Genomic DNA, 72,089 nt, shown 5'->3' with positions numbered 1-72,089 from the left:
CAAAGACAAACGCATGCATTACTTAACTGTTCCTGCAGCTAGGTGCTAATTTTTTCACCTTGCATACAGTGCCATGTGAGGAAAGGCATGGCACCCAGCTGAATTCTTCCCACAGTTTTTGACGTGTGTCTATATGTAAGAGCAGGCAAATAGTGTGAACTAGAAAAGATCATCCTGATTGAAGTATCCCAGAAGCAGAAAGACACACATGTCCCACACTTGAGGAATGGATACAGAAATTGTGGTAGATTTACACAATGGAATACTACTCAGCAATTAAAAACAAGGAAATCATGAAATTTGTAGTTAAATGGTGGGAACGAGAAAAGATCATCCTGAGTGAGGTATCCCAGAAGCAGAAAGACACACATGGTATAGACTCACTTATAAGTGGATATTAGACATATAATATAGGACAAACATACTAAAAATCTGTACACCTAAAGAAGCTAAGCAAGAAGGAGGACCCTGGGTAAGATGCTCAATCCTCATTCAGAAAGGCAAGTGGGATAGACATTTGAAGAGGGTGAAAACAAGGAACAAATCAAGAGCCTACCGCAGAGGGCCTCTGAAAATTTCTACCCAGCAAGGTATTTATGCAGATGCTGAGACTCATAGCCAAACTTTGGGCAGAATGCAGGGAATCTTATGAAAAGGTGGAGATAGAAAGACCTGGAGGGGACTGGAGTGCCACAAGGAGAGCAACAGAACAAAAAAAAAAATCTGGGCCCAGTGGTCTTTTCTGAGACTGATACTCCAATCAAGTTCCATGCATGGAGATCACCTGGAACCCCTGCACAGACGTAGCCCATGGCTGCTCAGTGTCCAAGTGGGTTCCCTAGTAATGTGAACAGGGCCTATCTCTGACATGAACTCAGTGGCTGGCTCTTTGATTACCTCTCCTTGTTTTGGGGGAAGCCGTACCAGGCCACAGAGGAAGACAGTGCAGTCCCTGATGAGACTTGTTAGGCTAAGATAAGATGTTAGGAGAGAAGGACCTCCCCTATCAGTGGACTGGGGAAGGGACACGGGAGGAGAAGACTGAGGGAGGATGGGATTGGGAGGGCTTGAGGGTGTGAGCTACAGCTGGGATACAAAGTGAATAAATTGTATAAATAAAAGAAGTGAATTTCAAAAAAAATGTGGTAGAGATCTAAACAGAGAATTCTCAAAAGAGGAATATAGAATGGTGGAGAAACCCTTAATGAAATGCTCAACTTCCTTAGTCATCTGGGAAATGCAAATCAAAATGACCTTGAGATTTCACCTTACACCCATCAGAATGGCTAAGATCAAAAACTCTAGTGACAACACGTGGAGAAAAGGGAACCCTCCTCCACTGCTGGTGGGAATGTAAACTTGTACATCCACTTTGGAAATCAATCTGGTGCTTTCTCAGGAAAATGGGAATAACCCTTCCTCAAGACACAGCTATACCATTCCTGGGCATATACTGGAAAGATGCTCTGCCATAAAACAAGGACATTTGCTCACCTGTGTTCATAGCAGCTTTATTCATAATAGCCAAAATCTGGAAACAACTTAGATTTCCCTCAATGGAGAAAAAGATACAAAAATTGTGGCACATTTACACAATGTAATACTACTCAGCTATTAAAAACAAGAAAATTGTGAAATTTGCAAGCAAATGAATAGAAGAGAAAAGATCATACCTAGTGAGGTAACCAAGAAGCAGAGGGGCACATACCGTATGCACTCACTTATAAGCGGATAATAGCCATATAATAAAAGACAAACATACTAAAATCTGCATACCTAAAGAAGCTAAACAACAAGAAGGACCCTAGGGAAGATGCTTAATTCTCATTCAGAATGGAAAACAGGATCGACACCAAAAGTGGTAGAAGAGAGAGAACAGGACCAGAGCCTACCAAGATCTCATTTAAAAGACTGCACCCAGCAGGGGATCAAAGCAGATGCAGAGACTCACAGCTAAACTTTGGACAGAGCTCAGGGGGTATTATGGAAGAAGAGGGTGATAGAAGGACCCAGAGGGGACAAGATCCCCACAAGGAGACCAACAAAGCCAAAAAAGCTGGGCTCAGGTGGGACTACAGTGAGTGATACATCAACCAAAGACCATATGTCAAGAGGACATAGGCCCCCTGCATAGATGTGACCCACAGACAGCTCAGTCTCCATGTGGATTCCATAATAAGTGGAGAAGAGACAATCTCTGACATGAACTTGGTTGTCAACTCCTTGATCACTTCTCCCCATTGGGTGACCTAGCTAGCTCACAGAGGAAGAGGATCCAGTCAGTCCTGAGGGGACTGATAGGCTAGTCATACAGTCAGGGAAGAGGACTTCCTTTATCATTAGACTTGGGGAGAGACATAGGGGAGGAAGAGAGAGGAAGTTTGGGACTGGGAGGAGATGAGGGAGGGGTTACAACTAGGACACAAAGGGAATAAATTATATAAAATAATAATAATAATAAAAGAAAATATTTATTAAAGATCAAATTTATTTTAAAAAGAAATATTGCATCAATGTTCATGAGGGAAATCAGTCTGAAATTCTCTTTCTTGGTTGGGTCTTTGTGTGGTTTAGGTTTTAGGGTGACTGTGGCCTCATAGAATGAGTTTGACAATGTTCCTTTCTTTTATATTTTGTGGAATTGTTTGAGGAGTATTGCTACTAACTTTTATTTGAAAGTCTGGTAGAATTCTGCTCTGACACCATCTGGCCCCGGGCTTTTTTTTTTTTCTTTTTCTTTTTCTTTTTGTTTGAGAAATTTTTAGTGACTGCTTCTAATTCCTTAGGGGTTATAAGTTTATTTATATTTAGATGGTTAACCTGATCGCAATTTAATTTTGGTAATTGGAATTTATCAAGAAAATCTGCCATTTCATTTAGATTTTCTAGTGTTGTGGAGTATAGGCGTTGAAGTAGAACCTACTATTTCTTTGGATTTCTTCAGTGTCTGTTGTTATATGCCCCTTTTTTATTTCTGATTTTGTTAATTTAGATATTATTTCTCTGCCTCTCTGCTATTTAATGAGTTTGGTTCGAGGTTTATCTATGTTGTTGATTTCCTCAAAGAACCAGCTTTTACTTTTGTTGGTTCTTTGAAGTGTTCTTCATTTCTAATTTATTGACCTTTTTCCCAGAGTTTGATTATTTCCTGATGTCTACTCCTCTTTCGTGTTTTCTTCTTTTTGTTCTAGTGATTTCAGATGAGCTGTGAAGTTGCTACTATGAAATTTCTCCAGTTTCTTTATGAAGTCACTTAGTGCTACGAACTTTCCTCTTAGCACTGCTTTCATTGTGTTCCACAAGCTTGGGGATGTTGTACCTTCATTTTCACTAGAATGCTAGAAAGTCTTTAATTTCTTTCTTCATTTGTCCCTGACCTAGTGGTCATTGAGTAGAGAGTTGTTGAGTTTCAAGGAGTTCGTAGGCTTTCTGTTGTTTCTGTTGTTGAGTTCCAGCTTTAGTCCCAGATGGTGTAATAAGATACAAGAGGTTATTTCAATATTCTTGTATCTGGTGAGGCTTGATTTGTGATTGAGCATATGGTTATTTTTGGTCTAATCTATTTGGTGTAGACTTCTTATACATACATTTATAGGCATTTCTTTCTTTAGGTTAGGAAAATTTCCTTCTGTGATATGGTTGAAGATATTTTCTGAGCCTTGGAGCTGTCAATCTTCCCTTTCTTCTATTCCTATTATTCTTAGGTTAAGTCTTAACATAGTGTCCCAAATTTTCTGGATGTTTTGTGTCAGAAACTTTTTAGATTCAGCATTTTTGGGTCAATTTATCAGTATCTACTATTTTAATCTTCTGTGCCCGAGAGTCTCTCTTCCATCTCTTGGATTCAGTTGGTGACGCTTGCTCCTTTAGTTCCTGTCTTCTATCCTAGGTTTTCTATTTTTAGGATTGTCTCAGATTGTTTTCTTTATTGCTTCTATTTCCTTTTTTAGGTCTTGAGCAGTTTTAGTCATTTCCTTCTCCTGATTGCTTATTTTTTTCTGTATTTCTTTAAGGAATTTATTCCTTAAAGAATTTATTTCCTTCACTTGTTTGGATATATTTTCCTGTATTTCATTGAAGGATTTATTTTCCTTTTCCAAGGCCTCTATCATTTTCATAACCACAGATTTAAGATTATTTTCTTGCTCTTCAAGTATGTTAACATATTCAGGGCTTGTTGGAGTATGACATTGCGTTCTAGTGGTACTGTATTTTGTTGAGTGTCTTCTTACACTGTCCTCTAGCCATCAGGTTGTCGCTGGTTTTGGCAGACTTGGTGGCTCCTGGTGGACCCTGATGGATGTCACCCTCTGTGGTTGCTGTTGTCTGCTACCTCTCTGATGGCAGTCTGACTGTCGCTGTCCCTGGGACTGCAGGCAGAGGTGGTGCCTGGGAGCTAGCATGCAGAGGGTTTGGCTCAGCCCTCACCTTTGTTGACAGTCTCCAATTTTTGCTATTCCTGTGACTACAACCAAAGCTTATGTTGAAGAGTTGGTGCGTGGAGGTCTGGGAACAGACCTCAGCGAGGCTGAGTCTCCAGTGGCCCCTGACCCTGGAACTGCAGGCAGAGCTGGTTGATTCTTGCTAATTTTAAACACAGTGAAAAGACAACATGTATTAATGAGATTAAATTAGATGAAATGTACTATATTTGAAAAATAAATAATAACTAATGTGGACATTCTGTTCCAATGCTAGCTATTTCCTGGCTAGTTGTTTGGTTGGTTGTATGTTTGGTTTTATTTTGTTTCTTTGTTTGTTTATTTGGGACTTTTTTTAGGTTTTTGTTTTGTTTGGGTTTTTTTGTTTTGTTTTGTTTTTTGTATTTAGAATTTGATTCAGGGCCTCAAGTAAGGTAGAACAATACTTTCCCACGGACCTGCAGCTCCTGCTCATGGAATTTAGCCTCAAAGAAAAAAAAAATATTCCCAATTCAGTTTATAAAAGCTAATAGTAAATTAACACTGCGAGTCAATCAAAAGGAAAAGTTTACAGACAAATTAAACTATAAATTTCAATGTGATCAAAATCAATAGTGTAACCAATTGAAGAATTATGCTGCTTACTTAATGAAGGATAAATCAAAATATATGTAAACATTAAAAACACTCAATGTATATTATTGACTAAAATAAAGATTAAATTGTAAAATAGTATACAAAAAATAATCCAGTTAGTTTTCTCAAAGAAAACAAAGAGAATGTTACTGGAAATATAAATAAGGTAACTTTAAGAAGAATTACGTCCAAGGAGGGTCATTAACAACACAGAAGTATGTGTAGAGCAGACTACTGTCTTCCAACAAATCTCTGTGTACTCAGTACCTTACAGTAAGCACAAAGTGCTTTCCTAAGTTAAGCAAAGTTATTTAAAACTCAGCATGGATTCTTTTGTTGTGGCTAAGAAAAGATAAAGTGATTTTCTTTTGTGACTTCAGGACTGTGCCATTATTTTGTAAGAAATCAAGCCATTATTCTGATATGTGGGAAAATGTGTCTTTTTTCTCATAAACTAATTGTAAAAATGAGTTTCACTGACATTGTCATATTTGCATGTACTATAATTTCCTGATATTGGCTCTCTTTATTGTCCTTTTTAACTGTCTCTCTCTCTTATCCTTCTATAGTCTAGTAGTCTGTTTCCACCTAAAATCCATATAAGAGAGAAAAAATGGTACCTATAGTCATATAACTGACTTATTCCATTCAACAGGATATGAAACAAGTCATGAATCCATGTTTTATTGTAGTACAGAGACCAGGCTGATCTCTGTATCATTTCAATTTTAATGCATATGCTGTCAAAATGAGCATCAAGCAAATACATTTTAACAAAGACTGTGATAAAATGCACAAAGGTAAAAGAACTATGAAAGAACATCGTAATGAACGTGATGTGAAGGGACGCAGAGGTAGGCATGTTTCAAGGTGTTTTTCCCCCATGCAGTTCCATCATGTGTGCCCTACCTCAGAGCTAGCATGTTCTTCAGCTCCTACTAGAGATGATCATTCTAAGAAGTGGTTACAGAGGAGCGTGACATGACTATGGTTACCTTGAGAAAATTTACATTTGAGAAAATGTATCTCAGGAGGTCCTTCAAAGGATGGAAGATCGCTATAAAACCTCTCATATGTGGTTGGAAGCCATACTTAAGCACTGAACCAAAGTAAGGGTGCGTAGAAATTGGTAACTGAGCGCTGACTTGTTCCCATTCTGCTAGAAAATCCTTAATTTTCTTTTACAGATAAAGCCAGAGTAGTGAGTGAGTGACATACGCATCTCTCGTATTTCCTTTTCTTCACCATTTTCACTTTTATTTTTACAGAGAGGGTTAATAGGCATATTAATACTCTGTGCCACACTGTCTGAGGAAATAAGATAACTCAGAAATATCAGGATCCCAAGTGAGCACTATATGTGGGACAGAAGGAGGTAATGAATGGTTTGAGTAAATAAATATCCAGTATTCATAAGCAGATTTCATCTCCCAAGATGGAGATTCTGCTAGAAAATATGGTTAAGATACTCTTAAGCCATTAAATTACCTTGTCTCTGCAAGCCTGATGCCCTGGGCACTCCCAGACCATATGGCAGAAAAATATCTTGTCAAGAATTTCATGGCTAGCATCAATCTGCAGTATTGAGAGGCACAGCTGCCTTGCTGGAGAGGGTCCAGGATGTCTCAGTCCTGCTTGTTTTTCCAAAGATGGATGGGCAGGTTGAGGCCTGGGCCTACAGGTTTGTTGTATCTTTCAGTGAGGGTCAGGGGTCACAGCCCACAGACTGATGTCCTGCTGCTGTAACCCTTCTGCTCTGCCTTCCTAGTAGAAATAACAGAAGCGTTACCCAGGGCAGTGAAGGATTCAGGAATGGACACATGCAGCCTTTGTAAAGAGGCCAAGCTTTTTGATTCTGATGTTGATTTTAGTGGAGGAGTTAAAAAGAAACCAGGTAATGAATGGACTGACTATAGGTCTTTCTTTTCTTATTTGTTTGGTGTTTGTTTGTTTTTTGGCTTTTTTTTCTTTCTTTTGCTTTTGTTGTTTGTTTATTTTCTCCAATTTTCTTGCGAAAAGTCTCCTGCTAAGTGTCTGGCTGTCCTGGAACTCACTTTATAAACGACACTAGCCTTGATCTTGCAGCAATCTTCCTGACTCTACCTTCGGAAGGATAGGTTTAGAGGTGTATGCCACCATATTGGAATGGAAAGCAGCATGGTTTTATTTGTTTCAAGAGCAGTGGTACTGGAATGGATGTGACAACAGTTTCTCCAAAAGATACAGTTTCTCCTGAAGTAAAATTTGGAAACTTTTTTTAATTAATCAATTTTATAATTTCACATGTGTCTATATAATATATTTACTCACATTCATTTCCATCACTTTCTCTTATCTCACTCCATGTTCTCCTGAATTCCTTCTTCCAAACTGGATACACTTCATGTCTTAGGCCTCATATTTTTAGTTGTCTAGTGACCCATCAAGTTTAAATAAGGATGCTTGCTTGAGCATGAGTGAGGGACTTATCAACCAGAGCATGGCAGCTATCCAGTAGCTAAACTCTGAAGAATATGTTATACTCTCTCCTTTAGCAGCTTTCAACTACCAATAACACCCCAGGGAGAGACAGATCCTCATCGGCTTTCATCTCATGCAGGATGGAAAGTGGTGGGCCCCATTGCATGCATGTCTTTTGTGGGTAACCACAGTTGCTGTGAGTTCATAAGTGCAACTTCCAGGAGCAATTTTATTAATAGAACAAAACAAGCAGTTATCTAAACTCATATGGTATGCCAGGCAATTCATTTACACCTTCTGATGAATATTCTGCATTTACCCATAAGGGTTGCCCAAAAGCTATTAGTTTAATCATTATTTGAAAATTTGAAATCATTTCGTCAAGCCACTGTTAAGAAGAAAACACTATCCCTTTTAGGAATATTTTTGGTGATGTGTTTGGTATATTTTTTCTTCATTTTGTTTAGTTATATAAGTTATATAAGTTTATTTGTCTAGATGGTTAGAGGGAAAAATAATACTGTCCTTGACTCGTCTCTCTCTCTGTGTGTGTGCATGTGTGTTATAGGGAGGTATACAATTATGAATATGTGAATACATGAATGCATGCATGTGGAGGACAAAGATCAATTCCAAGTATCTTCTTCTGATATTCCCCACCTTATTTGTTGAGATGGGGTCTCTCACTGAACCTACAGCTCACAGATTCTGCAAGACCAGCTGGCCAGCAAGCTCCAGAGATCCTCTTGTCTCCAATTCCCCCAAACTGGGGTTATAGGTATGCACAGCCATCCACAATTTTTACTTGTGTGTTAGTAGTCTGGGCTTAGATTCTCATGCTTCACAGTAGGCATGATACCCACTGAGCCATCTTCCCAATCATGTCCTTTCTTCATTCTTGACTTTGGCCTTCTATGCATTGTTATTAGCAAGAAGACATCAGCCAGGCTAGTTATTTGAATCCAGCAGACAAACACGGCAGTAAATAACAGCAACAATGGCATTTGGCCCTTTGTATTTTATTATGCTAATCAGAGGAAAGGCAGGCTGGAGGGTTCAAGGGCCAGAAGAATTAATCTGGAAATAAACCGTTCCTAGAATGGAGATAAGAGTAACTCAGGAATTCCATGGAAATATTCACTAAAACAAGAATTGTTTTTATATTCTTGAGTGCCTAGCAGAGAGAAGATATCCAGAATGAGTTAATCAAATTGAATCTCAAAAGATGATGTCCACTGTCTTCTAAAGTAAGCCTGGCTTGCAGAATAGAATGTTAAAACTACATGACAGTATGACCTCACATCTGGTTTAAGAGAAGTCTCCTGCAATATGTGTGTGTGTGTGTGTGTGTGTGTGTGTGTGTGTGAGAGAGAGAGAGAGAGAGAGAGAGAGAGAGAGAGAGAGAGTGTGTGTTATATAAGTTTCTAAATAACTTTTTACCATTTTGCTATTCTCATAAATCTGATTTTTAGACAATGAAAAATAAACCTGCTTACTACTTTTTTATTCTTCTTTCAGGAACATAAATTTGTATCCAGCAAGGATTATAACATGTTACAAATCAGTCTGAGAATTCTAACCTTGATAACATCAGACCCAGCATAATAATAGGTAGGCTCTTTCTGGATTAGCTCTTTCTTTGTTGGGCTTAGCTAATGTATTATTTTATTCTCATATTTTATTGCTTCAGAACATAAAGACAGATACTTAAATGCAATGAAAATTTCCTTGATGAGTTAATAAGTATAAACATTTAAAAGTTAAATCTTATCCATCCTGCATCACAGATAGGAAATGAGTGAACAATGTTCTTTACAATAGAAAGCAATTATTCTTCCTCAGGAAAAAGCAAAATGTGTCACTTTTTGCCACCTCTGTTTTGGAGACAGATATATTATATAGAAACTGTGTATGACAGTTCCATCACACCTAGGGTTTTAATATGGAAAGATCACAGAACAAAACTGAAAGACAGAGGGTTTGGAGGAGAAAATGGGGTGTACAAATGATATAACTATATAACAATATCAAAAAAATACCCCTGTGGTTGGTCATCAATTTTCTGTTTTTGTTTTTCCTGGTTTCAATCTTTCACAGTTTCTTATGCATGGTGTTCTCATTATTAAAAACTAAAAACATATAAATGATCAAAAAGCTAGTTTGTGTGCCTGTGCGTGATTCAGTCCCCACTTCTATTACTAGAGGACCCACTTCAAGACTAAACTGCCCATCTGCTACATCTCTGTAGGGGCCTTAGGTCCAGTTCCTGTATGATCCTTGGTTGATGCTTCAGTCTCAGGCCACAGGGGAAGAGGACATGATTAGTCCTGATACAACTTGATGAAATGAGACAGATGGGAAAGAGAGCTCTCCTTTTAGGAGGAAAAGGGGAGGGAGGAGGAGAGAGGGTGGGATTAAGAGGGGAGGAAGGAAAGGGCTACAAGGATGTAAAGTGAATAAAATTAACAAATGAGAAATAAATAAATAAGAAAAACATATAAATGAAAAATGAGATATTGTAATGGTTCACCTTAAAAGCCATCTTGATGGGGTTTAGAACCACTGTGGAAACAAGAATCTGGGCAAGCATGTTTGTGAGGAAATTTCTTGATGAGTCTCTCTGAGGTGGGAGGTCCCACCTAAATGTGGGCGGGACCGTCCCATAGATGTTGATCTTCTAATGAACAAAAGGACAAAAGAGAAGTACAGTATTCAGCACTTTCTGCTTCCAGGCAGTGTACACAATGTGGACAGTTACCTGGAGGTCAAGCCTACCATGACAGACTACATCCTTGAACCATAAGCTACAATAAATTTCCGTTGTGAGGCTGAACCTGTTTACTTCAGATATTTTCTCACAAGGATAAAGTAATTAATACAGATGCCATTCTAACAGAATATTTTATATACAGTAGGATAAGAAAATGAACTTAGCTTTCTTGAGGCTCATCTGTCCCTTCACTGTTTTCTTCTCCCCTTTGGGTTTATGAGGAGACATAAAACTACTACAACACAATTCAATGCAAAAAGAAGAGCCCAGCATCCTTATGAATCATTGGACTTAAGCAAAGCATCATCAAGGAGCATATGGCCATGAGTCAGATGTCCTGCAGTGGCACAGTTGGCTACCACTCTGACGTCTTTCTGCCTGCATTGATTATTAGGTGATCCTGCTTTGTTGTTTTGCCAACCTGGAAGAGGGACTCCCAGCTGAGGAATTAACTCCCTCTGTAAGACCGAGATTAAGCTAATTTGTTGGGCATTTTGTGATTAATGATTAATGTGGAAAGGCCCCAGCACACTATGGGCTGTGCCATCTCTGGGCAAGTAGTTCTGAGTTATACAAAAATATCAAATGAACAAACCAGTAAGCAGCATTATTCAATGGTCTCTGCTTCAGTTCCTGCCTTGAGTTTCTGCCCTGACATCCTTTCAAGATGGGCTGTATAGAGAAACTGAAAGTCAAATTGATCGTTTTTCTTCCCAAGTTGCTTTTTGTCAGTCTTTTAGAAAAGCAGTAGAAACTTTAACTAAGACAGAGTTCAGAAAATATGATTTAAATATGTAAATAATACATGAACAAATATAAAATATATGAGCAAAATGCTCGGCTATAGAAATACTATCCAGGATGTGACCTCAGAAAGCTTATTTTTATGTTATTGAACATTTTCATATGAAAAATTGTAAACAGTGAATGTGACCTCTATCTCAAAGATTATAAACTATAAGTAAAAGATCTGAGACATTTATCCACCCTCCTGAGATACCAGGTGACCCAGCATTGCTGTCAGTACCAGTCAACATGTCTGAGTCCTGTTCTGTTATGTCAAAGAGTGAGAATTTATAGTCAAAGCTTTAAGTTACACAGGTCACATGCCTCAAAGAGTAAGTGCCTATTACATATTTCTTGAAATGGAAATGAATTTTTATTTTGTTTCTTATGTGCACTGCTTCATAAAACATGTCCATTCAAAGATAGATTGTGACTGTGGGTAACTTTTTCCAATGCTTTACTCTTAAATGATCCTTACTGAGTAAGAATTCAGTAACTTAACAGAAGTGAACAAACAGAGGCAATAAGAGAATAAACAAACGATAACCTTCATAGCTAGCATCCATGAAAACTTTCCATGTGAATTCAAAATCCTCCATACAAGGTGACCCTCCTAAAGTTTAATTTGTGATACTGCTTTTCCTTTGTCTCTTCCCTGTTCTTCATGGCACTTTGGAGTGTCTGTGAAGGGGACCATCTGACGTGTTTGTGACTGTTTTCAATGGAATAATGGCATTTGGGATATTGCTTTTGAGAGCTCAAAATGTTCATGTCACCATGAGTCATAATGGCCAGATTGTGTGATGCCATTTTGGGCTGAATTTTTGTTTTTGTTACACTCAATTGTTCTTTATTTTCATTTTGTGGATTTGATGTTTGTTGTGAGACTCTAAGCCCACTGAAGAAAGGCAGGAGGTAAAACCTGATCTCTGAAATTTGGCTGTTCTGTGGGTGTTCAGTCTTCTCACTCCTGTTCTTTTTTTAAAAAATATTTTTTATTAATTACAATTTATTAATTTTGTATCCCAGCTGTGGCCCCCTCTTCTCCTCCCAATCCCACCCTACCTCCCTCTTCTCCTTCCATGCCCCTCCCCCAGTCCACTGATAGTAGAGGACCTCCTCTGCTTCCATTTGGCCTTAGCCTATCAGGTCTCATCAGGACTGGCTGCATGGTCTTCCTCTGAGGCCTGGTAAGGATTCTCCCCCATTAGGGGGAGGTGATCAAAGAGCGAGCCATTGAGTTCATGTCAGAGACAGCCCCTGTTCCCCTTACTAGGAATCCACTTGGACACTGAGCAGCCATGGGCTACATCTGTGCAGAGGTTCTAGGTTATCTCCATGAATGGACTTTGGTTAGAGTATCAGTCTCAGAAAAAGACCCCTGGGCCCAGATTTTTTGGTTCTGTTGCTCTCCTTGTGGAGCTCTGTTGCTTCCAGGCCTTCCTATCAACCCTTTCTTTCATAAGATTCCCTGTACTCTGCCCAAAGTTTGGCTGAGTCTCAGCATCTGCTTTGATACCCTACTGGGTACAGTCTTTCAGAGGCCCTTTGTGGTAGGCTCCTGTCCTGTTCCCTGTGTTGTCCCTCTTCCAATGTCCATCCCATTTGCCTTTCTGAATGAGGATTGTTCATCTTACTCACGGTCCTCCTTCTGGTTTAGCTTCTTTAGGTGTACAGATTTTAGTATTTTTATCCTATGTTATATGTCTATTATCTACTTATAAGTGTGTATATACCATGTGTGTCTTTCTGCTTCTGGGATACCTCACTCAGGATAATCTTTTCTAGTTCCCACCATTTAACTACAAATTTCATGATTTCCTTTTTTTTTTTTTTTTTTTTTTTTAATTGCTGAGTACTATTCCATTGTGTAAATGTACCACAATTTCTGTATCTATTCCTCAGGTGTGGGACATCTGGGTTGTTTCCAGGTTCTGGCTATTATGAATAAAGCTGCTACCAACATGGTTGAGCAAATGTCCTTGTTGTAAACTTGAGTATCTTTTAGATATATGCCAGGGAGTGGTACAGCTGCATCTTGAGGAAGCACTACTCCTAATTGTCTGTGAAAGCACCTTATTGGTTTCCAAAGTTATTGAACAAGTTTACATTCCCACCAGCAGTGGAGGAGGGTTCCCCCTTTTCCACAAACTCTTCAGCATGTGTTGTCACTTGAGTTTTTGATCATAGCCATTCTGATGGGTGTAAAGTGAAAACCTAGGGTTGTTTTGATTTGCATTTCCCTGATGATTAAGAACATTGAGCATTTCTTTGTTTCTCTGCCATTCAAGATTCCTCTGCAGAGACTTCTCTGTTTAGCTCTGTAGCCCATTTTTAATTGGATTATTTGAATTGTTGCTTTTTAACTTCCTCGGTTCTTTATATATTCTGGACATTAGCCCTCTGTCAGATAAAGGTTTGGTGAAGATCTTTTTCCCAGTGTGTAGGCTGTTGTTTTGTTCTGACAACAGTGTCCTTTGCTTTATAGAAGCTTTTCAATTTCATGAGGCCTCATTTATTGATTGCTGATCTAAGAGCCTGTGCTGTTGGTGTTCTGTTCAGGAAATTGTCTCCTATGCCAATGAGGTCAAGGCTCTTCCTCACTTTTTCTCCTAAGAGATTTAGTGTGTCTGGTTTTATGTTGAAGTCTTTGATCCACTTGGATTTTAGTATTGTGGAGGGTGAAAATATGGATCTATTTGCATTTTTGTACGTGTAAACATTCAGTTAGTCCAGCACCATTTGTTGAAGATTCTGTATCTTTTTCCACTGTATGGTTTTGGCTTCTTTGTCAAAAATCAAGTACTGTAGGTGTGTTGGTTTATTTTTGGGTCTTCCATTTGATTCCATTGATCCACCATTCTGTTTCTATGGCAGTACCATGTATTTTTTATTACTATTGCTCCATCTTGCAGCTTCAGATCAGGGATGGAGATTCCTCCAGACAATCTTTTCTTGTACAGGATCATTTTGGCAATTCTGGGTTTTTTGTTTTTCCATATGAAGTTGAGAATTGTTCTTTCAAAATCTGTAAAGAATTGTGTTGATAATTTGATGGGAATTGCATTGAACCTGTAGATTGCTTTTGGCAGGATGGCCATTTTTCACTGTCAATCCTACTGATCCAAGAGCAAGGGAGATCTTTCCATTATCTGATATCTTCTTCAATTTCTTTCTTCAGAGACTTGAAGTTTTTTTCAAACAGGTCTTTCACTTGCTTGTTTAGAGTCACACCAAGATACTGTAAGTTATTTGTGGCTATTGTGAAGGGTGTTGTTTCCCTAATTTCTTTCTCAGCCCTATTGTCTTTCATATACAAGTGGGCTACTGATTTTACTGAGTTAATTTTGTATCCAGCCACTTTGCTGAAGGTGTTTATCAGCTGAAGGAGTTCTCTGGTTGAATTTTTGGTGTCGCTCATGTATACTATCGTATCATCTCCAAATAGTGATACTTGGACTTCTTTCTTTCCAATCTGTATTCTCTTGATCTCATTTTTTCATCTTATTGCTCTAGCTAGGGCTTGAAGTACAATGTTGAAGAGATATGGAGAGAGTGGGGAGCCTTGCCTTGTCTCTGATTTCAGTGGGATTTACTTAAGTTTTTCTTTATTTAGTTTGATGTTGGCTATAATATTGCTGTATATTGTCTTTATTATGTGTAGGTATTTGCCTTGTATCCCTGATCTCTCTGAAATTTTAAACATAAATGGGTGTTGGTGCCCTCAATACCTCAGTAGCCTACAGGCTTGTTGTACCGTCTTTCTGGTATTCAGATCTGTCTGTGCTCTAGGAATTGTTTCCCAGGACTCCACTGGTAGACCCACAGAACAGGGGTTTCAATGTTGAGAATGCTATTCCAAGAATCCCTAAGTTGCTCACAGTGGGTGTGTGCTGGGAGGGATCTGATGTCTTGTTACTAGAGCAGAGGGACCCTGGATCTGAGGTTCTGCAAGCACTCACTTGAAGGCACAATCATTCTCTAGCAGGCCTGATCGGAAAGCACAGAGTTCCCGCTGTTCTCTATTCTCAGAGATGGCCCTTGAGGGGCAAATGAGAGTGTGGGAGATCTGTAAGCTCAGTGTTGTCCACTGTTTGTCCACTGGGCAGGGAGACCCTATTTGGAGTAGCCACTTTTGTTGTCTCAGTCAGGGAACATGGAGGCTCTTGTTAGAGCTAGCTGTCATCCTGCCACTACTGCTGCAGACCTGAAAGGCCCTGGGTAGCCTGTACAGCCTCCCACAGACCTAGGAAGTCCCATACAATGGTCTGCTGGGCTGCAGCGCTGCTGTCAACTGAAGCAGCAAAACTGGGAGGCCGGTACAGTCATAGGCTGGGAGGCCCATGCAGCAGTCTGCTGCAGAACTGGGAGGCCTACCTCTGCTGTCTCAGTTATGGAGCAGGGAAGTCTGTGCTTGGAGCAGCAGGCACTGTAGCCCCTTCAAGGGGAAGTGTTTGAATATTGTCCCCTCTCAGTTCCCAGAGATGTCTGCAGATAACTTCGGTTCAATTGGTCTCAGCTCATGGGTTGGCCTCTCTCACCCACGAAGCCTCAAGGTTGATGTTCTAGCTTCAGCTGCTCCTCCACTCACAGATTTCAAAGTTTCAGATCCTGTGACACTCAGATACGATGCGTGCTGGTCGCTGCCATCTTTGATCAGTATGAGTTTTTTATATATTCTGAATAATAGCCCCCTGTCTGATGTAGGGCTGGTGAAGATCTTTTACCTGTCTGTAGGCTGTTGTTTTGTTCTGATGACAGCGTCCTTTGCTTTACAGAAGCTTTTCAGTTTTAGGAGGTCCCATTTATTGATTGTTGATCTTAGAGCCTAAGCTGTTGGTATTCTGTTCAGGAAGTTGTCTCCTGTACCAATGAGATCAATGTTCTTCCCCAGTTTTTCTTCTAACAGATTTAGTGTGACTGGTTTTATGTTGAGGTCCTTTTGATCCACTTTTGTTTAATGCACAGTAACAAATATGGATCTATTTGCATTTTTCTACATGTAAATATTCAGTTAGACCAGCACCATTTGTTGAAGATGCTGTCTTTTTTCTCTATGGTTTTGGCTCCTTTGTTAAAAATCAAGTATCTATAGTTGTGTAGGTTTATTTCTGGGTCTTTAATCTGATTCCATTGATCCACTATTCTGTTTCTATGCCAGTACCATGCAGTTTTTATTACTGTTACACTATAGTAGAGCTTGAGATCAGGGATGTAGATACCTCCAGCAGATCTTTTATTTTACAGGATTGTTTTAGCAATTCTGGGTGTTTGGTTTTACCATATAAAACTGAGAATTAGCTTTTTCAAGTCTGTAAAGAATTTTGTTGGTATTTTGATTGGAATTGCATTGAATCTGTAGATTGCTTTTGGTAGGATGACTATTTTTATTATGTCAATCATACTGATCTTTGAGCATAGGAGATCTTTCCATCTTCTGATATATTTTTCAATTTCTTTCTTCAGAAACTTGAATTATTTTTCATACAAGTTTTTCACTTGTTTGGTTAGAGTTACACCAAAATGCACCAATTTTTGGTGGCTACTGTGTTGTTTCCATAAGTTCTTTCTCAGCCCTCTTGTCTTTTGTATGCAAGAGGGTTATTTATTTATTTATTTATTTATCTATTTATTTATTTATTTATTTTAGTTAATTTTGTATCCAGAAAAATTGCTGAAGGTGTTTATTAGCTGTAGGAGTTTTTGGTATATTTTTGGGGGTCACTCATGTATATCATGTATATCATCATCTGTGGATAGTAATATTTGACTTCTTACTTTCCAAATGTGTATCCCCTTGGTTTCTTTTAGTTGCCTTATTGCTTTAGCTAGAACTTCAAGTACTATGTTGAAGAGAGTGGGAAGCCTTGCCTTGTCCCTGATTTCAGTAGACTTGATTTATGTTTCTCTCTGTTTGGTTTGATGTTGGCTATAGGTTTGCTGTAAATTGCTTTTACTATGTTTAAGTAGAAGAATTCAAATAGATCCATATTTACCACCCTGAACAAAACTTAAGTCCAAGTTGATCAAAGAACTCAAAATAAAATCAGATACACTAATAGAAGAGAAAGGGTTGGAAGAAGCTTGGTCTCATTGGCATAGGAGACAAATCCTAAACAGGACACCAACAGCACAGGCTCTATGATCAACAATTAATAAATGGGGACTAATAAAACAGAAAATCTTCCATAAGGCAAAGGAAACTGTGAACAGAACAAAATGGCAGTATACAGATTGAGTAAAGATCTTCACCAACCCTATATTTGACAGAAAGCTTATATCTGGAATATATATATATATATATATATATATATATATATATATATAAACTCACAAATTTAAACACCTACAAAGTAAACAATGCAATTGAAAAATGGGATAAAGTGCTAAAAAGAGAATTCTAAACAGAGGAATCTCCAATAGCTCAGAAGCACTTAATGAAATGCTCAATGTTCTTAATCATTAGGAAAATGCAAATCAAAAAGACTTTGAGATTCCATCTTTTACCTTTAAAAGTGGCCAGGATCAACAACTTAAGTGACAGTGCATGCTTGCAATGATGTGGAGAAAAAGGAATAGTCCTCTATTGCTGGTGGGAGTGGAAAGTTTTGCAACCACTTTGGTAATCAATCTGGTGCTTTTTCAAAAAATTGGGAATGGCTCTACCTCAAGTCCTTGCCATACCACTTCTATATATGGAAGAGATGCTCCACCATTCAACAAGAACATTTGCTTAACACACACACACACACACACATACACACACAAAAGTTTGGGGAGAATCCAACAGGACCATCTGGCACACTGAACTGTAGTTTTGGCTCACAGTTTGTATCACACAATAGCAAGAGTCTGCCCAAAATGTCTTCAGCTAAAATCAAGAACGCATTTACTTGTCCTGCACCTTGAAGAGGGCAATGTACATGGGCACTAATAACACAAGCTGAAAACAAGAATCTAATCAGTGACTTAGTACTAGGCCAGAGTTTGGGTTTGGGTGTTTAATTAGAGAGTCAAGGGTTGCTTTCAAAAAGCTCTGCTGCCTGGTTTGGTATTAATCACCTATTTTGTTTGTTTCTTGCTTGTTCTGTCTTTAGGGGGAAGAAAGCCTCAAATCTTTTGCTGATTATAATTGTGAACTCTGCAGTGGTGGGTTTTCTATTTCATGCATAATTATCCCTCAAGCGCCTTGGACAGAATTTCTGAGCCATTTCCCTTTACAGCTGTGAGGGTGTTAACTACTGCGTTGTGTACAGGCCAACTGGTGAGTCTTGGAATGAGCGATCCTATGTGTGCTGTGTGTATCCAGATGTATATTTTATTTTTTATGCATGTATTATTGTGGTCTCCCAAAAAGCTGGCTGCAGCCATATCAGAAGAGCTGTATTTTCCCAGTGCTAAGCTGTTTGCTTAATGCAATATCTAAAGGTTTCTGAAATTTGCTTAACTCCTTCCCTTCCAACATACCAGAATATTTTTAAAGTTCTTTGTAATCTACTGTTAATACCACTGATTTTGAGCTTAAAATATTTTCATTCTCCTTATTTATAACAAGTTTAATACAAAGAAACTTTTCTGACCAAGAAAAACATAAGCAACATAGTATGAATAGCCCTCACCACAGCAGAAGTGGTAATTCTGTGGCCAGACTTATTCTATTCACTTTGCTAGAGTTAGAAAGGTTGAAGTTTCTCCCAATGGAATAGCCAATGCTTGGACAACAAGAGAAGCGATTTTTGCACACACTGAGAATCAGTTCTCTTATATAGTTTGAGGAGAAACTGCTGTTCTTCTCTGTCGCCATGTGGATAGATGTCTTATAATTGAACCACTTAAAAACTGAAAGCAATGTACCCAAAGCCCCTCAAATTTCCTTAAGCTCTTGATCAGATGGATTGGTTCTCTCAAAATTCTAATCTTCATGTTTGAAGAAAATTTTCCTATTTCTATACCCCCGGTCTCTGACAAACAGATAGACTAACTAAACAAGCTGTTTTCAACACAGGTGTTTAATCATGTCCTGGGTATTGGTTCAGTAGATTTTGTGGTGTTTGAAGATCTCTCCACACAATCCTCTCATCCATACTATCTTAAGATCCCACTATGCATAGCTGGGAGAGCAGCACTGTGAATGTGTACATTGTAGAGGACCCTAGATCAAGTTTAGCCTCAGTATAAGCACCTCACAATACCCAGCTCCAGGGGATTTGGTGACCCTATCTGTCATTTATTCACACAAAACATCTGCGGGAAGAAATGCATGCACACACATACATAAACACACATACACACACACACACACACATACACACACACACACAGAGAGAGAGAGAGAGAGAGAGAGAGGGAGAGAGAGATTTTTAAAATCTCACTCTAAAAAACTGCCACCATCAAAGAAAGCTTTATGGACGAGAGGCCACAAGAATCTGTGAGTTTGAGGTTGAGCTAAAGAATTGTAAATGTTGCCTCTGGACATGGCATAAATCTTGTACACAGGAAGTCACAGCAGCTGTGGTTATTTGAACAAGAACTGTACATGACCAATCTAGTTACAAAATCCATCGTGGAATTGGGAGGGACTCTGGAAGACCCACCTGTAGCTGAGGAACTATTGGTGATTGATGGTTGCTAAGTTTTCTTTAGGAGCATGGCCTGGTAGGTGTTCCATGGCCTAGTGAATGGTCCCATACCCATTCAGATGTAGACAGTAGTGATTAGATTTAGGGGATATTAATAGCTATGACAGCTATAATAATAAGTACATGAATCTGTAAGGAAGCTGAGTTGGTGTATCCTAAGTTTGAGGGAAATGGTGGGGGTTATATTTGATCAAAATACCATGTATCTATGGATGTAAATTTCAAAGAATAATGTATGAAGTACTCAAAGAATTAAACATATTAGCCTAGATTTGGCTTAGAAACCTACATTCACCCTTTCTTCAGTTGTCTTGTCTGTATATGGGGCATGAAATGAAACAGGTCATTCTTTCAGCCTGACTGTGTGAAAACATCTCTTTCCATGGGCATCCAATTAGCAAGGTGCAAAGGGAACAAACCTCAGTGTATGAGTTCCAGACATGACAGCTTCTCAGTGCTGGCAGGAGAATGTGCAATTGATCCAAGCCTCTTTCACAATAATGCATAGACCTTGATGGGGACTATAGTTAAAACCTGGCCTTATTCATTTATTTTTATTTGAAATTGAGGTTCATTTTGTACCTCCTTTTGTAATGAAGATCTTAGGACTGGAAGAAGACTAATTTGGGGAGGAGATATTTACATTTAATAATAAAATAGAGAATAAAATTCTATAAAGTGTTTTTTGACAGTATGTGATAGAGCAGAACAGGGCACAAGACAACAGGATGGAAGCGCAAGCTTCCATTTACAGTGTAAGATAGGACTTTCGCATTCAAGCAGCGCATGCGGTTATTTGGGTGTACAACTGTACAACTTTGTCTAGAATTGGAAGAATACTCAGAATTCTTAATCTGGAGGCTGCCTGGGTGCTCAGAATGCACCTCAGTGCTATACTGAGAAATCTTGTTTAATATGTCAGAGGTGAAACTTTAAGACGTATGAATGCCAATGATGAAGGCATGAATGGTACTAAAGGAAAGGATTACAGTGCTTCTTTAGAGTTTGTGACCTGTTGATGTATCATTGGCCTTGGACAACTTCTGATTTATTGGTAGGTAGAGTTTTCTTAGTAAGTCAATGAGTCCATGAACACTAAATTGTTGGAGTCTCTGGTCAGAGTTACAAACTGGGAAGGAAATGAAAACATTACAAAGATAGCTAAAGAATCACAGTATATACACCTCAAATACATCAATGGCCTCTATGCAAAAAGCAGCATAACCAATTGGGTAGGAGAAAATTTGTGTTCTTGATTATCAAGTATACATATACACTATTGGAAGGGAAAGACAATTTTCTTCTGCTGCTTTTGGCATTCTCACTGCCAACCTGTGGAGAAAAGATTTTGTAAGAATTACTGCCCACTGGGAAATTTCAGGCTTGTAAAATACTGAGTGATCTTCTAGGAAGAAAAATGCAATTTCAGCGTAAAATTAATTCCTAGCTGGTGTCACCCCTGGTCCTAGGTTCTTCCCCTGTGCAATTAGGCACGTCAGGAAGTGCTAGCTGTAACTTCTTCAGATGCCAGTTTCTTCATCTTGTTTCCATCAAATACCTACTGTTATCCATGGTAACAATAACTATATCTAGCTTATTTGTTGCCTGAAAGCCACCATCAAGTGGCTTGCTGCTTTGAGGTATCTCATTTCAGTAGATTCCTCTGTTACTCCGGCATGAGATTCCTTTTGAAACTAGTGAGATACACGACTTCATGTAAATACCAATTATTGCAATAATTTTAACAGGCATGCTTTTCTATAAGAAACCAGCGGAATATAGATAGAAATGCCACCACCCGATGGCACTAGGTGTTGTGGCCTGGCTCACACCTGATTTCAGATCATAACGTGCTGAGAGTAACTCTGAAGTAAAAGTTTAGGAGAATTTCTGCTCCAAGATATTAGGCTCCAAAGCTCTGATCTAAATATCCGAGCAATACAGTTTTCTTTTTCCAGCTTTCTGCACGGGGTTTAATGCCAGGCAATCAGGAAATCTGTCCTCTGTAGTGGAATGACAGCACACTACGGGTCACAAGCTAAAAGGACTCTCCCTACTATTTATAATTTAGGAAAGAGCTATGGTATTCAAACAGATGCAAGAATATTAGCAGATGATGTACAAATGTTCTGTTGCACAGCTTTGGCTAGTATAAGATGGAGACACAGAATGCACTGACTCCATAGACAACCTTAGTGTCCAGAATGCTCCTCAATCTTGAGAAGTCTTGTCTTAACTTTCAGTGAGCTAGAGGAAATTTCCACATCTATGATGGGGACTAAGACTGTTTTGGGCAGTGGTGAAGCTTGACATAAGAGTCTGTGTTGACTGTAGGTACTGAATATAAAAGATGCAGACATCTTAAATGTCTGTTATGTAATGAGTTTATTATCACTAAATTTTATTTATTCTTTGAATTTTTCATGCGTTATACGTTGCATTTTGATCATTTTATTTTTCACTTTTTAAAAATTGTAAATAGGTTTTTCAAAGAAATTTTTTTTACTATCCCTCTTCCCCCAGTGACTCCCAGATCATCCTCACATTCCCACCCACCTGACTCCACATTCTTTCTTGCCTTCTCCCAGAAGAAAACAAGTATGTGAAAAGCAATAAAATAATAAATAAAAATTCTTTATTTAAAATAAAGAATTTTGATGGGGATTTTATTGAATCTTTAGATTGCTTTAGTTAGTATGGCTATTTTTCCTATATTAATCCTTTTGATCAATGAACATGGAAAATCTATCCATCTTCTGATAACTTCTTTTTCTTCAAATTATTGAAGTTTTTTTTTTTTTAATCATACAAGTCTTTCACTTGCTTGGTTATAGTAACCCCAAGATATTTTACAGGTTTTGAGGATATTATAAATGACATTGTTTCCATGATTTCTTTCTCAGCAGTTTGTCATTTGTATGTAGAAAAGCTACTGGTTTTTGTGTATTTATGTCTTAATTTTGTATCTTGCTACTTTTCAGGTGAAGGAGTTTTGGGTAGAATTTTTTAGAGTCTCTCATGTATTTAATCATGCCATCTGCAAATAAAGATACTTTGATTTCTTCCTTTCCAATTTGTTTCCTCTTGATCTCCTTCACTTGTCTTATTGCTCTAGCTCAGAATTCAAATAAAATATTAAATAAGTATGGAGAGAGTGGACAGCCTTGTATTGTTTATGATTTTAGTGGAAATGCTCTGAGTTTCTCTCTATTTATATAAGGTTGGCTGAGGGCTTGTAATCCCCTTTATTATGTAGAGATATGTCATTTGTATCCCTAATCTCTGCAGGCCTTTTTATTATGAAGGGCTGTTGGATTTTTGTCTATTGCCTTTTCTGTGTCTAGTTAGATTATCATGCAGCTTATTTTCTTTCAGATTGTTTTATTAGTATTTTTTCATTTACATATGTTGAGCCATCTCTATATTTCCAGGAGGAATCCTACTTGATGTGTTCTTGAATTTGCTTTGCAAGTATTTTTTTTTCACTTTTATTAATTACACTTTATTCACTTCGTACCTCTCCATAAACCCTTCCCACCTTCCCTCCCAATACCACCTTCCCTCCCCCTTCTTCACACCTGCCCTTCCCCAAGTCCACTGATAGGGGAGGTCCCCTCTCATTCCTTCTGATCTTAGTCTATCAGATCTCATCAAGAGTGGCTGCATTGTCATCCTCTGTGGCCTAGTAAGGCTGCTCCCCCCTCAGGAGTAGGTGACCAAAGAGCAGGCCAATCATTTCATGTCAGAGGCAGTCCCTCTTCCCAATACTATGGAAGCTACATGGACACTGAACTGCCATGGGCTACTGTGTAGGGGTTCTAGGTTATCTCCATGAATGGTACTTGGTTGGAGTATGAGACACTAGAAAGACCCTTGTGTTCAAATTTTCTGGTTCTGTTGCTCTCCTTGTTTTATGGAGAACTTTTGCATTTATGTTCATAAGGGAAGTTGATCTGTAATCTCTTTTTTTTTTTTAAATGAAATTTAGCTATTAGGGTGACTGTGGCTTCATGAAGTAAATTTGGGAATGCTCCTTCTGTTTCTTTCCTATTTTGTGGAATAACTTGAGGAATATTAATTCTTCTTTGAAAGTCTGGTAAAATTCTGCACCAAAATTACTTGACCCTGAGCTTTGTTGTTGTTGTTAATAAACTTTTAGTTATTTTTCTGTTTCACTACGGGTTCTAGGTAGGTTTATTTAAATTGTGTATCTGGTCTTTTTTTTTTTTTAAGTTCAGTATGTAGTATGTTTTGAGAAAATTTGGTAGACTATAAGTTTTTAAAGTGTGTCCTTAAGATACTCTGAATTTCCTTAGTGTCTTTTGTTGTGTCCTCCTTTTCATGTCTGATATTGTTAATCTGGATCTTCACCCTCTGCCTTTTAGTTGACTAGGCTAGGGGTTTGTCATTCTTAATGATTTTCTCAAATAACATCTCTTTGTTTCATTAATTCTTTGTGTTTTTATTTCTATTCTATTGATTTCAGTCCCGAGTTTCATTATTTCTTGTGGTCTATTTCTTTTGGGTGTGATTTCTTTTTGTTCTAGAGTTTACATGTATGCCATTAATTTAGCAATATGAGATTTTTCTAATTTTTCTTTTCCTATAAGTACATTGTGCTATAAATTTGTCTTTTAGAATTGCCTTTTTTGTGTCTTATAAATTTAGATTTGCTGTTTTTTATTTTTATTCACTTTAAAAATGTTTTATTTCATTCTTAATTTCTGTCTTGATCCATTTCATTCAGCAGCTCAGTTTCCATGGGTTTTTAATTTTTCTGTTGTTGATATTCAGCTTTAATACATGGTGATTAGACATTATGGAGGTTATTATTTTCTTTTATTTGTTCAAAATTTCTTTATATACAAATATGTGGTCAGTTTTAGAGAAAGTTCCATGAGGTGCTGGGAAGAAGGTATGTTCTTTTATGTTTGGGTGAACTCTTCTGTAAATGTGAGATCCGCTTTCTTTATGAGATCCACTAGCTCTAGCATTTCAGCTTAGTTTATGTGTGGATGATATGTCTTTTGGTGAGAATGGGGTATTGAAGTATTCCAATATCACCGTGTCTAGATAAATATATTATTTTAGCTGTAGTAGTGTTTCTTTATGAACATGGGCAACCTTGCATCTTTTGCATAAATTTTTAGAATTGCAAAATCTCTTTGGTGGATTTTTTTCCTCTGCTATGTGTTTGGATTGATTTTAGTCTGAGTCTATTTTGTCAGATACTAAATGCCTACACTGGTTTGTTTCTTGGTTCCATTTGCTGGGATATCTTTTTCCATCCTTTTACATCAAAGTGCTGATGTTAAAGTGTGCTTCTTGAATGCAACAGAGTGATATATCATGTTTTTCCATCCATTATTTTAGTTTGTGTGTTTTATTTTTTAAACTGTGGGATTAAGACCATTGGTGTGAGTTATAAACCAGCTGTGTTTATTGATCCCCCCCCCCTTTTTTTGGTTCTTGTGTTGTGGGTTCCCCTCTTTTGTTTTTCTGATCTAATATTAGTTATTCCTTGTATTTTGGGGGGTGTTGCTAAGCTCATAATGTTAAAGATTACCTTCCAGCACCTACTGTTGAGCTGGATTTGAAGCTATTGCTTAAACCGGGGCTTTCATCGAATGAGTTTCTTTCTCCATCTGTTGTTATTGAAAGCTTTTCTGGGTGCAGGATCCCTGCCTGGCTTCTAGCAGAGCACCTGCAGGGTCCTGTCTTCCATTCCCTGGAGTGCTCCAAAGATCCACCAGGCAACTTTCCTCTCTCCTGTGGACCCTTTCAATCTCCTACTCTTCTAACACATTTAATCTTGCATGTCAGTACCTGATACATAAAAACAGGTTCTGTCCAAGACCCCCAGGGCAAGGTTTCTGGAAGGGTCTCAGAAACTCTTCAATCCCTCCCGACAGTCCACAGCCACCACACATTCCTAAGATCCAGGGAGGACAAGAGGAACCAAGGATCAGAAATCCCACCAACCAAACAAAACTAGAGCTCAACACCTCAGAATTACAATCATCACAAGTCCAGTTGCCTAGGAGCCAGCATAAAAATAAATCAGTTGTAGCCAGAACAATATGTCTCCCTTACAGCCCAGCAACATTACTACAATAATCACTGAGAAATGGAAGACTGATAAAGCACAAGACAAGGACTTCAAAACAGCTGTTATGAATACAATCGAGGAAATTAAAGAGGATATGAACAAATACATTAATAAAAACAGAAGCTGTAAAGTGGAAGAAAGAGTTTCAGGTGTCGTTTTATTTATGTGTTTATGTGTGTGTGTACCAGCTTGCCACAACATGCGTGTGTGAATAGAGAGAAACTTACGGGAATTCATTCTCTATTTTCGTTGTGTGGGTCCCAGACATAGACAGACATAGAAAGCTCTTTTTCATTTTGCAAGACATAACCTTTATTACTATTACTATAATTCACTTTGTATCCCGGCTGTAGCCCCCTCCCTCAGCTCCTCCGGGTCCCAACCTCTCTCCCTCTTCCCTCCCTATGCCCCTTCCCTAGTCCACTGATAGGGGAGGTCCTCCTCCACTTATATCTGACCATAGCCTATCAGGTCTCATTGGGACTGTTTGGACCTTCTTAGAAAGCTCTTTTTTAGGGTTTGTAGTGAATGCCTCTAACTCAGTGGCTTTCAATCTTCCTAGTCATGTGACCCTTTAATACAGTTCCTCATGTTATGGTGACCCCAACAGTAAAATTATTGAACTGTTGCTCCATAACTGTAATTTTGCTACTGTTATGAATCATAATGTAAATATCTGATATTCAGGAGTTTAATACGCTACCTCAAAGGGGTTGTGACTCACAGGTTGAGAACCACGAGGGTCTAGCTGCTTGATCTCATTGCTTTTGAGATGTGTGAGCTCCTTTCATTTGTCTATTACTCCTCCAAAGACAAATGTTTCACAAGTGTTGATTTATAGATCCTCCATCTCTAGGCTGCCTTCCTATTTGTCTATCATTTCACCGACTACCAAGAAGCAGTTTTACTTTTACATTTCTCTACTTTTGTTTTATTGTCTGAGCCTTGGGATCCATATTTCAAAACTTCCCTTTAAGATAAATGGCATACAACTTCATCACCCATGTTTTCTTCTAGTATATTTATAGTTTTGGGTTTTATGTCCAGGTTGCATATCAGTTTTGATTACCATTTTATTCACAGCATGGGGAAAGGGTCTGAGTTAATTCTTCTATATCCGTTGGATATTCTGTTCAATAACTGTGTTAACTAAGAAGGCTATCATTTCCTTCTTGTGGCTTTATGAAGCTATTACTGAAAATTATTTCACTGCATTGTTGGGTTTGTGTTTAGATTCTCTTCTTGTATATTTGTCTGCTTTTCATGAGAATATCAAATTATTTTGACTAAAAAGTGAAGCTTCCAGAAACTGTTTTTTTTTTTCTCAAGATTATTTTGATTATTTGGGGATTCAGTTTCTTTTTTCTCTTCTGTGATATATGTTACAATTATTGAATTGATTTTTAGGGTTTGAAATTTCTCCTTGATATCTGAAGCATACCTTTTCTGTGTATTTTCTTTCCCCATGTCAATGGCCTCCACTCTACAAGAAGCTTGTGAGTACTTTGGAAGTTTCTCTTTAATATTCCATATCAGATTTTATCTTCAGGAATAAGCTGATTAGCAGTTCCATCTCGAAAAATACTACACATTTGCCAAGAGGTTGTCCCATGCCTAAGGAATAATTTTTTGTTTTTTTAACTGAAGGTGTTTGGCATTCTTGTGTGATTAGGAAAAGCTTTATTTGGGAAAAGAGGAGACTGTGTCTTAGTCCATTGGGATAGCCTCTCTATATTCACATTTGTTTGTATATCTCTGTTAAACAGGCTTACTAATTAATGAATGACCCACACATGTGTAGAGATGTGTCTAGGTTCTGAAATGCACTGGTATGGTATAAAAGACTTATTTTCTCAGGAAGTTTTGCAATGAAAAAGAGAGAAATTTGTGATTGGTTGTGGCTATAGAGAAAATAAGCAGGTTATAGTGGCCACTGGCCACTGGCCACCCTGTGGAAGCCTGAGACCTTTTGATCTCAGGCTGTATGAATGCACTTGTGTGTACTAGGCCTCAGATGCGTCCTTGAAGTTCTTTGGTGCCAGTCCAAATGCTCTGGGAGCCAGGGGAAGCAGAAAGAAGCCAGCAGAATGCCCCTTTTCTCTTTTCTTGCAAGACCACCATAATCATTAAAGGCATTTGTGAAATCCTCTTGCTCAGCACTAAACATGCTCAAAAGATGTAGCTCCCAGTTTCTTCACTCCAGGCTTTCCAGATGATGAATGTGAGCACTCCTGAAGGATGTTTACAAGATGATTATTTGTCTACTTGTTCTAATGTAACTGTCTGCTTTAAGGAACCTAAGGAGAAAAACTGGACTTTGTGTAATAAATTACAATACAACAGAGGGGGAAAACAGCATAGGCAGGAGGTGAATTTGAAAAGTAAGGGGAAAATAAAATAAACCAACCTCAAAGAACTTGAAGTGCCCCTGGAGACCTATTCTATTCTAAATAAAACATTTTTGTTTGATCTTTCCATGCATCCTGTTGCAGGTTTGCCTTTTATCAGAGAATATTCACTCAAGGCTGTTGCCATTGGTAACAGTCACTGAAGCACATTGCAGGGACTTCTCCAGCACCCACACAATTGAACACTGGTCTTTCTGTAGGCTCCTAGAATTTAAATTTGATATGTTTGTACCTTTCATTTGTCTCTGCCCTTTGGTCTCACAAATGTAATGGGAAGGAATTAGGATACATGAAAGAAATGTAGCAGAGACATCCTTCAAAACTATCAAAGATAAAATTTGATTTTTTATATTAGATGGAACTTTAATAAGACTAGGTGATACATTATATTAGGAAAATCACATAAATATGCTAAATAGTCTCACTGTAAAATGTTTTTCAGCTGTAACTTACATTTTGTATGTTAAATCTCTTTAATTTGAAGCTACATACTTTGGATAGGATCTAATATTTTCAACAATTTTTTTCTTTTGGTCACAAGGTTTATTACATTAATAGAAAACAAGCTAATACACACATTACAGCCTAATACACACATCACAGCCTAATACACACATCATACCCTAACTAGCACACAGAAATTTTCAAACCAGAATAAGCCAAGCAGCCAAGCACTGTTTCATACTGCACCGAAATTCCCTTTTTCCCTTATCTTCAACAACACTCACCTATTGTCATTTCCTTAAAAGTCATTCTTACTTGTAGAAGGTAGTATTATACATTATTTTGATTTGCATTTCCATAATAATAATGATGTTGTAAATTGCAAAAGCCAGTTTTTCTGAAGTTGTTTAGATTATATTTATTGAAACACATTTTAATATATCTGCCCTGTAATATAAAGTTTTTTTTTTTTTTTACTTTCAGTACCTTTATATTCTAGTAATACATTTCATTTTTTAATTTTGAGATATAGCTCAGTTCTATGCCCCTCCCTCCTTTCCTGTCAGTCCCTTCCTCATCTCTCTATAAACCTCCTTTCCTGCCCCTCAGAAGAGACACGTTTCCCCCAAACCTGCCCCAGCACATCCAGTCTCCTCAGGACCGTGCTTCCTCTTTCACAGTGTCCTGACAGGGTAGGCATGCCAGGGTGAAAATATGGAAAAACATTCAACAGAGACCATGACAGAGAGAGCCCATCTTCTTTCTGGGGGACCCACGTAGAGGCTAAGCTGCCCATTGGGTGTATATGTGTAGAGGATCTAGTCTATGCCTGGACCTTGGTCCTTCAGTCTCTGCAAGGGCCCCTGGGCCCAGTTTAGTTGGGACTGTTGGTCTTTTTGCGTAGTTCCTGTCCCCTCAGTCTATCCTCCTATCTAGCGGTCTATGCTTCTCTAAGGTTCCCTATGTTCTGCCCAATGTTTGGCTGTTGAGTCTCAGTTTTGGTCAGTTGCTGGGCAGAGTCTCTCAGAGGACAGCCAGACTGCAAACACAGTTCTGCTTTTTCCATATCCTCGCCAGCATGTGCTGTCACTTGAGCTTTTGATCTTGGCCATTTTTACTAGCAGAATTTGTCTTAATATTTTCTTAGAGGCTAACTTGTGATTTAAAAATACCTTATACAGCCAGGAGCAGTGACACGAGCTTGTACTCTCAGCACTCAGAGAGGCAGAGACAGGCAGATCTCTGTGATTTCAAGGCCAGCCTGGTCTACAAAGTGAGACCAAGACAGCCAAGGTTACACAGAGAAACCTTGTCTCAAAAACAAACAAACAAACAAACAAATAACAACAACAACAAAACCCTCGTGCAATGAGACATAGCTTCTTTTTCTTGTTGCTATAATAAAACCAGCTGATGAAAGCAACCCAAGAAAAGAAGAATTTGTGAGTTGTGGGTGGCAGACAGTTCTCCCATGGTGGGGAAGTCAAAGTGACAGGACCTTGAAGCAAGCAGTGATGTTGCATTTTCAGGAACAAAAGAAGAATGAACCCTCATGGTTACTTAATTTTATCCTTTTTATGTAGCCCATGACCCAGGGTATTGGGACACCCTCCTTCAGGGTAGGCCTGCCTACCTACTCAGGACTATCTCTAACAGGCACTGGAGGCAATAGCAATTATTCATCATACATGATGCTTATACATGAAGAAATTTTTAAAAAGTAATTATATTTTCTGCAGTCTTTGAAAATAAAACAAAACCAAATGAAACAGAGAAAAATAATCAGTACTCAGGTTTTCTTACCCTATTTTCTATCATTATTTTCACAATTCACAATATCTTGAATTCCAACATTTCTTCTTTTGTGATTATAATTTAATTACAACAGTTCTCCCTTCCCTCTCCTCCCTTCAAGCCCTCCCATCTACTCCTGCCATTAAGCCCTCCCTGTTCTCCTGCAAATTCATGACCTTTTTTTTTTGCTAGTGGTTATTATATGCATATATGTATACATATATAATCCAAAATATAACCAATTTAGTATATATAATGTTACTTGCATGTATGTTTTCAGCATTGACTATTTTCAGTAAACATTTCTAAACTTTATATTAATGAAATTGCATATTATATTAAGGAACTCTCTGTCTTTCTGTCTCTGTCTCTGTGGTGGAGAGTGGGGGTCAGGGGTGGGAGTTGGGGCGCTAAGGCAGGACATGCTTTATAGACAGAACTGAGGGGCTAAGTAGAAATTTTAGCAGCACTAATGAAGCATAAACAGGGAAATTCAAATAATATTTGAATTTATAATATCAATTTATAATTTTATATAAATTTATAATAATTTATATAATATCACAAGTAAAGCCTCAAACTGTAATACAAGCTCGACTTAAAGACTTAAAGCACACATATTGTTCAAAGTTTTTCCCAGAATAAACAATCATTTAGGCTACTAAACAAATTTCAATTAACTTTTCTAAAGTGAAATTACAGGGCCAGCTTGCTGGAGGTAAGGCACTGCTGCCCGAGCCTGCTGATCTGAGTTCAGTCAGCGAGACCCACGTGATGGAGGAGAGACTGACTCCTGCAAACTGTCCTTAGATTTCCACACGTATTCTGTGGCACAATCACATAAACACAAAAAAGAAATGGACTTAAAAATTTTAATTAAAAATAATGAAAACTTTTATAGTATTTTTCTAAACCTAATGAAATGATCCCAGCTTTCAAAAGCAGAAATAAAACTGAAGGTGTGCAGAGCTTAAAACAAAGTCAGTCAGTCAAAAAAATAGAATAAAGGAGGTCAAAGAAAGGAAGTTTTTCTCTCAAGGAAAACTTAAAAGTTTCAAATAAATAAAGATCATAGCACATTCAAATTTATGATTGAAAAGAAAGTTGTGGTCAGAGAAAAAAATTTTAAAATATATATCTGCTATCTATCTATCTATCTATCTATCTATCTATCTATCTATCTATCATCTATCTATCTATGTCTGTGTGAGCATATGTGTGTGCATATGAATTTGGATATCAGAAAAAAAGTAGCTGTACCTGGTTTTCCCCTCCTACCATGTAGGTCTTAGGAATTAAACTCCAGTCCTTACTTTTGGCAGAAAACACCTTAACCTTCTGCTGGGTCAGAATGGTGAATCATTTGTAAACCTTACTTCAGATTCAGAAGTTACTTAGAATTTGCAATTCAATGAAAGGTAGATGCACTATGACAGCTGACCAAAAGCCTTCTAACTTGACTGTTCCATTTTTTTTTTTTTCAATAATGTTGAAATCCTTCTGCAAAAATATACACTGACGACACTAATTTCAAGTTTGGGGTTAGCTTCAGCTGACAACCATTATTAATTTTATTTGAAAATAAAGGAATACAACATAGAATATTTAGACATTTGTGTTAGCTGGTAAAACTGACACCCTCATGTATTTGCACAATTTGTAGTGAATTTCCACAGAGACTATGGTCCTCAGAGCATGTATCTTGTAGTATAAACTCACTAACGTGTAGCCAGCCGTTGCCTGTCATCTGTAGAATGGGGGGCACAGTGGACTAATGAGCAGAGCCTTGATTCATCTAAGGGTACATGCAGGCTCTTTGTTCAAAACACCAATGTAGTCTAGGACAGTCCTGAAGTTGAGACACAGCAGTAGAAAAACACACTGCCTATATTTTGCAAAATAAATATTGGGATTTGAAAATTGTATTCAGGACAGATTATTACACAGTCTTAACAATGTCATTATTCTATTATAGTAACAGCTTGACAAAGGAACCACGCTCAGTAAGAGTTGGGGGAGAAAGCTTGCCCTGGGACTCGGATTCTTTGTGAGTAGTGGCTCTGACTTTGGTTTTTGGGAGATTTGAATGGTAACCCAGGGTGAAGCCAGGATTAGTATCTAAGGCCATGTTCCTAGGCTCAGGGTATCTCATTTTTGACTCTGAAGTGAGAATGTGTGTATTATGATAACTAAGGTACGTGTAGCTTTTATATCTCAAGGCAAGATGATGCATTAACATAATAGCTTCATATAAATTTCCCATCCCAATGCCTTCTCCATTAAATCCTCAATAGTGGGGGATTTAGAGGTAATGATTTTTAAAATGTGTTACATTCTTTTATGTCTGAGGTATCTATGATATTAAACACCACTCTTCAATAGTAAGAAATATTAAAGTTTTAATCTAATCTTTCAGGAGAAAATTATGGTCCTTGAAATAAACCAAACTCAGCAGATGCTGAGACTCACAGCCAAACTTTGGGTAGAGTGCAAGGAGTCTTATGGAAAAAGGGATTGGGGGGAATAGAAGGACATGGAGGAGACAGGAGCCCCACAAGGAGACCAGCAAAGCTAAAATATCTGAGCCCAGGGGTCTTGCAGAGACTGATGCACCAACCAAGGACCATGCATGGAGAGGACTTAGACCCCCTGCTCAGATGTAGCCTATTGGCAGCTCGGTCTCTATGTGTGTCTCTGAGTAAGTGGATCAGTGGTTGCTTCTGTCATGAACTCAGTTGCCTGCTCTCTGATCACTTGCCCCTGGCTATGAGGTCTTGCCAGGCCATAGAGGAAGAAGATCCAGGTAGTCTTGATGAGACTTGATAAACTGATAGTCTTGAGCAGTTTTCAGAGGAGAACTCCCCCTTTTAGTGGACTAGAGAAAAGGGATAGGGTGGAAGAAGTGGGACTGGGAGGAGTTGAGGGAGGGGACTACAATAGGGATATATAGTGAATAAATTGGAAACAAATAAAAATTAAAATTAAAAAAAGAAATAAACTAAACTACTTCCTAATGTGCTGGTCCCACAGACAATGCATTTAAAGACACTAAAATTTCTCAAGATCTGTGATTTTTTTTTTTTAATCTTCCAGCTCTAAAATGAAGTACTTTTGATTCTTGGGTATTTTGTGTGGCAATATGTGGACACATGGATTTGTTTAGTCAGTTGGGATTTTGACTCGTTTCATACCAATAAAATTAACAACATAATGTCTGTATCAAATGGAAAGTAGTGAACTTATCTACATTTCTAATTTGAACAAACTGAACTGGTTAGCTTCCTGTTTTTTCCCCAAAAGGAAAATTGAAATGTAAAAAGCCTTTGAGAAGCTGCTTGTGACTTCTGACAAGTGTGCCTTCAGTGTCTCTGAGACTCAGCCCTGTCAATCTTCCCAGCTTTGCAAATTCCTTACCTATTCTGAAAAGTGCAACTGTGGCAAGCAATGGCCTTTTTCTGTGTCTGGCTCCTGCCAGGAAACACTCTTGCACTACTCTTCTAAGTCTATGGTTATTGTTTTATCTCCTAGTTAGTTCCAGTTGTTAACTTGACCTGTTCCCAAGTTATAAGAAGCAGCACCAGCTGAAGAATTGCCTCTTTTGGATTGGCTTACATGGAATGTCTATGGGGCATTGTGGTGACTGATGGTTATTGTGGTAGCTCACTGTGGGAAGTCCCATCCCTGGGCTGGAGGGGGAGGAGGAGGGCAGGGTTGTATAATCAAGTTGGCTGAGCACTAGTCAGGGAGAGCAAATCAGTAAAGAGTGTATCTCTGTGGTGGTTTCTGCTTCAGGTTCTGTGTTGAGTTACTGCTATAACTCCCCTGTGTTTCGGACTGTGACCTGGAAGATGAAGCCAAATAAATCCTTTTCTCTCTGCAGAAGTTTTTGGTCATGGTGTGTTAGCTCCACAACAGAGATCAAACTAGCAAGACCCTAGAGGATCAACTTCATGAGGCTGGGGATGTCTCAGTATTAAGAACACTGCTTTTCCAGAAGACACCAGTTTGGTTTCCAGCAGCCATCTGTACCTGTAGTACTGATAGATCTGATGCCTTCTGACATCCAAGGGTACCTATTGGTACACAGACATGAAAAATTAAAATACCCACACACATAAACTAATTTTTAATTGAAAATAGATTCTTCTCTCATACAATATATTCCAATCTCAGTTTTCCCTTCCTCCACTACTCCCAGCTCCACGACTCACCTCCTTTCTCTCCCTCCATTTTCCTTCAGAAAAGAGCAGGCTTCCAAGAGACAACAACCAAACAGAACAAAACAAGATACAGTAAGACAAGACAAAAGGCTGGACTAGGCAACCCAATAAGAGGGAAAAAAACAAGGAGAAGACTCAAAGACAGAGCTGCTCCCACTGCGGGGACTCGCACAGAAACAGTAAGCTGAGAGCCATAACGCATATGCGGAGGGCCTGGTGCAGATCCTGCAGGTCAGGCCTCTGCTTCTTCAGCCTCTGTGAGACTGTGTGAACTCTGCTTACTTGTGTTGTTGGGCTATGTTCTCCTGATTTCTCTCATTCCTTCTCACTTGTAATCTTTCCTTTTCCTTTTCTGTGGGATTCCCTTATCTCCTAGGGGACCCTAGGGAGATCTCCAGTTTTGACTCTTTGTGCATATAATTTCTGGCTGTGGGTCTCTGCACCCCTCCCATCTGGTGCAGGAGGAAGCCTCTCTGAATATGACAGGACAAGGCACTGATCTATGAGTATAGTTGAATATCTTTAGGGATTATTTCATTGATTACTTGAATATCAACTCAGCCACAAAACATTTGACCTACAATCCATCCTGCCTGGAAGACATGCTGAAGAAACAGGGGTGCAAAACTTCTGTGTGTGGCCAACCAATGTCTGGTTTAACTTGAGGACCATGACACCAGAGGGAGCCTAAGCCTGACACTGCCTGTATGACCAGGAACCAAATACCAGATGGCCCAGAAGCCTAGAGTAGAGCCAAACATGGCTGTCAAATAAATAAATCAATCAAATTATTTGTAAACTGGATAACTGAGAGATAAAGATTTTCTTTACTTTCTAATAGCAAACCTTTCTTCCTCTTCCCCATTGTATCTCCATGCTATTTTTGCATATATTTGATTCTTTTACTTTCTACTCAATATGATTTTGGTTAAATGTCAGCAGTGGTAAAAGAAAATAATAAATTGTAATTAAAATGTGTATGGTGATACTTGTATAAATAACTGAACACAGATAATACAATCAGAGCCAAATGTCAGTCCAGTCACAGTTTATGTGGTTGAAACTGGGCCCTATAATAGTCCTTGCTTCTTTCTAGGGTTAGCAAAATTATTTTGTCAGAGACTTTAACATATATCTTGATTTATCAGAGGAGAAAGGAATTAGCCTATAAGAAAGCAAGAAAGGGCTTTGAGGAAGAAAAATGACACATGTCTTGTGTGCATGTACATATATGTATGTATGTATGTGTGTGTATATGTATGTGTGTGCACACGTGTGCAGTGTGTACATATATGTCTCTGGTGTGAATATGTGTGTATGTGTGTAAGGAAACTCTTTCAGGGGAGGTAAAGGATCAGCAGAGTGATGGAGGAAAAAATAGGGTACTGGGAGGAGATGATGTGACGAAAATACAATGATACACAAGCATGAACGTGCATGAATTCATTATTTTATATAAATTAAAATATTAATTTTAAGAATGTGTATATTCTAGGTTGGACATACAATAAAGATAGGGTAATAAATGTTTTGAAAGAGTATAAGTATGAGGTATATTTATTCTTAATCTCTGTACAGTATCATAGCAATCTCTACATTATTCTGTGCATGGTCATTGTTATTAAGTTGGTATTGACTGTTTGGGAGAGTTGACTGAAGGTTGAGTCCCTGTGAGGTATTAACTTCAGACAGAAGTTGTGAGGTATTTCATTGTGACTTTAGCAGCTATGGTCTGTTTGTGTAGCCTTTGTTACCACCTCACTGTCCTTGAGGGATGTGTATTCAGTTTCTATAATACTTTGAGAAAAGTCAGTATTTCATGTTGTGGTTCATGTCATTCACAGCCACCCAAAACTTTGTCTAGGAACAACATCTTAGACCTCCAGAACCTAGCAGTTGACTCCTGTTTTATTACTGCAATTCCGTCTAAGCTGTGATTCAGTGTATGTGGATCGACATCCATTCTTCAGATTTCAAATATATTGTTCTGGCACTGGACACCTACTATCAATCATAGAAAAATAGAAACATAAAAAATAAAGACACACAAATGCATTTTTAAACAGGGCATGGTATAAAAAGCTGCACTATTACATAGCTAAAGAAAAATGTCTCCTCATATCTTCGTGGTCCCTATCTGCTTGAAATCAGGTACCACAGCCTTACTTTCACTGCATGTGAGTTAAGGATGTCCAAAAGCCTCCACAAGGTTGTCACCAAGCACCCAGGAAGGAGAGAACAGCTCCACATATGTGCCACACTGATTCATCCACCATTAGACCCAAAAGCAAAGGGGAAGGAATGTCCCTTGAGTTTTAGTTTTTTTCCTCTTTTTATTATTATTATTATTATTATTATTTACACTTTATTCATTTTGTATCCTCCCATAAGCCCCCCTTCCTCCCCTCCCGATCCCACCCTACCTCCCCCTTCTTCATGCATGCTCCTCCCCACATCCACTGATAGGGGAGGTTCTCCTCTCCTTCCTTCTGATCTTAGTCTATCAGATCACATCAGGAATGGCTGCATTGTCTTCTTCTGTGGCCTGGTAAGGCTGCTCCCCCCTCAGGGGGAGGTGATTAAAGAGCAGGCCAATCAGTTTATGTCAGAAGCAGTCCCTCTTCCTATCGCTATGTAACCCTCTTGGACACTAAACTGCCATGGGCTACATCTGTGCACGGGTTCTAGGTTATCTCCATGAATAGTCCTTGGTTGGAGTATGAGTCTTTGGGAAGTTCCCTGTGTTCAAATTTTCTTATTCTGTTGCTCTCCTTGTGGAGTTCCTGTCCTCTCCAGCCCTTGCTATTTCCCACTTCTTACATAAGATTCCATTCACTCTGACCACCAGTTGGCCATCAGGCTCAGCATCTGTTTTCCCAGAAGCAAAAAGACACACACAGTATATACTCACTCATATAAACATACAACATAGGATAAACCCACTAAAATCGGTCCATCTAAACAAACTAAGCAAAAGAGAGGACCCTAACTAAATCGCTCAATCCCCATCCTGAAAGGCAAAGAAGATGGACATCAGAAGAAGAAGAAAACAGGAAACAACCTAGGAACCTGCTACAGAGGGCCTCTGAAAGCCAGAAGAAGAAAACAGGAAACAACCTAGGAACCTGCCACAGAGGGCATCTGAAAGCCTCTGCCCTGCAAACTATCAAAAGAGAGTTTGTTTAGTTTTACATTTTAAAATTTGATGGCCGCACAATTGATACCAGGCATGTGGTATTTGTGCAGAACTTGCTAGAACAAAGGAGTCAGTCAGCATCATTTGGAATCAGATAATTCAGAAGGCAAGCAGGGTGGGGTGAATCTTCAGAGCAGAGAAAAGGAAGGGTCCGTTATACCAAGCGGAAGCTAGGGGCATGAGAAGACTGTCCGCAGAGTAACTAGAAAGGAGGTGGGCTAACTAGCCTGCCTAAAAGCATTTTTGACTGACTATGGTTGGTATTAGTTTAAAATCATAAGGAAAATCATGACAACTTGTGTTCAGCACCTCCTAAACACTGGTTGCAGAGGCTATAGTCTTAGTTTATAGGGTTGGTTGTTACCAAGATTACAGGTTAGAACTCTATTGTCATTTATAATCTGACTATTGTTCCTTTCTGTATCTCATCTGTTATATCAATGTGATTTAAAATTTTCTACAAAGGCTTTGAGATTATATTTGACAATGGAATAAACATAACCCATAAACATCTAAGCCTATCCATTTCCATTTCAAAGCTGTTTGATTTGGCGGCCATAGGGGGGATAATGAGAATATAACTCTATTTATAAATAATCATAGTTAGGATTGTTCAAAACACACAATATTATGTTAACAATCACTTTTTCAACTAGAACATTGTATTTAGAAATCTGTTAGAATAGAATCGTATTCTTCTGGGTAGCTGAAAAAGGATACATTTAGAAAGTTTAGAAGATGTAAGACAGGGCAACTGTAATAGAGGTGCAGAAGGAACATTACCAGGTATGCAATGTAATGAGCTTAAGTCTCTAATCCCTACCCTGAACCCAAAGCCTCATAGTAGAGGCAGGCAGGTGCTGAGTTGATGCCAGTTCTCAGGACTGAGTGTCATTAAACTATATGGAAGCTTTTAAAAAATGTATAAAATAATTCTTAGTTACTGGACTGTGCAAAACTGGCCACAACTTGTTGAACCTTGGCCTAGCATATCAAATTCCAAAGGCTTGGAGAAAAGGTGTTTGCGGTTGTCTACAATGCTTTACTCTCAAAATTAAGATAAGGATAAACAACAACAACAAACTGTCAAAAACAGAAAGGCAAAACTAAATTTATTCTTTTTTTGTGAGTGTCATTAAAATGAGAATTGTGTTGTCTGTTTTTTTTTTCAAAATTTTTTTTTTAATTTCAGCTTATTTACTTTACATCCCAAGGATGCCCCCTCCCTCCTCTCTTCCCACTCCTTCCCCTTTTCCCCAGGAAAGAGGAGCCCCTTCTCCCGAATCACCCCTCCTCAGCACATCAAGTCACATCAGGATGGAGCATATCCTCATCCCCTGTGGCCAGACAAGGCAGCACTGCCAGAGGGAAGTATCCAAAAGCAGACAATAGAGACCATGTTAGAAACAGACCTACTTATATTTGCCAGGCACCCCGTATGATGACCAACCTGCCCATTAGCCACAAATGTGCAGGAGGCCTAGGTCCAGATTATGCATGCTCCTTAGTTGATGTCTCAGTCTCTGAAACCCCCCAAGTGACTGGGTTAGCTGTTTCTGTTGGTCTTCTCATGAGGTTTCTTTCCCCTCCAGTTACTTCCATCTTCCCCCCAGCACTTTCACAGGACCCTGGAGATCTGTCCCATGCTTGGCTGCAAGTCCCAGCATCTCTTTTGATTTGCTGCTGGTTGCAGCCTCCCAGAAAACAGTCAAGTTAGGCTCCTGTCTAAATGCATAACAGAGAATCATTAATAGTGTCAGAGGATGGCTCTCTACTGTTGGGTCTCAGGTTAGGCCAATTTTTGGTTGTAAATTCCCTCAATTTTTGTTTTTTCTTTATCCTTGCACTTCCTGTAGGCAGGATAACTTTTGGATCAAAGGTTTCTTGGTGGGCTGTTGTTCCCCTCCTTCTACTAGGAGGTGGTTCCTGCCTGGCTTGGAGGTGGTCACTTCAGTCTTCATGTCTCCCACCCCTCCACCCCTCCACCCCCCCCTTAAGAGTCTCAGATAGAGTCACACCCATATCCTCTCAGGAGCCTGCCTTGTCACAGGCCTTCAGCTTGACAAAAAAGATGTCCTTTCTTATTCTCCCTTCTTGATCCCATCCCTTTCACTTCTCACCCGATTCTCCCCACATCTGATCCCCACCCTAGTTTCTCTCCCATTCCATCTCCTGCCCAGTTCCCTCTCTTCATCACCACTTTTGCCATCTACTCTATTTCCCTTTCTTGGTGACATTCTGGCACCCTCACTTTGGCCCTCCTTGTTACTTAGCTTCTTTGGGTGTATGGATTGTAGTAAGGTTATCCTGTACTACAGAGCTAATATTCACTTATAAGTGAGTGCATACTGTGTGGATCTTTCTGGGTCTGGGTTGCCTCACTTAGGATGATATTGAATAGTTCTTCCTCAAGACCTACCTATACAACCCCTTGGCATATGCCCAAAAGATGCTCCACAAAACAACAAGGACATTTGCTTAAATATGTTCATAGCAGCTTTATTCATAACAGCCAGAAACTGGAAACAACCTAGATGTCCCTCAACCGAAGAAATTGTGGTACATTTACACAATGGAATACTTCCTAGCTATTAAAAACAAAGAAATCATGAAATTCGCAGGCAAATGGATGGAGTTAGAAAGGAGGTGATTTATTACTTCTACTGTAGTAACTAATACAACTACCTCAAAAGAATCCTCACATGGCTCTGAAATGTAAAATAAGCGACAAATACTCATAGTATTAAGGCTTGAGTAGGGTCCTTTTACAGCCAATAGACAACCTCATCTTTTAGGGTAGATCTTTCCAGGTTGGAAACTGCCTGGGATTCAGCAGAATTCAAATCATCATTCCTTTTCTTAGAAGGCTTTGGAGTGGAGGCACAGCATATGAGTACGAAGTGACTGAGAAGAGGCAAATTGGTATTCTTAGTGAGTAACTTGATCAGGTTGGTTACAGTTTTGTTTTGCAGTTTATATTTTCTGCTGCAAACAGCTAACTTATTATGTTTTCAGATTCCTTCATTGTTCAGCAGAAATAGAGAAACATGCTTCCTTCCACACTCCTTAGCATGGTAGATAGATACAAAAATGTCTGTTGGCTTTGCTCCTGAGTGTCCGAGCATGATTGAATTATGAGCTTTTTTGCTGCAAAGACAAACCGTAGATTTAACTTTGCACTGACAAGTAATGCCTCGCATGCTGAGGGCTAATGACAAATATAAAGAATTGTAAGGCTGGAGAGATAGCTCAGCTGTTAAAGGCTAGGCTCACAACTAAAAAAATAAGAGAATTATAGTATTTGGTTTCAATTGTTAGTCCAAGAGGACTGAGTTAGCTGAAAGAGTTATACTGTGTCCTGTTACTTTGATTTTCAGTGAAGGACTTTCTGTATTGAATAAAATGTATGCAATTAGGTGAGCACTACTTTAAGGCAAACATTTTTAACACTGGGATTTCCTGGGGGTAAGGGGACTGCTACAGTCCTAACTCCGTTTTCTTATTCTCTCTTTCTCACTGGGAAGGAAGGGTTTAACTCTGCTTATGATCATTCCCAGGGAAGACACCAGCCCTTCCCACCAATATGCCAGCCTCGCACTGAGGGACTTGCTCACAGGTGAAGAGTGGGCATTGCTGGATTAACCCAGTCACACTGCAGTCTGAAACACTAATCTCCTGGACATCTTCATCTCCTCGGGTCTCCTTCTAAGCCCTTGGTATGAGAGGAAAAAAAAAATCGATTTCTTATATTTTGAAGTGGAAACTCGTAGCTGATTGTAGATAAAATGCACCACAGCTGTGGGAACAAGTATTGCAAAACTCCAACAACTCTTCCCTATTTTATATGTCAGTGGCTTCGCCTGGGCTGAGCTCCTCTGTAACAGCAGGTAATCTTTCTTGTGTTGGCTGCCTCTTGCAACAAATTCTCTGTCCATGCTATGTGTAGCTCTGTTCCCTCCATACATTCCATATATCTACAAATATTTCTCCTGCAGAATAGGAGGACTGTTTCAATGGGGCAATTACTTCAAAGATACATTAAGAATGATCAAGGTTAAAACGTAGTCTGGAGGGCTTGCAATTGATGATTTATGCTATTTCTCATTTAGTAGAATTCCCAATTCAATCATTGTATGATGGCTAATTTCAATTTTCAACTTGAGGGAGACAAATCTCTGGGCATGAGGTGTTTTCTAGGGTCATTTCATTGAGGTATCTATAGGTGCACCACCTCATGAGCTGGCATAGAAAGGAGGCTGGAGCCGAGCATCAGCCCGCGGTGCCCTCTGCCTGGTGACTGGAAAATGCAAATTTATGATGCATCTCAGCCCTTGATGCCTTCACTTTCTGCCACAGTGGAATGAACCAAATTAAGTCCTTCATTTCTCAAGATGTTTGTTGTTAGCTATTTTTTCATGGCAATGACAAAGCTGAGAACGATAATTAAGACAAGTCATGAGTTAGGGTTCCTGTTTGCCATAAATACTTGGGAGCAAACAACTTGATCCTACACTTGTACAACACACAGTCATTCATACGTCAGTGAACAAGCAATTGATAAAAAGAAAACAGGCATATACATTCTGGCTGGAATTACAGACCATAAACTGAACATTAGCAATTCAAGCAACAAGTGGAGTTTCTCTAATACCTGACGAATGAGGACAACCACATTCTTTTTGGCTAGCATTTTCAGAATGTATTTCCTCATATTATGGACCATATAATTTGGATGTTTGCAAAACTTATTAAGATCCTAATATCATGCCTCTAAAACTGCTTAAATCTTAAATAATTGGATGAATTTCAGGGTTTATTTAGAGAACTAATAAGTTTATTCCATTGATTAAGAAAGACATTTCTCAGAAAAGCATAAGACAATTTGACTTTTTATAAATCATTAAAAGGCTAAAAACCATATGTTACTTTTTGTATGCTACATGTAAAACTTCTAATAATTCTAATATTTTATATTTTATTCTATTTAGAATTTTACTTTTCATTTTGATACCCAGTTGACACACTTGGGGTTACAATGTTATCAGGCCAGATTTTTCTGTACCCAAGATTTGACAATAAATAGTCCTTTTCCAAAATTCAGGTTAATTTTTTTCATGTCTAACGATTTGTCCATGGCTGCTTGATTTAGTTAGCCCACTATCTTGTTTCAGATTCTTATTGTCTGTCTGATTGATGTATCAAACCAAATAGCACAAATGTGCATTTCTTCAATTTTGAAAGCTTTTGTATCATTTACTTTGGTGATTTGTAATAAGATCTGTCAATGTTTATATCTTTTTTGCCACATGGAAACTTTTGTCTCTTTTATTTTTATTTTTGTTGTATTCATGATTCTTATTCATTTATTATTTACATAGGATGCGCATTTCTAATTTTAGTTTTCAGTCTGTTTGTATACCTTTTTATTTGAAACGAAGTTGTTCTAGATAGTATATCAATGGATTGTGACATTTTATCCATTCTGACAATCTCTAGTTTTTCTACTATAGATATAAATCTATTTACATTTAAAGTAATTACTGATAAAAAGGGATTTAGTTCTACCATCTTGATAGCAGCGTTCCCTCTACCTATTGCATTGCTACTTACTTTTACGTTTCATTGACATTTTGGTTTTAATATTATATAATTTTAATATTTTATTACATTTTATTTTGAGTTTATAATATAATTGTGTAATTTATCTCCTTTTTTCCCTCCCTCAATATTGAGGGAAAAAAGGGGTATACTCCTATATACTCCTCCTCACACTCAATCAAATTCATGGCCTCTATTTTCATTACTTGTTGTTATATGACTATATGTATGTATGTATATAAATAGTTTTTCTGAATATAAACTGCTCATTCTGTATTTGTTAGTTGTGTGTTTTTAGAGCTGATTATTTGGTATTGGATAGCAATCTGGTGTATTCTTTCCTAGGAAAGAGTGTTTTCCCATTCTGAGGATTCCTTAGTTGCCTGTAGTTTTTTATCTACAGTTGAGGCCTTATAGTCTTTCCTTCATTCACTTTGGTTTGTTTATCGTTGTTGTCATTCTTCAGCTTATGTTTTGATTAGCATGTTCATGAGACTTTATAGATGTAGCTTTTGACATTCCTAGGAGAGATGTAATCCCTCTGCAAGCCCTCTGATCCTCCGGTTCATACAGTCTTCTACAATGATCCCTGAGCTTCAGGTTCAGTTGTTTCATAGATGTATTCATTGGAACTGGGCCTCACAACTCTGCATTTTAGTTGATTGTGGATTTATGTAATGATCTCCTGCTGCAAAGAAAAGTTTCTTTGATAAGGGTGAAAACTACATCTGTCTGTGGATATAATGGCAAATACTTAGAATGCATTTAGGGTTTATGCTCACGTAGTAAAGTGGTAATTGTAGCTTTTCCTTTAAAACCCAGGACTTCACTAGTCTTGGGTGGCTGGCTAGCTTTCCAGTAGCCAGGAATGGCTCTTCACTTGCTTTGTAGGCCATCAGTCAGATCAGAGGGCTGTTGGTTACCACCAAAATATCTGAGTTACTATTACACCCTTATGACTACATGCTGGTCATTATTACGGTTTGTAGGTGTTTTGGCTTGGTAGGAATGCTGGTTTCTTCCATCCTTTGAAAACTTTTATGACACCTTCTGGTACCATGAGATGGTCCCCTGGAAGAGGCATTCAGGCCAATTTCATCTCAGGGGCTTGTGGGTCTTCTTTTACCTTCCATCTTTGGAGAAAAAATAAGAGCAAGAGTAATAGTCTGGAATCTTTGATGAGTCTCCTGGACAATTGTGGTCAATAATTCCAAAGAAGGTTTCCTATGCCCTGTATTTAGGTTTTGTTAGATGATCTTTGGCTCTTGCAAAGAACATTGTCAGCTCAGATATTCAGATGTGAATATATATTCTATAGGATACCGCAGAGAACAGAAAAGATAAAAAGGTATCATTCATGGGGTGGGACTTGTGGAAGCAAATGAAAAAGGGAGTAGCCATACATAAATAATCTGATAAGGAAAGGGGCAAAAGAGGGGTCTCTAATTAGGGAGAAAGGCAGGAGCTAAATACAGAGGAAGGAGGCAAGAAGGTTAAGTAAAAGAATTTCTGAAAAAGTCATAAAGAATCATACTATTAACTATGTACCTCATAAAATACTATACCACATATAATTCTATTTATATGTACTTACTTTATAATTTATTTTTATGCATATATACACTTACATGCATTTATGTGCACCAAATGCTTACAGTGTTCATGGAGGCCAAATGAGAGTGTCAGACTCCTGGATCTGAAGTTATATAAGAAGGTATGAGTTCTGGGACCTGAACTTGTCCAGGTCTGCTGTAAGAGCATCAAGTACTCTTAGCTACTAAACTGTCTCTCCAACCCCATATTTGACCTTTGTCAACTGACTGTTTATTATCCTTTTAGCTAATCTTCAACTTCTTTTTTTTTTTTTTTTTTTTTGTTGTGCAGGTCTCCTGGTAGCAAATTCTACTTTTTGTTTACCTAGGAATAACTTACTTTCTTTTAATTTTGAGTGGCCTTTCCAGGTGAAGAATTCTGTTGATTAAATAGAAGTCTGTTTATAGTACCTCTTTCTTTCTCTCTCTTAAACACACACACACACACACACACACACACACTCACTCACACACACACACACACCACACCCTCCAGCTCCATTTAACACTTCGAACATGTTGGTCCATGACTTTCTGATCCCTGAAGTTTCTGATAAAAACTTATTATGTCAGTTCTCTTGTATGATAGTGTTAATTGTTGTCTTGACTCCCTGGAGAATAATCTGAGACAGGCCTCTGTGCATATGCGTGGGGGATTCTCTTGATTGCATTAACTAACTGGTATGAAAAACCTCACTTATCTTTCCCTAGATAGGGAATTCTGGTGTGTACAAGATGGAGAGTGAAGTGTGCATTGAATACAAGTATGTATTCATTGTTCTCTTATGCTGACTAGGAATGTAAAAAGTTGTATATGTTGTTTCTTATTTTCTCAGATGAGGGGGTGAGATAAAAGCCAACCTAAGCTTTATGAATACATGGCTTGTGCTGAGCCCAGAGAATTTCTATGTAACTATCCCTAGGCCTTGGCCTGGGAGCTTCTAACCTCCATGCAATCTAGTCTTCTGCAACACAGGACCTTGAATCCTTCAGTTTTCATCCCCTGAGACTTACTGCTTAGTATACTCATCCTTTCTAGTGCTTTCTGAACTCTAGCTGGCTAGTTCAATTAGCTAGTCCTTCTGACTTAAACACTTCTCGAAGATGACTGATTCCAACTGGCTTTTCATGGCTTCTGAATGAGTTGGTCTGCTTGGAAAAATTACCTCTGAACTCCATAAACTGAACATCACTGACTGCACCAAGTGAAGGGACCTGAACTGAACTGAATGAACTCAAACTTCCCCCTCTCTCTCAATGCACTGCTCTTAAGCAGCCTCTCCTTCCTGTCTATCTCAAGAGCATCTATCTTTGACTCATTCTGTCAAATCTTTCTTTGGTTTGTCACATTGTCTGCCCCTTAATTAGACATCATTGCTTGGGATTAAAGGTGAGTACCAAGGGCATGTCTGTATTAGCTATAGAGGGGTTAAAGGTATGTGGCTTGTCTGCATTCCAGCCAGATCACAAAGATCCAGATGGATGTGATCCCTTGCCAGAGCAGCCATGTTGCTTGATTAAAATTCCTTTACAAAAAGTTACCAGACACTTCAACCCTCTGATTCTCTAACTTCCCAGTCATTATGGCCAATGCCTTGAACTGTGAGCTAAAGTGAATATTTTAATCCCTTTACTCCTCAGATGCTCTTGTCAGAATATTTTATCATGACACCAGAAAAAGAAAGTAAAACAGAAACTGGTAATACAAACTTGGGCTATGACTGTGATAAACTTGACTGGTTCTTAGGCCACTGGAATATCAGGTTAAAGAATTCCTTGAATGATAGACAGGGATATAAGTGGGTCATTTGGGTGGACACATGGAACACAGGAGTGCTGAGAGAAATGTGGACAGTGGAGGCCAAGCCTGTGAACTGTCATTTCTTGGGAGAGGGGAGCAGCAAGGGCTCTATTAGCAACTGAACTACAGACTATTCATATGCTACCTTAGCCAAGAGTCTGGTCTGGATTCACTATTCTTGTGACCTGAAATCTTGAGCTGAATTTCAAGACAATGGACTGAGTCACTTTGATAGGAAAGCATCAGTGTTGGTGGGGAGAAACAGCTATATTCATTAAAGAGATCAGTGCTCCTCAAGAGAAGCCTCCTGTTATGCACTGGAAAGATGGTATCCCAAAGTCAAAACCATTCTGCTGGAGGGTCCGCTTTGTGCAGATCTGAACTCACTTAAAGAGAAAAATCCCATGCTGAAGGGGTTTCCTGCTCCTCAAAAGGAACTTAATAGGGAAATATTTACCAAGGTCAGTGCACAGAAGCTGTTGGGATTGTGCTCTCCTGTGGTTCAAGGAGAAACATTGTAACTTGGAAATATAGAGCTTTTTCTTTTCTTCTCTGGAGTTCATAGTGAAGAGACTCTTGGCTTTTAAAATATTGGATTAATAAAGAATATGTAAAAGTTTAGGGTTTATAGAGTTTTATGTTATGATATAAATATGAGACTTTTAGAGAAGGATTGGATTAGAAGTCTGTGACTCAAAATTGATATGTTTGGAAGATGGTACCAAAAGAGAAGGAAGCTCCTGCCCCTCACAAAGCCAAAGCCAAAGCAAAGGCCTTGAAAGCTAAGAAGGTAGTGCTGAAAGGTGTCCACAGCCACAAAATGAAGATCAGCACGTCACCCATCTTCCAGCAGCTCCGGCGGCAGCCCAAACACCCTCAAAAGAGTGCGCCCAGGAGAAACAAGCTTGACCACTATGCCATCATCAAATTTCCCCTGACCACCGAGGCAGCCATGAAGAAAATAGAGGACAACAGCACACATGTGTTCATTGTGGATGTCAAGGCCAACAAGCATCAGATCAAACAGGCCATGAATAAACTATGACATTGATGAGGCCAAAGTTAATACCCTGATAAGGCCTGACAGAGAGAAGAAGGCGTATGTTTGCTTGCCTCCTGACTATGATGCTCTGGATGTTGCCCACAAGATTGGGATCATCTAAAGTGAGTCCATCTGGTAAATTCTAAATATATACTTTTCTACCATTAAAAAAAAATGGTGTTTGGATATCAAACCAGCAAGGGATGGGTAGAGTTGTGATAGTATTACTTATCAAAATGACAGATCTAAGGATCTTTTGATAGATAGGCATATGAGCAGTTCTGTAGGGGTTCTCTAGATTAACTTATTTGATGTGGGAAGACATTTCTTAATTATAAGTTAAGAAGTTCCCTAGGAAGGAAGTTTCAACTTGTATAGGGAAAGTGAGCTGAGCTCTGCATGCTTAGTTCTTATATTTAGATGCTTCAGCTCTTGCTGTCTTGATTTCTCTACCATGATGGCTAACACCTTGAATGGTCAGCATTAAGTGCTTTCTTCCTTAAATTGCCCTTGTCAGCATATTTTGCCTGAGAAACAGGAAAATAAACTGAGACATATTGCTGCTTTCATCACTCTTCCTTTGTCTTTAGAAAGTTTAGCTACAGTGTGTCTCAATATGACTTTGTGAGTGTATGTGTGTCTGTGTGTATGTGTGTGTGTTTGTGTGTGTGTGTGTGTGTGTGTGTGTGTGTGTTTCATTTGTTTGGTATCTATTCACATTTTGGGGTGCTTATAAGTATATTATCTATTCTGAAAAAAATAACATTATTTCTTTAAAACTTTTCTCTGACACAAGCTTCCTTCTTGTTTTTCTCATATTCCTGTAGACTATTGTTCGGTTTTAAAATGTCCCATACATCCCATAGGCTCTGTTCACTCATCCTCAATATTTTCTTATTCCTTATACACAGTAATTTCCATTGTTGTATCTTCAAATTTGCTAATGTTTTCTTCTTACTTCTCAGATCTGTCATTTGATTTCTCTGGTGAATTTCATTTAAAAATTTTAAACATTCTAAACAGAGAATTTTCAAGAGAGCAATATCGAATGGCAGAGAAGCACTTAAAGAAATGCTCAACCTCATTAGCCATTAGGGAAATGCAAATCAAAACAACACTGAGATTTCACCTTACACCCATGAGAATGGCCAAGATCAAAAACACAAGTGACAACACATGCTGGAGAGGTTGTGGAGAAAGGGGAACCCTTCTCCACTGCTGGTGGGAATGTAAACTTGTACAACCACTCTGGAAAGCAATCTGGCGCTTTCTCAGACAACTAGGAATAGCGCTTTCTCAAGATCCAGCCATACCACTCCTAGGCATATATCCAAAAGAGGCTCAAGTACACAAAAAGGACATTTGCTCAACCATGTTTGTAGCAGCTTTATTTGTAATAGCCAGAAGTTGGAAACAACCCAGATGCCCCTCAACTGAAGAATGGATGCAGAAATTGTGGTACATCTATACAATGGAATACTACTCAGCAATGAAAAACAAGGAAATCATGAAATTTGCAGGTAAATGGTAGGAGCTGGAAAGGATCATCCTGAGTGAGTTGTCCCAGAAGCAAAAAGACACACACAGTATATGCTCACTCATATAGACATGCAACGTAGGACGGACCCACCGGAATCTGTGCATCTAGAGAGGCCGAGCAGGAGAGAGGACCCTGGCTAGAGTTTTCGATCCCCATCCTGAGGGGCGGGGAGGATGGACATCAGAGGAAGAAGAAAATAGGAAACAACCTAGAAACCTGCTACAGAGGGCCTCTGAAAGCAAGAGGAAGAAATCAGGAAACAAACTAGGAACTTACCACAGAGGGCCTCTGAAAGCCTCTGCCCTGCAGACTATCAAAGCAGATGCTGAGCCTGATGGCTAACTCTCAGGCAGAGTGAATGGAATTTTGTGTAGGAAGTGGGAAATAATGGGAGCTGGAGAGGACGGGGTCTCCACAAGGAGAGCAACAGAACAAGAAAATTTGAACACAGGGAACTTCCCAGAGACTCATACTCCAACCAAGGACTATTCATGGAGATGACCTGGGACCCCTGCGCAGATGTAGCCCATGGCAGGTCGGTGTCCAGGTGGGTTACCTAGTAATGTGAAGAGGGACTGCCTCTGACATAATCTGATTGGCCTGCTCTTTGATCACCTCCCCCTGAGGGGGGTGCAGCCCTACCAGGCCACAGAAGAGGACAATGCAGCCACTTTTGACGAGAACTGATAGACTAAGATCAGAAAGGAGAGGAGAACGTCCCCTATCAGTGGACTTGGGGAGGGGCATGCATGCAGAAGTGGGAGGGAGGGTAGGATCGGGAGGGGAGGAGGGAGAGGCTTATGGGGGGATACAAAATTAATAAAGTGTAATTAATAAAAAAAGAATTTCCTGCAAAGAGAAAAAAAATTAAACATTGCACTTTTCAGCTTCAGAATTTTTGTTCATTTATTCATTCATTCATTCATTCATTCATTTGCTTTACATTACATCCCTATTGGAACTTCCCCTTACTCCTCTCCTCCCAGCCCACTCCTCTCTCCTCCTCCTACCCCCCATCTTTTTGTCCTAAGAGAAGAGGAGACTTCCCATGGATGCCAACACTCCTTGGCATATCAGCTTGCAGTAGGACTAGGCACACCTTCTCTTATTGACGCCAGACAAGGCATCCCAGTTATGGGAAAGGGATCCAGAAGCAGGCAACAGAGTTGGAGACAGCTGGAGCTCTTGCTGTTACAGGTTCCATATGAAGACAGAGCTGCAGTTGCATATCTGTTGCAAATGTGAAGGGGGCCTAGTTCTATTCCATGCATGATCTCTGGTTGGTGATTCAGTTTCTTTGAGCCCCCAGTGGCCCAGGTTAGTTGATTTTATAGTTTGTGTGTGTGTGTGTGTGTGTGTGTGTGTGTGTGTGTGTGTGTGGTGTTGTGGTGTCCATGACATCTCTGGCTCCTTCTATTCTTCCTCTTCTTCTTTTACAAGCTTCCCCCAAGCTCCACCTAATGTTTTGGCTGTGGGTCTCTGCATCTGTTTCCATCAGCTTCTGGAAACATCCTCTCAGACAATAGTTATGCCAGGAGCCTGTCTGCAAGTATTGCAGAATACCATTAAATGTGTCAGGTGTAGCCATTCTCTCATGGCATAGTTCTTAAGTTGGGCCAGTTGTTGATTGGTTATTCCTTCAATTCCTGATCCCTCTTCATTCCTGAACTCCTTAGAGGCAGGGAAATTTGTGGGTCAAAGGTTTTATGATTGGGTTAGTGTGTTCATCCCTCTGTTGGAAGCCTTGCCTGGTTGTAAGAGGTGGCCATTTCAGGTCCCATATCCCCTGTTGCTAGAAGTCTCAGCAAATACTCTGTATTTTATTTTCTTGGTTTCCACACTTTTTCTCTAGTTCTTTGAATTTTTGGGAAGTGTGAATGTATATATGTATGCATGTTCATATATATGTGTTGCACATGTGTGCAGGTAGACATTGAAGCAAAAGGACAACTTTAGGTGTCATTCCTAAAGATACATCCATCATGTTTATTGTTTGATTTATTTTTATCTTATATTTAAATATTTTTTAGTTTGTTTTTGAAACAGGATTTCTTGCTCACTCAGAGCTTGCAAAGTAGGCTAGACTGCCTGGCCAGTGATTCCAAGGGGTTCATCTGTGTCTGCCTACTTCGCACTGAGATTACAAGGCTTTTCTACCACTGCTGACTTCAATCATTTTTCAGTGTGAGTTACTGGAATGGAGCTCAGGTACCCATGCTTAAAGGCTACCTTATAAACTGAGCTACCTCTCAAGATGTGATTCTTTGAACATTTAAAAATTGTTATTTTATTCTGTTTCATTGTGCCACAACTAGAAAGCCCTATCTCTCAGAAAGCACTCTGATTCTCTGGCACTTCTCTGATTTTCTGGCCCTCTCTTCCAAGATGTTTTATAAATCTTAGGTGTGTGGGTTATATAGAAGTTGCCTAAATAAGACAAAACTGGAACTGGCCTCCCCACAGACCCTATTCTCTGCATTTTTTTTTCTAGTGGATCTCTGTAGTAACCTCTATCTACTGCAAAAAGACACTTCTTTGGTGAGGGTTGAGAGATGCACTTATCTGTGTGTTTAAGATCAAGTGTTTAAAATACCCTTAGGAGCTCTCGGTTTTAGAGTAAAATATCTTAGAATAAACTAAACTAAGGAGGTGAAAGACTTCTACAATAAAAACTTTGCATCTCTGAAGAAATTGATCCAAGAAGATGGACAGACTCTCTCTGTTCATAGGTTGGTAGGGTTAACACTGGAGAAATGACCATAGCCTGAACAATGATGTGTTGAGTTTCTAAGAGGTAATGTGTCACTTTGTGGTAATGTGTCACTAGTGAAGGAACCAAGAAGTACAAACCATATAGTTCCTCTTTTCCCAACACATTGGAGGTAGGAGACTTTTGGAGTCTTTGGAGATTGTTTATTTTTATATGTATATAAATATGGGAATATGCTTGTATTATTCAATTTAAAGGAGTTTATTGAGTCCCACATGATGATCTCTGAATGCTCTTAGTAGGTAATGATACAAGAATAAATGAGAGACAGTAGATTTTTGCATGCACAGTGAGTGCACAATAAATGATACTTCATCAGTCTTCTTAACTTTCCTGTTCTCTTTTGACCTGCATAACATCATGCCATTTTGCAAATGACTACACCAACACAAGTAATACAGCTAATAGAGGGGGATGTGTTTGTGCGTGCGCGTGTGTTTGTGTGTGAGTTGTGTAATGAAAATTAAATGTTTAATATTCATCTCTAACATTACACAAATGTAATCAAGTTACTGGTATCCTGAATCCTCAAAAGCTTTCATGTTATAATTAGAGTATATTCCAAAATATATGAGAACAATTACATACTCTGGTGTCTGGTAAACATCCCAGTCTCTCAGCTACCTCTGCTTTTATCCTTCCACTTTCTTACACCATCACTTTGTTCTTCAGATATAAAATCCTTTTGCATCCTTGTGACATTTTGTATACTATGAGTACTGTTACTGATTATTAATGATAATACCTGTTTTCTGAAAGAGATCACCATATTTGTTTTGCTTGCAGAGTCCATGCTTTGTTTGATGATGATGCCCATCACACAGGAAATACAATATGCATTTCATGCTTGCTAATCCGTTCAATTATTTCAAATAAGAAAATATAATTCCTATGATTTTGAGGACTGCTGATATTTTATCTGATATTATCTAGATTACATCTTTCTCCTTTGCTGAGCTTTATAAGTTCTGCCAACTAAGAATCCAATTTAAGACTTTTTAGGGCACTTATTTTTGCCTCTTCTGCCATTTCACACATTCACTGTTGGAGTGACAAAGTCAATATTTTATTGCATCCATTCTTCCTTACAAAAAATATGTACATCTTGCAAATTCACTTCTTTTTCAACACAGTATTTTAAAAGAGATTGTGAAAATAATTTTCTCCTATTTCTTTGTTGAGGCTGATGTGACTTGGCTTCTTCAAAGTGATGAGAAAGAACTAGCTGACATTGATTGGTCGACACTGGAGAGCAAAGAACAGTTAGCAGACAAAGGTTTTTGATAGAGTGCGTGGTCTGGAGCTGATCAAAGAAAGGGCACAAAAAAGGTAGCCTTATTATTTTTTTAGCAGGCTGCACATCTTGAGACTGTAGCAAACATTTCAAAACATATCTGAAAAAATAACTGCGTAGATCTTTGTCTCTCAGGATGCATCTGTGGGAAATGTTCTGACAAAGTCCATCTGAAAATTAATAAGAAAGTCAAGGTTAATACAAGAAACATTGCTTGCAAACTCCTGACAATATTCACAAAGGTTCAAAGAAATCTTATTTAAAAAAAACACACATAAAAAGAGAAGCAACTTTCTTAGAATTTAAATCACTTATGATCTCTGTGTTAGACTGTTTTTATTAAAATATTTTTATAATTTCCAAACATTGACTTTAATCAACAGTACAAGACTTGCCAATCTGACAGAAGGGGAATAATTGAATAGACTCTCGTCTTTGAACATGAAAAGAACTTGTGGACTGAGGAAAACTATTTGCTCTCTATTCATTCAAGTCATCAATCTATAGACCTGAGTAACCTTGTTTTGAAAAATCCTATTCAGACAGGGAACATGGGCTCTTAATCTCAAAATCCTGGGTAGCAGTCTGCACAGGGCTGATAGGATTGCTTCTTTTGCTACTGAATAGCAAATTTCCAGAGTCTAGAATTTTTTTACACCCTTAAATGTTTGGCTTACACAAAGCACCCTTTTAAAAGTGAAAGGTTAAAAAATAATTAGGATAATGCCATTGTGAATAATAATATCTTAAAATTCCACTTGTAAAAAAAATGAAAAATTTCTTAGCTATAATTCAGGTAAATACTTTAATAAAGAAACAACCTATGAAGAACAGAGATGATGAACTTTGTCATATGTATTTCTAGAATCCTCCTTTAAAAATACCCGTAAATATTTTTTTATTTCAGCTTAAGCTATGGCATTGCTGGATGAATAATTAATATAGTGTTTAACGTAACAATAATGAGCATTATGTTAAACATCTGATAAACAAATCAGCGTATCACTGTGAAAGCAAAATTTGATTATAAACTTAACTATATTTATCATCACCTGGGATGTACATCTCTGGGTATGTCTCTAAAGAGAGGATGATCTGGACTCTAAAGAGAGGATGGACAAAACTAGACTTGAGAGTAGGTGGGTTCTCTCCTTCTGCTAGGTTCCCAGACTGAGTGTTAGGAGAAGTAAAAATGGTAGCCTTGCTGAACACAAATAGTTCTACCCCATATTGCCTCCCCCATTCCTGATTGTGGATACAGTATGGTCCGTTTTCTCATATTCCTTTTGTCCTGACTTCCCTGCCACCTGCCACAATGGGCTGTGTCATCTCAAACTGTGAGCCAGATTAAACTCTTCCTTTCTTACACTGCTTTTTAGCAGCTATTTTATTACAGCATCAAAAAAGTAACTATTATAATTACATAAAAACAGACAAAACTATTTAAAAGTTAGTAGCATATGTTTTGACAAAGGGGCACAAAAATAATCATGATCTTAGCTGGTACTCTGGGAAAAAAAAAGATTTGTGATTATGATAAGAAGGCAAAATAGTTGTTGAAAGGATAGAGGTAGAAAAGGGCAAACTTCACACTTCTCACTTTGAAATAGACCCACTGAAACTTTTTCAATTCAATGGAAATTTAAGGAACTTTCCTGTGATCTGACAAAAAAATTACAGAAACAAGGAAAATAGCATGCTGAGCTCTCTCACAGAAATGTCACTGTAAGGGCACAAAATTATATCTCATCTCTCTGAGCGCTTGTGATAAACTATTTTTGTGATTAATTATTTAGCATAGTTATTTCATCATCTTTTTACTTGCTTTACCTGAACAAGACTGTATGGGTAAAGTGATTAAGGTATTTAGTCTGGGGAGTGGTGTGGTGTATGCTCATGTTTGGTCTCCTCGTAAGGCAGTGATGATAATCTTTCTTTGGGTTAATTTTTCCTCTCAAGTTCTTCCTGTACTCAAAAATACAAATTCATATTATTTCAATGTTGTTTCCTTTTTAATATAGATTGCTCCACAGTTAACTATCTGATATTGATAAAATCATGCCATATTTTGTAAGAAATGTGGGATGTGAATGTGGGGATCTTGAGCATTGAGGAGAGGCAGAGAACACAAACACTCCTTAAATCTTGACTGATGTTGGCTCATCAAGAAATAGGATTTTCTAAAATGGTAATCAAAAAATATGTTCCCTTCATCCAGGTACACATGAACTTTGTGAACTATTATCCTCATGAATATCCATTTATATGACAAAAGGTATTTTTAAAATATGACAGAATGACTAACAATTTTATTTTAAGATAAAGATGTTAGACTGAATTGTGTACCTAGATCCAATGCAATAATCAGAGGTATGACAAACAGGGATCTTTCTCCTGCTGATAGTCAGATCAGATGACATAGGGCACATTCACAGTGGGATAGCCATAGATAAAAGAAGGGGGAAATAAAAGACTTGGAGGGGACAGGAGCGCCACAAGGAGAGCAACAGAACCAAAAAATCTGGACCCAGGGGTCTTTTCTGAGACTGGTACTGTAACCAAGGACAATGCATGGAGATAACCTTGAACCCCTGCACAGATGTAGCCCATGGCAGCTCAGTATCCAAGTGGTTTCCCTAGAAAGGAGAACAGGGACTGTCTCTGACATGAACTCACTGGCTGGCTCTTTGATTACCTCCCCGTGAGGGGGAAGCAGCCTTGTCAGGCCACAGAGGAAGACAATGCAGCCAGTCCTGATGAGACCTGATAGGCTAGGATCAGACAGAAGGGGAGGAGGACCTCCACTATTGGTTGACTGGGTATGGGAGGAGAAGGGGGATAAAGGGTGGGATTGGGAGGGATGAGGGAGGAGCTACAGCTGAAATACAAAGTGAATATATTGTAATAAATAAAAAATGCAGAAAAAGATTACCCATCATCTTACTCATTATTATTCAGAATGCTGTCTCTAAGAATGGGTTGCCCTAGTGTATGTGTACAGTCTAAACATATGAACTTTGCTCATGACCTTGCTTAATCCTCAGAATAAAAGTTATCTCATATTCTGAAAAAAAGAAAGAATAAATGAAAGAAAGAAAAAAGAAAAAAATGCCTATTTGCTATTACCATTGCTTTGTAGTACAGCTTGAAATCAGGGATGACGATAACTCTAGAAGTTCTTTTATTGCATAAGATTTTTAGCTACTTTTTTTTTTTAATGTTTCCCTATAAAGTTGAGAATTGTTATTTCAAAGCCTGTAGGATTTTTGGTATTCTGATGGGAATTGCACTGAATCTATAGATTGCATTTGTTAAGATGATTTTTACCATGTTAATCCTACTGATTCATGAGAGCCAACCCCTAATGCTATTAGTGACACTGCTAGGTTTGCTCACCAGAACCTAGCATAGCTGTCTTCTGAGAGGCTCCACCCAGCAGTGGATCAAAGCAGCTCCTGAGATTCATAGCCAAACATTAGATGGAGTGCTGGGAGCCTTATGCAAGAGTTGGGGTAAAGACAGAACGACCCAGAGGGTATAGGAGCTCCACAGGAAGACCAACAGAGCCTACTAGTGTAGGTCCAGGTGAGTTTGTGGTGACTGAAGCACCAACCAAGGACCATGCATGGAGTGGACCTAGGTCTCCTTCACATATATACCCGATGAACAACTTGGTCTTTGTGTGAGTCACCTAATAATGGGAGTGGGGGCCATCTCTTATATGGACTCTGTTGCCTGTTTTTTGATTCCTTCCCCCTTGCAGCTCTGCCTTGGCAGACCACCAAGGAAGAGGCTGCACTCAGGCCTGATGTGACAGGCTATGGTGAGTTGGTAGCATGTGTGTGTGTGTATGGGGGATCTTTTTTCTAAGGAGAGGGGAGAGAGAGAGGAAGAAGAGGGAGAGAGAGTGGGTCGGAGAAGAGAGGAAGAAAAGGGGCTACAATTGGGATGTAAAGAGAACAAATAAATCTTTAAAAATCCCATTTGCATTTTTGTAGTTATGGTGCCTTGTCAAGATCAAATATGATTTGATAATAATACCAGTTCCTGAAAAAGAAAACAAAACAAAAAAGAAATAAATGCCCATTTTGGGGAGGGGGAGGTGGTTGGTATTAGGCTGTAAAGTGATTTAAATAAGAAAAATAAAATAATGAAATAAAAAAAGAAATACCCATTCATGTGATGCTTGTACACTTTTTGTTTGACATTCTTTTTTGCTGCATTAATAAATCTTCTAAATATGTTTAATGTATTATTAAAATAAAATGTAAATGTTAAAAATTTTAAAATAAAGGAAATATAGATGAAAACTTCTCAGTAATGGCAGAGATGAAACTCTCTAAAGAACCCAAAGGGACATCTACCTCCCAATATACAACGTATAAAATACTGCATCCTAGATCTCTGAAGAGCCCAGAGGGGCACCACAAAAGTCTTGACATTAAAGGATTTCACATGTTAGATTGTCCTTTCTCCTGTGCTTTTAATGTTTTTATAATAGCTGGAGAATCAGAACACTCTTATATAGGAGAAGAGCAATCATGAGCTAGGAAAACAAATTTTCCTATCTGTGCCCCAGCTGTTGGTGAGAAAAGAATTGATTTAAGGCAAAGTAGGTTTTGTTTGTGATTATGACAACTCATTTACTTGCAAACTATTTACCTCTAAGAGAAAACTAATGGGGTTAGAGATGCTTTGAACATTTGGCCTAGAGGGCAGGAAGCAGGACAGTGCCTGCCCACATGTCTCCTGGAGGCTTTGAAGACTAAAAGGCAAAGTATGATCTACAGATGCACATGGCAGCAGTGTGAGATTCTCTGTCCAGGGAGAGCAGAGAGACTGTGGCTGAACAAAAGCTCTTACGTTTTATCCTCACCACCTGTGTTTGATGTATTTTCATCTGGGCTGTTAAAATACAGCTCTTCATTCGGCTCTTCTCCCTGCTTATCTGCACATACTTCCTCTCATGAGACTTTACATAGCAAATCAAAATGGTATTTATGAAGCTGAATTTTGATCATAGATTTTCTCTTATTCTCAAATCTCTCAATGGCTCTTTATGACCTACAGCACTGAATCTGGACTACAAGGTGGTCATTTGCTCCTCTCTAGGTTGGCTGTCTTCTTTCTTGTTTGGGTTTCTCTTTTAAGTAATGAAGGTACTTTGAGTCTTTTTTTTTTTTAAGGTAGTGTTAGGAGAGAAATAGTCTCTAATATACAACTTCTGTTAATATGCAGTTTTTGTGTATTGGCCAGATACATTCTTATAACTTAAATCTGCTGGGCTCCCTTGAAGGTAATAGTTATATTGTATTTAATTTACTGCTATATCTCTAGGCTCCAATATGCCTTTTAAGGAAAAAACAAAAGGAGAAACAGAGGAAGGAGAAGGAAAAGGAAGAGAAGAGAGTGTGGGAGAGAGGGATGGGGGCAGGCAAGAAGAGGAGAAAAAGAGGGAGGGGGAGAAGAGAAAGAAACTGTCAGAAGAGTGATATAGAAACAGTGGGCAGATTCTAAGGAATTGCATTTAGTTAAATAAATTTTGGATCCTAGTACAAGAAATATTTCCAAAACACCTTATACCACATTTGTTCTGGTGTGGCTTCTGGTCATAATTGAATTTTTCTTCAATGAAAGTATGAATGCTCCTCTTGATCTCTATTGTACAAAGCCATTTGTCATGGTCAGGACTAGAAAGGTATGTAATTTCATTGAATCTAATGTGAATTGAGCTCAAAGCAGCACAAACACAAAATACGGCTTTCCTTGATTTCTCATAATGTAGCTCAGCGTAGTGAAGTCCAAGTTCTGATGACAAAACATCCTAGATTAGAACTAATTTAGATTTTTTTACTGACTTTCAGTTTTAGGCAAGCAGAATTTAGAAAGCAGAGTTTCTACTGAAGTTCCGACTTGGAGGGTTAGGTGCTTATGTAACGTTGGCTCTAATGTGTGCCTGTCCAAGTTATGAGTGAGATTGTCCCGAGGACTCTTTCCTTGTATCTGAAATCATAGACCTAGAACTCAATTACTTATCTCTTCATTTCTGGAAAAATATATAAATTTAACTTATACATTTAATATAAATGTAAATATATATAAATTTTAAAACTGAATTATTTATTTCTTGATATCTATATATTGAGTGCTAGGTCAAAAGAAAATGCATAATATTTTATTTACCATGCAGGTATAGGTCCAGATCCATATGATTTAGCTGTTAAAGGCTCTAAACCTACTAGTTAGTATAAAACACATAAATTAAAATAAAGGTAATATATTGATTTTAATTTCTTAACTAGCAATAATTGAATGGGATATTTGTGTGCTTAATAAGTATCACTCAACTTTGAAATGCTGGAACTGCAATTGACATCCCATTTCCTTCTCTTTCACATAGCACTTGTCTTGTTTCTGGTTTTTTTTTTTTTTTTTGTCTTTAAATTTCTATCTCTTTCTCTCTGTCTCTCAGTGTGTGTGTCTGTGTGCATGTCTGTGTGCTATTGTCTTTGAGTATGCACAGCCCAGATGTCTAAGTTGAGTGTCTTCTAGATCACTATCTATCTTTTTGGGTTTATTTTATTTTATTTATTTGTATGAGCGTTTTGTGTGCATGTCTTTATTTGTGCCACATTTGTGCTTCGTACCTGTGGAGGCCAAAAGAGGATATCAGGCCTCTAGAAACTAGATTTGCATATGGTTATGAGCTGTGGGTTCTGGGAACCGAAGCCTGGCTCTCTGTATGAGCCAGAAATGTTCTTAACTACTAAGCCATCTTTACAACCTTACCTTAATTTTTGAAACAGCATCTCTCACTGAACCTTGAGCTCATTTCTTTTCTAGGAAGACTTGCCAGCCAAACATAAGGATGCTTCTGTCAGTGCCTCTTGTAAGCACCAGTACTTACTGGGCTGAGACAGCTGATGAAACATGAATCTTAATAGGGCCAAAATGGAGAGGTGTCAGCAACAGTGAGGCTGATACAGGTTTATTTCAAGCAATCAGACTTTTTATACTCTTATCAGAAACAGGATGTAATGGTGGTTGCCAAGGTCAATACATTGGTAGTTTCCAGGAAACAATGATTGCAAGCTATACAGTGTACACAAGATTCATGTCTAAGACCAACGGTCCTGTTGAGCTGCTACCTGCCTCATTGACCTCTAGGGAACACAGAGAATCACAAGGAAGCCTGAACTCTTCACTGTTTGAGGGAGTCTCAATTTCTGAGGAACTGAAAGGCACACTGTGCCCCAAGTAGCCACAAATCCAGCACATGCTGCTATGTCTGGCTTTCATGTGGGTACTTGGGATCTGAACTCAGTTCCTTTCACATGTACAGCAAGCCCTTTACCTTCTGAGCCACCTCTCCAGCTCCATCCAGTCTTTTTGTTTTTATGCAGAGCTTATTTAGATTGGAAAATCAAGCATCACAGAAGGGGAAGTAGGAGATCTGAGGCAGGACCTCTGATGTAACACATGCTGCAAACTGCCCTGATTCTGAAAGCTGTTTAACGACACTGTTTTTTCCCCTCGGGAAATAAAAACGACTCAGGGTGCCTCTCTTAATTCACTGTAGACTGTTAACACATTTTGAAGTGCTGAGCAAAGCAAATGGCTGAAGACCATGTGAGAAAAGAAAAAAAAAATCTGGGAAAGAATAGGGACAGTATTTGACCTCAAGCCTCCATGACCCTAAACCAGAATTTTGGCCTAACTACAGATTGTGACATTATGTAGGAAGAAGCATGATAAGGTTCCAGGGTAAGTGGATAACCACAGATTATTTTGATGATTATTAGGATGATTCTGTGAATATTGGAATTTAAGCTATGCCTGGTAGATCCTTCTGTTTTTTTTTTATGTTTATTAAACAGTGCAGTCTAAGATCATAGCTTTCCAAAATGAAGCTAACTCAGAGAGCATGCGTCATCTCACATCATTCCTCTTATTAACGTATTTTAAATGTGATAATTTATGCAAATTAAGGAAAGTAATGTTTGTGCTCACAACAAAATGTTTAGTTAATTAAAAACACTGGCCTTTAAAGAAACAGCTTCTAGATTTTTCTGTTTGGTTGTGATTCAGTGGTAGTTTTTATTTAGAAATATCCTCAGACTGTTTTCTCTGATATTTATGTGATTTCTTACTATCTCATGAACTTATATTATTCATTTTAATGATACTTATTTCTTCCGAACAAAACAGAACAAACAAGTGCCTGAAGAGAAGGAACTTGGTGTGTAATTGTTGTAGTGCTGTAACAATGAGGCATCCCACAAGAGCCTGAAAACGTTTGCTCCTCTCCCAAGGTTCTGTGCAACTCGCTTATAATCAAGCTGTGCCTCAGCATAGTACTATTAAAATAGGTTCACAAATTCAGCAACATTTTTAAGCGTTTTCTGTACCATTCACTTTACCAATAGGTAAAGGGCTTGCTGTATATGTGAAAGGAGCTCAGATCCCAAGCACCCACATGAAAGCCAGTCATAGCTGCATGTGTCTGTGCCATTCAATAAAAAATTGGAATGTTCTGTTTTAGCTAACAGAGATCCCCAGTTTCTGAACAGTTTTCTTACACACTATAGCTGAAGCTTGCTGGGCGTTGCGGGGGTGTACTTCACCGCTGGGAAGCTGCATGCAGCCCAGTGGATGGCTGCGCCACCATGTGCATTTAGAAAGCACTAGTTATACCTGGGGTTAGTGATAACAAAATAAAATTTAAAAGGACATGAAGTTGAGAAGGAAATAAGTTGGAGGGAGGTGGTGGTGGATGAATATGATCAATATACATCATATAAATGTATGAGGCTTACAAAGAATAAAAATATTGTTAGAATAGTTCATCTAAACAAGATAAATACAATTCCTTTATAAATAAATTTTTCATTACTTCTCAGTGTGAGCACAAAGGAGATTTGGAGAGGGAAATGAATAACCATCATGGAACCTTCAGGTTTTCACTTTTTTTAAATGCAGAGAATTACAAATTCAATATTTATAAGTAAAGAAAGCAAATTTCACTGTAGAAACGTTTTACAGCTTAGTCTTAAAAACGAGAGTAGATAAACTGTAGAAGAGCTTACACTGTCTCTGTCTTTTGGACTTGCATCAGTAGATTCAAACAAAATCATTTTTGTATGTTATTTATATGCTGTTTATTACAGGGTCTCAAATAGACACATACTTTTATATATCATGGAAAAGGTTTTCTTAAGAGGTCATTAGTAACTGCTTATATTTAAAAATATTATTTTGAGCGTGTGTGTGAGTGTGTGTGAGCATGCATCCACGTGTAGGTGGCAGTCAAGTGTTTCCTCCCACCACGTGGATCTAAGGGCTGAAACTTCAGTGGTCAGATTTAGTGATGTGTCCATTTACAATCACTGGCCAAGTGATTGTATTTAAATATACTAAAAATACCAAGATGCATTATTTCACAAGGGAAAAAAGGTCCATGGAGCAGTCAGTGATTAACTGAGGGTTCACAGCTGCTTACGAAATGAAAACAATTATAAAAGCTATAAAAAGAATTCATTTTGAGCATGGAATGGCAGAAGCCAGACCAGCTGATGCCCAACTCAGCCCCTGCCTCCATGCCATCGAGACATGATGGCAGTCGCAGGTGTGAGAGAAGGCTGAGGTTGACAGTGGATCACGTCATTGCCCAGTGGGGTCACTGGAACAGACTGGAGCTTACACAGCTGCAGACTTGGACCCCAAACATGCTGGTGGAACACAGGATCGCTCTGGCTCTGGGCAATGATGGAGGCCAAAGATGAGGAATAGTTCACTTTCTGGATTTGACCCCCTTGAAGGACCACAATGGTCCATGATGCTGCTTTGGGCCATGTTTTGGTCAGTGATCCTGATGAAGCCCTTGTTATTACCACAGAACATCATGCTTATGTCTGTGGTCTACTCTGCTGCCTGAAGGCATGAAGCCCAAGTTCTCAGGTTGTGCTGCCCCTGTAGGAGGCCAGAATGATGTGAAAGGCCTGTACTGCCACCTGAAGTCATGATGATGTTCAGCTACCTGCCCACCTCCCAGTGTCATGACTGGGTTCCTGACCCTACTTCCTACAAGGTCTGCATTGATCCTTGTGGCCTGTGTGACCACAGAGGGTCAGAAACCATGAGGAAGCCTATGACCCAAGCTCTAGCTGACTGTAAAGAACAAAGAAGATATTTGGTGGTGATACTGATGACTGAATATACACAATTGAGAAAGAGGGACATGAAAAGCTTCTGTGATAACCTCTTCCCTCTCCCTCCCACAACATAACAGCCTAATGAAGAAGCCATCAAAGAGAACTCTTAAAAACTGTGATAAGATGATGACATGTGGTTCCTCAACTGAAGGCTTCTGGTGGGGGTGCCTATGGGCCCCCCCAGCTTTCTTTAGTGAGTGGGCCACTGGGAGCTTAACTGTGCTTCAGTAAATATGTGGACAACAGAAATTGGGGTTGTATTTTTATCTATCTATCTATCTATCTATCTATCTATCTATCTATCTATCTATCATCTATCTACATACCTACCTATTATTTATTTATTACCACTTTGTTGGGGGAGGTCACAAGGATGGTTGGAGCGCAGACATGAAAGGACTTGAAAGTGAGTTTGATTGGGGAGGTCTGAGGTGAAATTCCCAAAGAATTAATAAAAACATTATTTTGGAAAAAGAAGAGTTGATTTCTGACATCAGGGTAATAGAAATGTTATGGAAGACCCATAAACAGAAGCGTGTCTAGAAAATCACACCAGGACTACTGAAGAACATCGACTACTCTGAAATCATATGGTACTCATCTTTTAAATCACTTAGCCCTTCATTTTGATATGATTGTTGAATACTGACCATGCTCAGAAAGTTGTTCTGGCTCTCTAAAATTAATTCAAGTTGTTGACTTTCTTTTTATATTCATGACCCCTTGGAAATACAGAGTTAAATTTTCCTTTATTCTCCTCTTTTCATTTTCACTTTTGTTCTAGACTCTGATGGTTTTCCCTTTCAATGACCACAATTATAGCAGAAAAACTGATGTTTTCTTATGCATTTGTTCTCCTTTATAGTCACTGAAAAATATTTACTTAGCTTCTGTGAACTATGAAACATACTTTTCCTAGTCCTGGGGGTTCAAATAATCAACATCTATAACTTGTGATTGAAGATGGCCACTATGACTTAGGGCCCAAGCTACAGGTTACCCAGGCAGAGACTTGTATCCAAGTAAACAGAGATGATATGATATGGTTGTTATTACTAGGAGCACACTGCCTGTCTTTGCTAAGTGTATCAGGATCACTGTGTAACTATGTAGATACTAGGTTCTGCCTATGTTTTCTTCTGAATGACTTATAAATGGATTCTTCTACTTGATTTTCTGTTCATTATTGACTGACTTTTACATGATTAATTCTATGTCTGAAATTCAGCTTTACTCAAATAGTCCAGAACTAAATAATACTTTCAGCTTTGCTACACAAATTTCATAGTCAAATCAATTGTGAATAGATACAATTGCTAGCTGATATCTATTTTAAATTAACTGCATCATGTTGAGCTGGGGTGATGACTAACAATAAGGTGCTTATCTCCTAACCAGGAGGATCTGAGTTTGGCTCCATGGAACCTAAGTGAAAGGTTGAGTGCTTTTGTATGTGCCTCTCACTCCAGGGACAGTAAGACAAGAGGTGAAGAGAGTTGTCTACCTGAACAGTCTTCTGCCACCTTGCATGCCCTGTGTGAAAAGTTTCAGGAAAAAGGAAGGTCATGTTGGAATGTACCAGAGGACTAATAGCCAATATTTATCTTTTGCCTCCACATGTATACTGTGCATGTGTACACACACACACACACACACACACACTCACACACACACACTCACACACACATACACAACATCTGTCCTGCTTACAACCTATAACAGTAAATTTCTGGGTATTTTCTTCATTGTGTCATTGTCAATTGATTTTGTTTTGTTTTTCATTTATTATTTTCTTAATTTGATGCTCTTCAAAACTACAATTTAGGAGCATTATAAGGGAGCATTAGAAATGGGACGAACTAAAGACCAAGATGCCCACTATTTAGCAGGCTTCTGCCTAGGCAGGGATGCATAAGAAATGACAAATAACAAATACTGATTTTGTTACCATCCTTGAGTCAAGAAATTTGAGGTTAAGGTGTTGGCATAGTTGTTCTTGAGGGCTTGCTCCTTATTTGGTAGAGAGCTGTTCTTCCCAGCCTTCAGATGCACCCATACTGTTCTAATTTCCTCTTGTTACAGGAGGCCATTCACATTGGTGGAGGAATAGCCATTTTTTTATGACCTAAGGGCCCCACTGATCTCATTTTGAAATAATTACCCTCTTAAGTCCTATTTTTAAATACAATAATATTCCAGTGCATGTCAATGTATGAATTTGCAGTAAAGGTAATAAAACCTGCAACAATTAGGCTATTTTTGAATATCTTTAACTCACTAGATTCAGTTTTCTTCTTTACAAAATGCTTAGTCATCACAGGGGTGCCTATCTCCCCAAAGTCTGAGTACTACACCTATATCAGGCATGTATCCTACCATATGGTAAATTTACTATTGAATAACAGTTGTTTGTAAAGCATATCAAATGTCTTGACTTGTGTTGGCCATGACCATAAAAAGTGAGATCTTTCAATGATGTTTGAGTCAATAGAGATTGATCACTTATATGTACATATGTATTTTTCATAGTTTTTAATCATAAATGTATAGCTGATATTTAAGGGCTACATGCCTGTGTATAATGTACTTGACTTCATATAATGGACCTTCACATTTTAATTGGTTGGTTCATCACAAATATAGCAAGATTATAAGAGTAAGCACTGCATCTGTTTAGTTCTACATGAAGGGAGAAGCCTTCAATAATGTTGTTCAGATCACACATTCAAGAGGCAACAGAGCTGAGACTCAGAGATTTAATCAGATGTTAAGCTCTGTACTCTATTTCCTCTGATATGACCATTCTTTGGGGGAAGCAAGAAGTAAATGAAAAATTTGAACAAATGCTGTTATTTAAGCTCATGGGAAACATATAAGGAATCTTCTAAGGTTTAACTGGACTTGCCATCACGGATGTCAAATTTTAATCTCCATGATAAGTTATCCGGGGGATTGAATATCAATCTATTGTGATATTTGAAAGTTGGATTTGGGAGGTGATTAGAGTTAATGAGTACATTTTTTTTAAGGTGTTGTGAGGCAGGAATCTGTCTCCATGGTCTGTGAAGAATCCTACTAGAAAGCAGGACCTCACCTACCATGTATTACCCTTCACAGCCTTTTGAGCTGTGAGGAAACTATAGATTTATTCCTAATCAATTACTCAGTCTGTGATATCTTATAGTAACAAAAATGACTAATTTAGAAGCTTAATATGAAGAGAAAAGTGTAAGCTGTTCAGTGGGCAGAGGCAAAAAGGGTAACATCTAATAGTGATTTCGACAGGGGCAACAAGGACACTGAAACCTAGCAACCAAAGAAACCCAGGAATCTACCACTCTCCGTTAAAGGGTAAACCCAGGAATCATTCTCAGATAAAGGGTAAGGAGTCTCAAAAAATTGAGTAAAGAAAATGAGAAGATAGAAATTCCAAACAGATACACAATGGATTTTTCCTGCCATTCTTTGGTATGTTAGGTTGTAGTCTGTGCAGCAAAGTCAGCCTGTGCACAGGCTGTTATCTCAGAGGCATCTGAGTGTTCTACCCTATCGTTTACAATGACAAGATGCTATTGCATCTTTATATTTGTCTAAGCAAGGTGAAGCCATGCTGTTAGCATGCATTGTGATCATGTATTAGCTCCAGCAGAATTGATGACGGCTTGAAGAATGGGCACACCAAGGAAATGCAGAAGATAAAGTTCTAAAAGAGCATCATGCTGCTTTTGGAATGGAGTATAAAGCAGCAAAGAAGCACATTTGCAATAGTAAGCTAAGGTAGCCAGGCACTTAGTGATTTTATATGACAAGGGAAATAGACTGGGTACGGGGAACCACATATGCATTAATAAAACAGCTGTGAACAAAGCATGAACTCTCAGTTCTCAGTCTCCTTTTGATGTACTAAGCCCAATTGAGGCTCATGTCCTTGATATAGTTTTTTTCTTGTGCCTTACACATGGATACTGATTGCCTCTTGGTACAGATATTTTGGCAATACTCTTAGCTGATATTGTTAATTACATAATTTATTAAGTATAATTTTAGCCTTTTGACACAACCTAGTATCCCCTAGGAAAGAAGTCTCAATGATAAGAAATTGTGTATATAGGGCTGACAGCACATCTGGGGACTGTCTTGTTTGTCTTACCTCCTGTTAAGGGTCAGTCTGAAAGTGGGTGGCATCTTCCTCTGGTTTTGGATCCTAGATTATGTAAGAGAAACTAGCTAGTGCTAAGTGTGCATACATTCAATCACTCTGATTTTGCCTAGATGTGATATGATTAGCTACTTCATGGTTTCTGCCTTCTTGACTTTCCTACAGTAATGGACTATAACCTAGAATTATGAGATAAAATAAATACCTTACCTTGCCCCTAAGATGCTTTTTTTTTCATGGTATTCTTTCATATCAACTGAAATCAAACTAGAATATTGAGCAACATTAATGATTGATACTAGCTCCATGTCTCTCCTGCCACAATATATACACATACAACACACACACACACACACACACACACACACACACACTGTATGTACGCTCATGACTGACAATAAATGCCCTTGCATGGACCAAATCATGTAGGCAGGCAGAAAGTGAAAGACTTTAGTGAAGAAGTTTGATTTCTCTAGAGAAAGCCTGAGTTGTGTTGATCAGCACTGAGAAGTTCTTGTCTCATCCCAGTGATTGAGCATGGCTAGAGAGCAGGGTATGGATGATGGAGAGAATGCACCTGGGAAATACAGCAAATGGGGCTCAGCTTTTCAGCAAAGTACAGTTTCTGCAGGTCTATTGATCTTATCTTAAAAGTATCATTTGAGTGGCCCTCTCAAGTTTGTGAGAATGTTTTTAAGCTTATGTCCATCACTGCCCTTGCTGAGGTTTTGATACCACTAAGCAGAATATGTTTCTATCATTCATAGTGCTGTCATTTACAAAGCAAAGACGCTGCTTCCCCAGTGATTTCTCCCATTAATTTAGCTTTTGCAGAACATCTTGGAAAGGATTCAATGGAGAGATGATTTTTATTATTATTATTTCATCATTATATATTGTAAGACTTTCTAGTTATAGGAAGTCTTTGAAGTCAGAGCCCATGATTTTAAGATTAACAGTAGTGATTTTGAGGATCTGTTATTACAGAAAAAGCTATAGTTCACTCGTGAGAGTGAATATAAAAGATTCCTGGTCCAAGGCAACAATAATGAAATCCTCTTTTGTGTGTGTGTGTGTTTAAAGACAGCCCAGGACAGCATGTCACTTTCTGACAGGGAGAAAAATGGAGGGGGTAAGGGTTGAAACCTCTCTGAAAATAACACGAGTCTCTGTAAACTGACCCTGAAGTTCAAGCTATAACAACCTTTGTTTTATTATTTTGCTCTTCTAGGGGTATGTGAAAATTCATCCGGGAAGTTAGGAAATTTTTCACTCATTTTCCATAACTGTAAAATTCAGGTTTTCCTAAGATTTAAAAATTTCTCTCTAGGATGTTGCAATCTGGTTCCTCCCTTCTTTGAATGAAGAATGGTCCACATTGGGCAGAGACTAGGTATTGCATCTACTATCAATAAGAAATTGAGTATCTAGTTTTATGTTGCGGTCTTTGATCCACTTGGACTTTAGTTTTGTGCAGGGTGATAAGTATGGATCTATTTGCATTTTTCTACATGTAGACTTCCAGTTAGACCAGTACCATTTGTTGAAAATGCTGTCTTTTTTTCGTTGAATGGATTTGGCATCTTTGTCAAAAATCAGGTGTCCATAACTGTGTGGACCTATGTCAGAGTCTTCTATTCGATTCCATTGATCACCATTCTGTTTCTATGCCAGTACCATGCAGTTTTTAGTATTGTTGCTCTATAGTACAGCTTGAGATCAGGGATGGAGATACCTCCTGAAGATATTTTACTGTACAAAATTGTTTTAGCAATTCTGAGTTTCTTGTTGTTTCATATGAAGGTGAGAATTTTTCTTTCAAGGTCCGTAAATAATTGTGTTGGTAATTTGATGGGAATTGCATTGAATCTGTAGCTTGCTTTTGGTAAGATGGCCATTTTTACTATGTTAATCTTGCCAATCCATGAGCATGGGAGATCTTTCCATCTTCTGATATCTTCTTCTAATTCTTTCTTCAGAGATTGGAAATCTTTTTTCATACAAGTCTTTGACTTCCTTGGTTAGGTTCATACCAAGGTACTTTATGTCCTTTGTGGCTACTGTGAAGGGTGTTGTTTCCCTAATTTCTTTCTCTGCCCTTTTTTCCTTTGTATACAGGAAGGCTACTGATTTTTTTGAGTTAATTTTGTATCCAGCCACTTTGCTGAAGGTGTTAATCAGTTGCTGAAGTTCTCTGATAGAGTTTTTGGCATCACTCAGGTATACTATTATATCATCTGCAAACTAGACACACTAAAATGCTTAGAAGAAAAAGTGGGGAATACCCTTGAACTCATTGGCGCAAGAGACAACTTCCTGAACAGAACACCAACAGCACAGGCTCTAAGAGTAACAATCAATAAATGGAACCTCATGAAACTGAAAGGCTTCTGTAAAGCAAAGGACACTGTTTTTATAACTAAAGAAGAGCCTACAGATTAGGAAAAGATCTTCACTAACCCTATCTCTGACAGAGGGCTAATATCCAGTACATATAAAGAACTAAAGAAGTTAAACAGCAAAAAAATCAAGTAATCCCATTAAAAAATGGGGTACAGAGCTAAACAGAGAATTCTCTGCAGAGGAATATCAAATGGCAGAGAAACATTTAAAGAAATGTTCAACCTCATTAGCCATCTGGGAAATGCAAATCAAAACGATCCTAAGATTTCACCTTACACCCATCAGAATGGCTAAGAGACAACACATGCTGGAGAGGTTGTGGAGAAAGGAGAACCCTCCTCCACTGCCGGTGGGGATGTAAACTTGTACAACCCCTCTGGAAAGCAAACTGGCGCTTTCTCAGACAACTAGGACTAGCGCTTCCTCAAGATCCAGTTATACCACTCCTAGGCATATATCCAAAAGATTCTCAAGTACACAATAAGGATATTTGCTCAACCATGTTTGTAGCAGCTTTATTTGTAATAGCCAGAAGCTGGAAACAGCCCAGATGCCCCTCAGTGGAGGAATGGATGCACAAATTGTGGTATATCTACACAATGGAATATTACTCAGCAATTAAAAATCAAGGAAATCATGAAATTTGCAGGTAAATGGTGGGATCTGGAAAAGATCATCCTGAGTGAGCTATCCCAGAAGCAGAAAGATGCACACGGTATATACTCACTCATATAGACATATAATATAGGATAAACCTACTAAAATCTGTACACCTAAAGGAACTAATCAAGAGGGAGGACTCTTGCTAAAATGCTCAATTCCTATCCAGAAAGGCAAAAAGGCTGGACATCAGAAGAAGAAAAAAAAGAGGGTACAAGCCAGGAGCCTGACACAGAGGACCTCTGAAAAGCTCTGCCCTGCAAACTATCAATGTAGATGCTGAGACTTATGGGCAACCTTTGGGCAGAGTGCAGGGAATCCTAGGAAATAAGTGGGAAACAGTAAGATCTGGAGAGGACAGGAACTCCACAAGGAGAGCAACAGAATCAGAAAATCTGAGCACAGGGGTCTTTCCCGAGACTGATACTCCAGCCAAGAACTATGCATGGAGATAACCTAAGACCCCTGCACAGATGTAGCCCATGGCAGTTCGGTATCCAAGTGAGTTCCATTGTAATAGGAACAGGGACTGTCTCTGACATGAACTGATTGGCCTGCTCTTTAATTACCTCCCCGGAGAGGGAAGTAGCATTACCAGGCCACAGAAGAAGACAATGAGGCCACTCCTAATGAGACCTAATTGACTAGGATCAGAAGGAAGGAAAAGAAGTCCTCCCCTATCAGTGGACTTGGGGAGGGGCGTGCATGCAGAGGGTAGAGGAAGGGAGGGATTGGTACTGGAGGAGGGAGGGAACCACGGGGGGTATATAAAGTGAATAAAGTGTAATTAATAAAGAAAAAATTAAAAATGAAATTATAAAAAAAGAAATTGAATATCTATAAAACTTCATATATTTATAATTATGAAAAATGGCAAATTTAAATAAAACCCCGATTTATCCCATTAATTATGAGGAAATAGGTGAATGATCTTAAAGAATATAGAGGTGAAGTTTTGTGAGAAAGAAAGGAGATGAAAGGAGGAAAAATTGTCACAAAGAACGGGGATGCTAAGAAAGACCCAAAGGAAGAACAGAAAATAGAGAAGAAATAAAGAAAGGGGTCCAATAACTTGCCCACGGAATGCGTGTTTTTCATTTCTGCGATCCTTTTTACTTCAGAGAAGTGGAAGTTCA

General features: G+C 38.6%; 1 pseudogene; it reads left to right on the top strand.

The window, feature by feature from the left end:
• Positions 1-47,589: 47,589 nt before the first annotated feature.
• On the top strand, positions 47,590-48,037 carry LOC110544756 (large ribosomal subunit protein uL23-like; annotated as a pseudogene).
• Positions 48,038-72,089: the final 24,052 nt, after the last annotated feature.

The sequence above is a fragment of the Meriones unguiculatus genome, chromosome 5 (assembly GCF_030254825.1).
Source record: "Meriones unguiculatus strain TT.TT164.6M chromosome 5, Bangor_MerUng_6.1, whole genome shotgun sequence".
In the NCBI taxonomy this organism is placed as follows: Eukaryota; Metazoa; Chordata; class Mammalia; order Rodentia; family Muridae; genus Meriones; species Meriones unguiculatus.
This window is presented reverse-complemented; position numbering and strand designations above follow the sequence as displayed.